This window comes from Mustela nivalis, assembly GCF_964662115.1.
Source record: "Mustela nivalis genome assembly, chromosome: 20".
Taxonomy (NCBI): domain Eukaryota; kingdom Metazoa; phylum Chordata; class Mammalia; order Carnivora; family Mustelidae; genus Mustela; species Mustela nivalis.
Window position 1 is genome coordinate 12,915,432 of NC_139039.1, and position 72,089 is coordinate 12,987,520.

General features: G+C 39.4%; 1 long non-coding RNA gene across 1 annotated transcript; it reads right to left on the bottom strand.

Moving 5' to 3' along the window:
• Nucleotides 1-8,935: 8,935 nt before the first annotated feature.
• On the bottom strand, nucleotides 8,936-28,345 carry LOC309855133. The gene is made up of 4 exons (XR_014306633.1): nucleotides 28,156-28,345; nucleotides 25,655-25,916; nucleotides 13,333-13,448; nucleotides 8,936-9,036 (listed from the first exon to the last, which is right to left on the bottom strand). It is a non-coding gene; the product is annotated as an uncharacterized lncRNA (long non-coding RNA).
• Nucleotides 28,346-72,089: the final 43,744 nt, after the last annotated feature.

Here is a 72,089-nt window from a genome sequence, read left to right on the forward strand (position 1 = left end):
AAAAAAAAAAGGAATGCTACATAAACACTAAGCATAAATTAGCTTATGATCTTGTGGTTAGCAGCCATCAAAACCTTAACTCTTTTATATTATAAAAAGTTTGCAAAGGGAAAGAAACTCCAACTGTCACTCCAACCAAGGTCTTGAGAGTTGTTCAAAATCAAGGAAAAACCCTTTACCTAGGGGATGAGGATTAAGAGTACGCTGATCACGATGAGCACTGAGTAATGTATAGAATTGCTGTGCCACTGTAGTGTATACCTGAAACCAATATTACACTGTATGTTAGCTACACTGGAAATAAAATTAAACATAAAAAAATAAATGACTGAAAACAAAGATAGCAAAAACAGTTTGATTTCTCATAACACAAAGAATCTCCCTTTTATATTTAACGTAATAAAAAAATACAGTTTGGGTGGAGGGGTAGGGATGGGGTGGCTGGGTGATGGACATAGGGAGGGTATGTGCTATGGTGAGCGCTGTGACATGTGTAAGCCTGATGATTCACAGACCTGTACTCCTGGGGCAAATAATACTTTATATGTTAATAAAAATAATTTTAAAAAAAACAAAAAAATGCAATTTGCTTTGCTTTTTCCCTTAAAAAGTGATTATTTGCTTGATTCTGAAACTTACAAATGAGTTACAGAGAAAGTCAAAAGCAAATGCTAAGAGTGAGTGAATTTTCCAAAAAGAATGCCATTTATTAGGTGTTATTGGCTGAGCCTTGAAAAACTTGTTATTTTTCACCCTGGACAATTTATGCCCCAATGCAAAAGCATCACTTACTAACAACCTAACTGAATGTCTGCATTTTAATTCAACATGGCTTGATGTGATCACTCTTAGATGACTGAAGCTATTCCCAGCAGTCTACAGGGTCCTTTTGTTTGCCTGTATCTTTCACCATTTTATTAGCACAGTATTGAGCATGGAACACTCGGGCCCACAGAAGTTGCAGGACTTTAGTTTCAAAGCAGTGCTATCAAAATTATTACAGAGAAGATATTATGCTAAAGGTTTTACACTGAAAGGCAGAACAGCTGCAGCCACTCTACTTGCAAATTAAAATCCTAGCTGTGAATTTCAACAAATTAGATGAATTTAGCTAATTGTCTCTACAGTTCATTACTGAAGAGTCAGAAACTTAATGTATTTCTGGCATTTTCAGACTATAAGGTATCTCTTTAACAGGTACCTGCTGGGGTCCAACTGTATTTTCAGACTCTTTTACTAAGCAGGTCATGGAAAGCCCTGGATGGTCTTTCTTTTCATCATGGGGCTTTTTGTCCAGCTACATTATGAAAAGCAAAATTAACCCAGATCACTAATCCAATCCTTTCCTTTTTTACCCCCCTTAGGATTATGCAATACATCCTCTACCACCATTCCCAGCCTCACCACTAAGTCATCATCTGAATTATTCACATGATCATCTCATTTGTTCAATTCATTTAGGCTTTTAAGACTGAAGGATGGGAAAATTCTGTGAGTTTCAGATTAAGCCTCATAGGACTTATCATCTCAGAAAAAGCAAGGGGGACAAGAGATGAAATCAATAACCATCAGTCAGTGATTGAGTTGGGAAGTTTATCTCAAGGGAGAGAAAATTCGGGCTCTTGGAGGTTTCTCACCCACGGAACAGGAGTACGGGTTTTTAGTGGCAAATCAGGGAAATAACCTTGGACTCTGTGGGAGGACAGGCAGGGGCATAGATGGGAGGGATATGGCCCCACCACATACTGTTTCCCCACCTCCCCAGTTCCCAGCAACAAGACGGAGCCCAAACCATCCATTGCTACCTATTCACAACATACTAACACTCTTCCATTTACATCCCTCAAGAGATTTTCTTTTCCCCTTATCAGCTGCCTGGGATATTCATTTTAACCGGATTCACTGAATTTTAAATAGGGGGACCTATCACTCCTTAAGACTTGTTTGGAGCTTCTCATCCCAGATAAGAATTTATTCCCTGTTCAACTTTGGATTTAGCAAGAAAAAAAAGCACACATTTCAGGAAGATTACCTGATTCTTTATGTTCACAACTCACTAACACATACTAGGTAGAAAAATGAATTTTTCCCCAGCCAAATAACTGCTTTTCATTAATTGGGTCAACCAACTCTGGAGAGCTTAGCTAAATTGAAAACTATATATAAATATATTGTAAGGTGGAAGTTCTGAGATCTAATTTAATAACACTTAAATATCTTTTTTTTTTTTTTAAGTCATCTGTATACCCAACATGAGCTTGAACTCACAACCTCGAGATCAAGAGCCGCATGCTCTACTGGTGCCCCTCAAATACCTCTTTGAATGAGCAGAACTGAATAGTTCAGAGGTTACTCTAACTCTTAGAATGCATTCTTCTCTGACCTTGGCAAGGAGTGCTTTCTCTGGGTGATGTCCAAAATTAACAACTCATGAATTATACTGTACTCAACCACACATCAGCAAGACAGCCAGCTGTAAACACCAGAGTGCTGCACACAGCACATTAGCCCTCAAACCAGCCCTGCGGCCTCCATGGTGGCCTCCCCCTGGTATACAGATAACCTGACTCAGTTTTCATTCTATGATCTGACTCACTGTTACCTGTTTATTGTCCCATATGGGAACTGCAGAACACAGCAGCTTATCTCCATCCCAAAGGCAGATGGGGCTAGCTCCCATATTAGGAGTCCCATGGCCTGAGCTTTTGTATGTAAACGGCAATGGATGGTCTGGCTTCTTTAGAGAACCTGGGATAGAAGGGTTCAGTGCATTTTTCCCCCAGAGGTTTCTAAGGTCACTCTGTCTATTTTATAGACTCCCCCAAAGATGGATATTGTTACAAACTAATTGCTTCTCCACAGTTTGAGGAATCATGAAATATGTCACATCATTCCCCACCATTTCTGAGCCCTGGACTAGTTCCAAATATAAAAGCCATCTTTCTCAGTGACTGTCGTTCTCCGCTAGTGGTGAAGGACAAAGGACAGAGAGCCACACTGACCGTACAAAAAAATAAACCACGCCTACCATACTATTGGTACTTTTCCTTTTCCAAAGCAGGCACGTCCCATGGAAGTTAAGTGACCAATCTATCTCATGCTTTGTCCTTTATTCTTAACAATCCTACTGATTGGCATTGGTTAATACTCTGTTTTTGAATGTTACCTTTTTAAAAAAGTACATTGGATATAAAAATAGGGGTGTCTCGCATACTCCCATCACATTTAAAGGAAGTCTAATAAGCAAAAACTTGACAAATTAGTTCGGAATTTATTATTCAATATTAAAAAGGGTTTCTTCACTTTTTAAGAGAGTCTCTACATAAGATATTTATTCAGCTCAACTAATGTTATTGTGTAAAGGTCGCTGTGTAAAAAATTTCTACACAGCGCTTAAGGAAGAATGTCTATTATTTATGTTGTGATATAACTGGAACGACATTTCTCTGAATTGAATGGCTCAACTGAACAGCAGTCCAAACAGAATAAAGCAGAAGTAAATGATTTCCTCATTTCTGAATTCTGTGCTCTTAGGTTGAATGTGACTTTCCCAGTATCAGGGAAGGACACTGATAAACATTAAGGAGTTAATGGATTGACAGGCCATGCAAGGGAGGCCAATGAATAGCGACTTAATGGAGGAAAAAGAAAAAAAAAATCTGTTTTTACATGTCTCTGAGAAGTGCTCTGGAATCTTGAATACAAGCCTGGGTATACTGATGCCAGAACAATATAGATTAACTCAAGGGAGTTAAAAGAATAGGAACATACATGATTAGAAAGTGGGAGAGTGATTTATGGGCAAAGACCCACAGAACTAAATACTGTCCATATAGGTTACTAGAGCAGGAAGCCAAGTTTGGAAGTGACAGCTCAGTAATTGAAGAACACAGGAGGGAGAAGGGTATTGTAAGGGGGTAGAAAAAAAGGTTAAGTAGGGGCAGTGGAATGGAATAAAATGCCCTTGTTTGTATATTTAAAAGACCCTTAGAGACAACCTTCTGAATTCCAAATTAGCTGAGTCATCCCAGTGGTTCCCTAAATTTGAAAGGATCAAAATGCCTAACCATAAACCCCCTGAAATGATTATGTTTGCCGCTCAGAGAGGAAAAAGTAAAGAATAAAAATTCTGGTTAGATGTCGAAAATCTTTCCACTTTCAGATGGTGAGAAATATTAGATCAGGAAGGAGGTCCCTGAGGGAATTGACAGAAATCACTGTGAAGCTCTTTGAAATCAGACTACCCAAAGCAAGAGACAATGCAGCAGGGGGAGAGGGCCGGTGTTAACACAGAGATGAGAACACTCATCTCTCCCCTCTCCAGACTGCTAGCCCTCCGTGTCACTGAGGGTGACACCCAGATCTCTCATTTTCTTCCTTCTCACTGGGCAGCCACTTGCCAGTTAGGTTTCATTTGGTGTTTTTTGGTCAGTTCTGTCCTTCTGGTTTCCCTTTTACACGCCACCCTTTACCTCTCAAGGTGATGACTCCTAGAAATCTCTGTCCCTGGCACCTCCCCTTCCCATTTTTCATACTGATATCAGATTTATTCTCCTAATGTACAATTTTGATAATGTAACTTCTTTGTTCAAAAAAACCTTTTTCTTAATAGAACTATTCCAGCGAATAAATCATAAAGGTATGATAGAGTATCACCACTTTGCAATCCTTAATGAAATAATGTATCTAACATTGCTCATTAACCTAAAATCATTAGATAAAGAGCTAAAAGGAAGCTTAATAATGAAAGTTTCAGGCTGACATCTGAACCCACTGATGGGTTTGAGCATGACAAAAAAGAAAGAAGTACATCCTGACGGAAGAGTATAATTTAACTTATGCAGAGTCCTTGCCAATAAATCAAAACTAAATCTAACCAAATATCTAGATATAATTACTAGTTTATAGAAAATATAGGGGACAGAGAACAGTATTAAACAAAGCTATGGTGGTGCAATCAGCAAAATATAGAATAAGGAAAAATCTAAGCAATCAGTGACCCAGTTTCTTCAACAAATGAAAGGCAAAGGAAAAAAAAAAGAAGAAATAAAAGATGAATCCATAGATCCAACAAGACTGGAGATCTATCAACCAAAGGTAATGTGTAGATCTATTCTAAATTCTAATCCAAACAAATTATATGTAAGATATAATGATAGGCTCATTAGTGACATTTAAAATCTGCTAGATATTTAATGATACAATACCTGTAAATTATAAGGACAGAGGTGGGATTCAGGGGAAAGTAGATGCAGATTTAGGTGAAAGAATATTGACATGAAAATTGCTAAAGCTCAAATGGTATGTGGATTTCATTATACTATCTTTTCCATATATGTTTTGAAATAGTCCGCAATAAAAAAAACTTTTTTTAAAAGTCAACCGACAAAGTTGGTACACAATTTTCGTTGTACCAAGATAACAAAGGGGATTCACAGGCAGAATCAAATAAAATTCATTGCAGGAGAAGGGAGCTGTTTAAGCATGGAAATTGGATCTTTGTTTTTCTTTTTTGCTCCTTCCATGTAACAAGAGTTTTAAGCTTGTTGGCTCTTTAGGTTTTCTCTTCATTTTCTATTAATTTTCTGGTTGTAGTTTTTGCTCCACCATATGCAGCTCCTAAGTTATTCAATATTCGGTGGCAGCAATGATTGGGAGTATGGTTTGATTGTCTGGCCTTTTGATAATCTCTGTTGGATGGATGACATAGGTCTTCTTGCTGTTAGACAAGAAACAACATAGATTCCAATCAGTTAGTCAACTGTTTGACTGTGAGTTCAAATCAATTAAGAACTTTGTGGCTACTGCGAATGAGAAAAACTCTGGACAGTGAATTTTTGTGTTTATGTGTTGACTTTGATCTATACCTTGAAATGGTAAGTTCTCTCTAAGCATGTAGTTCTGTAATTCAAGAAGACTGTTAATTCTTGTTGAGTATGAAATGTTTTCTTACCTCCACAGGGTGTAATAAGTTAGATTATAATGTATCTTGAATTAAAGAAGCTCTGTTCATACTTACTCATTGAGATAGTATTTTCAAAATACTCAGAAAATAAGGAAGTTGATCTTATAAATTTAAAATATGTGGGACTGTTAAGAAAAAATTCTTGCAGAAACCACCAGCTCAAAAATATTTTTATATAAGAATACAAGTTCACACAATTAAGATGAATCCTTGATCTCATAATTCAGGTTTAAGAAAGAAAAAAATTCAGCTATAAATCTGGGCTTTTCCCAAATTTTATCAGCATAAAATACAAGAGAATTTTTTTTTGTAAAATTAAAGTTCGTTTTCTCATAAACTAACTAGTTAAGCTTAATGTTCTAAGTATTTTATATTGAATTATTTATCAAAAAGCTAATACTATATAAAGTATAGTATATAGTATATAGTATATAAAAATACTATGAAGACTATGAAAATGTTCCTTTGTGTTCAATTAATTTGAGTCTTTATTCTGAAACTTTTCTTTTTATCATCAGTAACTATATTTATAATGTATCATCTTGAACATAATATCTAAGATCCTTAGATAACATAAAGCTTTAGAGTAAAATTAAACCAATGAATAATCACTGGACACCCAGATAATTTTAAGTGTGACTAAATTTTAAAGCATAGATATTAAACATAACTGTAGTGTATATACTTTGCCTCTCTGTTTACATCCTGGAGAATACCTGTATCTTTGGGTCACATTAATAAATATGTTTAGTTTTTCCACTGTAGGAAATATGTAGGGAAGTGATTAGCTGTGAAATGTGTATTATGTGTATTCATGAATTTTGCTAGTTTGCAAAAATGATTATATATGACAGATAGATCTTAGTTATTCACTTTCTAATTTTCTCTGTGAAATAGAAGTTAGTTACTTTGATACTATACTGAGAACAATGGTAACAAAGAAGTATGCATATGTAGGCAAAGTAATGAACTGTGTTTTTGTTTATCAAGATAAAATGAGTTTTTTTTTTTTCCTTAAAGTGTCTGGTTGTTCCAAAATTCAAAACCTGAAGAGGATAGTAAAAGATAAAAACTACATGGATGCAGAAAGGTATAGAAAGTTTGTAGAAAAGATACTTTCATTTCCCTTGGTTTATAATGTCACTTTGAAAAGAAGCAATAGGGACGCCTGGGTGGCTCAGTTGGTTAAGCAGCTGCCTTCGGCTCAGGTCATGATCCCAGTGTCCTGGGATCGAGTCCCACATCGGGCTCCTTGCTTGGCAGGGAGCCTGCTTCTCCCTCTGCCTCTGCCTGCCTCTCTGTCTGCCTATGCTCGCTCGCTCTCTCTCCCTCTATCCCTGACAAATAAATAAATAAATAAAATCTTTAAAAAAAAATAAAAAAAAAAAAAAAGAAAAGAAGCAATAAAATACCCTGAACATTTTTATGAAAGTTGAAAACTGGGTGGATATTAATGGGTTTATCCATAAGCAAAATTTTCTGTGCATTCTTTACTGCCAATATTATACTTATGAAAAACTAGAATTTGACCTTCTATCTGTTAAAATAATAACTTTGTTTTAGAGCTCTTAACCAGAAGTTATTCTTTACTTTTTTGTGTGATCTGTCCAGAATAGACTCCATAACTTACCATGTAGTCTCCTTTGAACATATTTAGATAAAAATTATTATAAGATGGGCTTTATCTAAGTTTTCTGCTCTTGTGTAGTTTTCATATTTATGTATCTTTGAATACTGACCCAGTATCACCAAATATTCATTAAATAAAAAAGAATAAATAAAAACTAGAAAAACAATGAATTAGGAAATAAAAGGAGAAAAAGCAATAGAAGTAGGAGGAGGAGTCATTTTTTTCTCTCTCCCATTTAGACAGGAAGCTATAATTAGTAGCTTTGGAAAGACATATGATAAAGAAAAATAATTATTTCCTATGAAGAGAACCAACTTGTGTTTTGAAAGAGTTCAAAAGCAGTAATAGGCAGGACACCTGGGTGGCTCAGTGGATTAAATGTCTGCCTTCAGTTTAGGTCATGATCCCAGGACGCTGGGATCAAGTCCCAGATTAGGCTCCTTGCTCAGAAGGGTACATGCTTCTCCCTCTGGCTGCAGCTCTCCCTGCTTGTGTTCTTTCTCTCTTTCTGACAAATAAATAAAAGCTTAAAGAAAACAGTAATGGGCATTGATATTATATAGTCCTTTACTTTTTACCCAGTATGTACAGTAAAGCATCTTTTCCAAACATTTATCCACGCCTAAATACTTTATGGACAGTTAAGAGAAAGGACTGCATACATAGTTACCGCACATGTACTATCATCAACATTGTATAGCATTAACATAATACCCACAACTTTTGCATCATAGTCTGTGCCACAAGTTTCCTGATGCAAGTTTCTTTATGGAAAAATAAAGAAATGAAAAAGAACACGGTATTTTCATGGTAATTAAATCAAACTGATACCAAGTCTCTAAAAGAGTCCATCAAACTAGTTGGATGGAATATCGTAGGTCAGTGTCATGGCCACTATTAAAAACATTTCTTTGGAAAAATACAAGTTTTTTCACAGTAATGTATTACATATTTGACCTATGAGGCTCATGTAATTACATGTAAAGATCAAACCAGGGTGTTTTGAGACTTTGAAGACTCTTTTCAACTACTCAATTTTATCGAAAAGAAAAATGAGGGACAAAGAAATTAGGTGATTTATCTAAGGCTACATAGCTAGTTTTTAATAAACTCCAGTGCACTGTTCATTTTATCCAATCAAACATGGAAGTGGGAGCTATGTCAGTTTTTGGAGACTTAGACCAACTATTTTATTTTTTCTTTTTAGAAATTAAAAAGACATCATAGACAAAATGACATGAATAGCAATCACCTCTCATACTACAGAATTAGCAATACTTTTTTCATATTTACTTCTACGCCACTTATCTTTAATACAATTAAACCTTACTGAAAGAAAGACCCTGTTAAATATCCTCCCGAGTGCTACTTGTTTCCCCTTCTTCTGAGCGTAACCAGTGTGCTGGGTTTGAGATGTAAATTTCTAGTCCAGTGCTGTCCACTAGAAATATAATGTGAACCAAATGCATAATTTTAAATTTCTATAAGCCACATTTTAAAAAGAAAAGAAACCGAACTCCCTCACACACACAAAGTGGAATTAATTTTAATAATATAGTTTAAATTATTACTTAATATATCCCAAATATCTCAATAGGAAACCAACATGAAACAATGTTTATGTGCTATTTTTTCACTCCCTGTTTAAATCATAAATCTTCAAAACCACTGTGCAGTTTATACTTATAGCCTGTCTCAATTCAGATGTGCTCTTTTGTCATCTATGGCTGGTGGCTAGGAGTGGCTAGCTCAGCTCTCATCTATTTTAAATTGCTTTCTCATATATATGTGTGTGTGTGTGTGTGTGTGTGTATACAGATACACACACACACACATATATATATACACATATACACATTCACTATATATAGTATTATTTCTAAATTGTGAGTTTAAATTTATATAGGTAATATGCTGCTGGGTGGGTATTAATACTTTTCTACTTTTCTTTCTTTATTTAACATAATAAATTTAAGGTCTATTTGTGATGATGTATGTAAATCAAATTGATATATTTAAACTGTCACACTGTATCCTATTGTGTGAATATAAAACATTTATTCATTCCCTCAACTGACATACATTTAGGTTGTTTTCAACCTTTTAATTCTTATGGATAAATATACAATGAATATCACTGTACTTGTTCACAACCTCCTATTTTTGCTGACTAGGAGAGAGATGTTGAGGGAAATTCAGCAACTTCCCCAATGTCACAAAGGGATATGACAGCATACTTCTGACCCAAGGGAAATTACAGGATAAGAAATTTTCATTGAGAGGTATGGTAATCAAAATCACTCTAGTAATGTTTATAAATCATACAACTCTGCCCCCTCACACCTATCCTAACCCCTACACCTCCATACCAGTTAGATCTACTAGAAGATGAGGTGGTGATAGTATTGAACTTTATCTGACCCCTGGGTTTTGACGGTCAAGATATCTCCCCATTCCTTTATATTCTGGGAAATAGCTAATCACAAAGGACCATGTTACCTTTGAATATTCCAAGATAAGAATGTCCTGACTTGTGAATCCTGTTAAGCCTTAGGGGCGCCTGGGTGGCTCAGTGGGTTAAGCCTCTGCCTTCAGCTCAGGTCATGATCTCAGGGTCCTGGGATTGAGCCCAGCATTGGGCTCTCTGCTCAGCAGGGAGCCTGCTTTCCCCTCTCTCTCTACCTGCTGCTCTGCCTACTTGTGATCTCTGTCTGTCAAATAAATAAATAAAATCTTTAAAAATATGCGGATTCTTGTGCCCCATCTCAGATCTGGCAAATCAGAATCTTGGTAGTTTAAAAAAAAAAAAAAGACTTACTGTCCATCTTTCCTGCTGACTCCTTCATTTATTTGCCACTATAAAACCTCACATTTTCTCACAGATTTTCATCTTCAAGATGTTCAACATTAAAGACAGTTACCTCTATTGCAATAGCTTGGAAAAAAAATAATCTCCTTAATTTATAGTACATTTGTCTTTCACAGTTTGGGTGCCTTGGACACCCAAACTTGGGTGACCTTGAACAATCTTGCCCCTGGACAATGACCTTGTGCAGTCTTGCCCCTGTTTTCATATCCCCATTCGCTCCACTCAGGACAAGAGGACAGTGAGTCTGACTCCTCATGCCTTGCTCTGCGTTCCTGTCCATTGGCAGTATGCCAAGGATTTCACTTAGATTCCTTTTGAGTATTCAGTTGATTTCTGGTTCTGGCTTCTTCAGTGCCATGTTTTGACCATTTGGTGATCTCTATAAACAGATCAATGGTTAATAGAGATCTCTCTCTGGGGTGAGCAACAATAATAATCTGGTTTGTTAGCCTCTTCTGTTTGTTTGTATACCTATACATATAGAACGCAAATGAATTAAAGATTCATACCCACTGTGAAGAAAACAGCTCTTTGATATGAACCAATGAGTTTTGTAATCATGTGCATGTGCTTGACTCATGGCTGAAATTTTAGAATTGAAGCTATAAGAATCTCTATGCCTGCGTGATTATGCATCTGTAATTCAGAAAGGCTTTTGCTTCTCATTGTGTTTTGTGTAATACTTCTCTACATAAAGATGGTATTAATAAATCCAATTATAAAATTTCTTAAAGGAGTGCTGTTCTGAAGGCTTAGCAATAAGTTAATACTTGTGTAAATTGAATAGTCCTAATATTCCCAGAAATTAAGGAAATTGAATCTCCGATACTTGACTGTGCTAGACTTAAAAATTATCTTTATAGAAAGCAACTTGGATATGCTTTATGAATCTAAGTTCACATAATTTAGATAAAGCTCTGGCAAACAAGACCCGTTTAACACTTTTCGTTTAATAAAAACAACCATGTCTTCTCCGATTACAGTTAAGAATAATATATACATAGATTTTTGTTCTACTTGGAAATGTTCTGCATGAACTCACAAAGGTTTACTGATTGATTAAGGCAGTATCAGTAATGTTTAAGATTGTTAATGTTCAATATATGAAAAATGTAAACTTGTATTCAACCAAATATAGTCATTATAATAACTAACGGTAATTAGGTTTTATAGTATGTCAGTGGGAAGATTTTCTAAGATCTCTAGGAAACTTAAAACCTTAGATTTATACTAAATTGAGTGAAATAATAGGTATTAATTGAATGCCAAGATCATTTCAAGGTAAGATGGAACACTGCAACATTAATATATAAGCATAATTTTAAGCTTATGTAATTTTGGTGTTTTATTTCATGTGTTACAGAGGGACTGTACATGTTCATTTTTACCACTTTGAGAAGTTGTATTATAAGGATGTGTGTGGCTGTGAGAAGCTGTGGGATGTATATTCATGAGCTCAGCTCATCGGCTGAAAAGTATTGGCGTGTGACAGACAGTTCACAGCTACCTGCCTCCTAGTTTTCTCTGTGAAATAGAAGTTATGGAGGTTAAATAATATGTGAGTGAGACTCTAACAGGAGTGAGAGCAGCAGGATGGTACAACCTCCTGTGCAAGGTGTGCAGGGGCATGTTTCTGTTAAGGAAAAAGAGAGTCATTTCATTCTAAGGTAAAATGACTGGCTATTGTCTTGTAGGATAAAACCAGAATGGATGTAGAACACTCGTGGAAAGGAAATTTTATTCACTGTAGTCAAAGCTAGCTAAGGGTTGATGGGTTTATTCACAGATTTTCAAAAAAGAGCTTATGTGGACATTTGTCTGCCTTACCACAAGATTATTGTACAGTCTTTTTTTTTTTTCTTAACTGAGTAATCCGATAGAATGATAGTTTTCTTGAACAAAAAGGGGCGCTGATAACAAACCTCAGTCCACCCTCTTCTCTAATCCTGTAAGCCTCACTGTCCCTCCTTCCTAGTGACTCTTGTTTACCTGCCTCTGTAAATCCCAGCTTTTCTCCCTCTTCTTTGAGACAGTCTTTATTAGTGAATGGTCTCCCTAGTGTGATAAACAGCCTGAATAAAACCATCTCCTAATCATCTAGTGCCTTTTGCCTTTCACAGGGCTACAGTCCTTAAATTAAGTGAACTTGACAAATTAATAAATGCAACAAGCAATGCATGTTTAAAAAAAAAAAAACGAACAGATGACAAGATGATTTATTTTGTGATGACTTTCATGGAAATGACCCTCAAAGAAAGATTTGAAGGTGAGGAAGTTTAGCCTATTGACAGCAGCCCCAAGAAAACCAAAACACTCCACCCTCAGGGGAGATCAGAAATAGACTGAAACAAGGAAGTTATTACTTAATTTCCAATATCAAATCAGATATTTTTGAAAATAGCTGAAATAGTAGCCTTCAATGCAAGTCCTCTAACTGTAGGAGCTGGAATTTTTGATAGAAGTTGATTAATCTCCAAAGGGCTAATAGCCAAGAAGGATGCATAGCAGACCCTGTATGTCAGGAACCACAGAGAAAGGACTTTCGAGTAATGATCAAAGAGCAGTTTCCTACCTCCAAGGTATAGAGGTTCATCCAAAGTAGGAAGGAAGAATCAGGGGGTCAGGAATAATTGATTGGTACCTTAGAATGAATCCACAGTTAAAGATGGATTATATAAACATTGGTAGAATTCCTAGGTCCTAGGAGAGAAAACGCATAGTCTGGCCTGTGAAGGTGTAGCCTGAGGAACTAAAGGCCTCAAAGAGCTTCGATTCCAGTGGAAGCTGAGGGAGGTATCTGGGAATCAGAGGACTGATGTGAACACCCCCATTTGGGGATAAAAATCAGTGGTGTTAAGAATTCCTTACCCGGCAAAGAGGAGCACCAGAGTGATAATTATCTTTTCTCTTGGGTTGAGGTAATGCAGAATGTCCTCTGAGGTCCAGGCCAGGGTCTCAGATAACTACAGCAGATGTGGCAGGACCTGAAATGGATTACCAGAACCGCATGAGACACGATACACCTCAGTGATGGTCAAAGAAGACAGCGAGTAGCAGGTGGGCCACACAGCACTCCTCTGATCCCAGGCCAGTAAGTCAGAAAAAGTCACCCATCTTGATATTCACATAACGTCAGAAAAAGGCAGCAAAACAGAAATTTCACGATTGAGTCAACAGACACAGAAAGATATAGTTTTTAACTAGAAGTGAAATAATGACTTTGAATAGATATGATGAAGTTTTTGCCTACCTAATGGAAATCAGTACTTACAAGCTACATTAAGTTCAGTTTAAAAAAAAAATCACATTTTTGCACACCTGCATCTATGAATGTAAAATGTCATTACCTACTGTGAATTATAGATGAGTGAAACTAGCCAAGAAACAGGAAAGAGAGATTGTATTCGATTGAAATAAGATTGATCACAGAATGAGAATGACTATCAGAGCTTTCTGGAACCTGATCTCAGGCAAAGGTCAAGGACGAAAGAATTTGATTTAAAAAAACAGCATGATACAAGGTTCATAGAACTCTTCTCTAGGATAAGAAGTATAGAAGAAAAAGATGGCAGATTCTCTACACCTGAGTAGAGAATATTTCTTTTTCTCTGACTCTAGGATCACCAGGCAAACCTCTGCACATAATGTGCCTTCCTTGGTAGATGATCTAACTAAAAGGGTTATTCTAAGTGTAGGGTTGGCATTTCCCCATATATTGTATCCCAACAATCTGGACATCTGGACAACTGTAGTTCTATAGATATGTAGGGAAAATGTGACCAAATATTTGAAATTCAGTATAATCCTTCAACATCCAGGCTGTCCAGTTACTAGACTCACACAGATAACAGATCACAGATCTTTGGCCGAATACTCCTCCCTCTGAACATAAAAAAAAAAAAGAGTAATCTGGCTTACAGACTGTCCCCCTGGATTCTTGGTTTTCATGAATTAGTTTACTAAAACCAACCATCCTTAGATTTGGAAGATAGGTTGCTTTGGTTTTGTTTTAGACTATCGGAAACACACATACACTCCCAGTGCCCTATGTACAATGATGACTTCACCTTGGGCTTCTCGTGTTCTCTGAACCTTGATCTATGTATTATACCTAGTCTCAGAAAAATCCTTCACACTGAAATGAAACTGCTAACAGTTGGAAATGTATATCTCTTAGAGAAGGAGCAGCTCTTCACAACATCAAAATCTGAACCTGAGTAAAGAAATGCTCAATGACAGAGCAGACTGCTTGCAAGTGGATGAGAGAAATATCTGCAGACTATAATGCTTACCGGACCCGCCTAAAATCATACTACCTAATTGGTAACCTCATCTATGTATAACTTGGCTCTGATGGGACCAACAAACATTTGTCTGGTTAGGTATCAAATTTAAGCTTTTGGGGAATGAAGATGAAAGGGTAGTGCATTTGATGGCAGTTTGGAAATACATACCATAAGGTATATTACATAGTCAAGTGATATTCCTGATCCCTTTCAAAACAAACAGAACTTTAAGGAACAGCTCTTTATGCAAAAAGCAGGACATATTGGAAGGAACAGAGGTTGAAGGCAGATAACCTAATTGTAGCATGTTTTCTGATGGTGCGTCTAAAAATCTGTTCATAGACTCCACATGAGTCAAGTTTCTCAATGCATCTTCCCAACATAAAATTCTGTTCCTGAGTTTTCTTGCCTAATGATGGCTTAGCTACAAGTATAGAAACTTCTGTGAGAATCTTGTTGGGAACAACTTAAATTTCATTGAAAGAGGAAAACAATCTCACTGCTTCATCAACAATTCCGGCGACATAAGACAATACAGCAACAACCGTGGTCCTTTCCCAATGGGACAAACACAAGCAGACCAAGTCACTACACAGTCTCCTGGCAGGAGCTCTCACGGATCAGGGAGACAGGCCCATCCTCTGATCAGAACATGATGCTAGCCCCTGCGTCACTTTGCTCTGAGCCTTCTACCCATCTTCTTTCTCTCTTTAAATTACTTCGGGAGCCCTGTTCCATTAAAGTACACTCAATCTGAGCAACCTCTGACAAAGATGTATAGGCCCCTCATGCAGGCTAATAATTTAACATCCCAAGCAGGCTAATCCACTTGCCCCTTCAAACCTGTACTCTTGGATCATTTGTTCACATTAATTGGAGGAGAGGTTGAGAGTAGCCTGGGGGAAGGACAGAGGACAACTCCAGTAGCAGGCTGCTGTGCTCAGACTCTCTCCCTTGTTCTGCACAGTCATTTCTGGCCCCAGACACTTACGCACACCCTCACCCAAACAAAAGTCCCTATACCTTGCTCTGGGCTAACCCTTCCTAGTAAGAGCCTAAATGAACACCTATGTTTCTGAACCATGATCCTAGTGGGGGTCTCACTCCCTTTTCCTAAAAGGTGTTTTTCCCCCCAGTAATATTTTATTTATTTATTTTAATTTGTCAAAGAGAGAGAGAACAAGCAGGCAGAGTGGCAGGCGGAGGCATAGAGAGAAGCAGGCTCCCCGCTGAGCAAGAAGTCTGATGCAGGACTCAATCCCAGGATCCCGGAATCACAACCTGAGCCAAAGGCAGCAGCCTAACCGACTAAGCCACCCAGGCATCCCTCCTAAAAGGTTTTTGAACTTCTTAGAAAAGTAGTTATCATCTAGCTTCTACAATTTTTCTATATGAGGTAAAGGCTCTGCTACTTCCTAGCTGTGTGACTTTGGACAACTATTTAATCTCTCTGTGCCTCAGTTTCCAAATCTGTAAAACAGGAATAATAATACTAACTACATCATAGGGTTCCTGTGAGATTTAGAGAAGTTAACACACTTAATACACTTAGAACAGCGCCAGCACAGACTGAGCTGCAAACGAGCATTTGCTATTATTAGTAGACTATGAAGACGAATTTGGATCATTACAATTTTCCCAATCTCCTCTCATTTTCAGAGAAACATTCAGTCTCTCCAGGAATGTCTGCTGCTCCACACAGATTGGCATTTTGGACATCTGCTTGGGGGGCCCAGTCCTTGATCGGCCTCCAAGTCCGTGATAGATAACCATGCCAAAGTGTGATACAAGAAATAAGTATTTAATTAAATTAAACAGAAGTTGTTCTGTCTTCTCAAAGCATGGAACACTCAGATGGATATACAAAGCCTTTCACGGGTACAGGAAGTGTCGGGACAAAATCATTGGTGACAGCAGCGCGAGGTGGACGTCAAAGGCTGGGGGTGTTAAAACATACCCAGCATCTGAAGGAAATACAATCACTGTCTTGAAGAGATATCTGCCCGTGTGTGTTCACTGCAATATTATTCACAGTAACCAACACATGGAAACAACCTGAGTGCCTACCAACAGATGAACAGACAAAGAAAGTAGGGTATAGATACATGCGGAATGTCATTCACCCATTAGAAAAGGAAGGAAATCTTGCCATATGCAACAACATGGATGGACCTTAAGGATATTTCTAAGTAAAATAAATCAGACAGAGAAAGACAAATAGTGTATTATCTCACTTATATGTGGACTCTCAAAAAAAAAGCTCAACTCAGGAACTAACAGTAGGATGGTGGTTGCCGGGGGCTGAGAGGTGAGGGAGAGATGTTGGTCAAAGGGTCTATGACTCCAATGATAAGTTCTGGGGATTATGTACAGTGTGTGACTATAGTAAATAGTATTGTATTATATACTTGAAAAATGCAGATATTAAATGTTTTTACTACAAAGAAATGGTAGCTATGTGGTGGATGATAAGTGATGGATGTGTTAACTAGCCTTAGTATGGTAATCATTGCATAATATATATGTATATCAAATTACCACCTGTACTCCTTAAACTTACACAATGTTATCTGTCATCTTTATGTCAATAAACTGGGTGGGAGAGATGAAAATAGACCCAAACCTACATATTCAAATACTGACTTAACACACGTAATGCTTAAGCAGCTATATACTTTTTTCATTGATGCTATATTTGAAAACATTTTTGGAAATATGGAAATTTTCAGAAAGTCACATTAGAAGGCACACATGAAAATAAATCATCTTTTTATTTTTTACTCCAGCTTCTGTTGGGAAGGGGTTTTCTCCCATTGCACTTGCTAGATGTGATCTGGAAGTTTTTTGGCTATTTCTGAAAAGAAACTTATAAATCAGAATTTCTTTTTTTCTACCACTGAGGCTGTCCAAATCTCAGTTCTGAAAGTGGCAGCAACATTTGAATAAGGTATTTAACTTATATTTTAGAAAGTTATATAGAACTCCTATAATTTTTACTAAGAAAATAAAGTGCATTACTTTGTATTCATTTTATTGATCTTGTGTATTATTAAACCACTGCATTTTCTAGGTAAATCAAATTCAAGGACTCATGATCCCGCCCCCAAAAATGAATAAAATGAAATTAGCCATGTATTTATTCCACAACAGCAGTCTAAGTTTTAATGAGAATATTTGTGAAGTAATTCTGGGTTCTTACTCTGTGAATGCAAATCGTTGGTATTTAAGTCAGCAAATAAAACAGCGGCGGGTGACAGAGACAGGCAAGGTAAAGGGTCTAAACAGGTGCTTAACGGAAGGGTTTGAAGAGCTATTTCTGTTCTCTGCCTTGTAGCTACTAATTTATCCTGCACACCACATTCCTTGACAGGAGCGGAAATGTACTGCTCTGGGAATGCCGACTGCATTACGGTGAAGTCATTTGTGACCGCTAAGTGGCTTGGATCCTAGCAGGACTGAGAGATATCAGAATTGCATTGGCCCATGCATTTCCACCAGAGATTCTGCTCAGTGGACTCTTACGTATTTATCATCACAGCTTCACCCCTAAAGAGGTACTCAGCTAGGTTTGCCTTCAAATTCCAATCGGCGTGGGTTTGCGGAAACACAACAAGCAGGGCACATATATGGAGTGGCAGGCCTTAGGAAAATTACAAGGAAAATCCACAACTTGGCACGCCTGATTCCAAGCCTGTCTGGAAAGTGTCAAGAGCGTGCAGGAACTTTCAGATTGTGGCACAAGCACCTAGTTGACCTTTGGAATGGTAAAACACTAGCTAGAAAGGATGAAACAGCACAAAGCCCATACCTGGTTAATTTTAGACACGGAACATAAGAAGTGCCATCAACCAGTTCTAGCAGTGAAATTATATTAGCTCTTTATTTTATAAAGAAAAAAGTTTTTAATAGAAAAATCCTTAAACATAAAGCCTCGTTTTGCAAGATTAATATAGTCTCTGTAAAGCTCTTTCTTGCTGGAAAATTAGGAAGACTTAACAGAGTATAGGAGAATGCTAGCCTTCCTCGCTCAGTTAACAACGACTTTTCCACACTTAACCATCATAGCACTGGAGAGACAAAGTAAATTAATACAGCCCTTGAAGCACTTACTGTTCCCAAAGAGACAGATAAATAACAACCCCCACATGGAGGGGCTACACACATCAGGAAGAACATCCTCTAGGTTTGAGGACAACCAACTATGCAGGGGAGTTATACTTCATAAACGAATTTACGAGATGGCTTAATGGCTGAGAATTCACTATAAAGAATTAGGGGAAGAAGAGTCTAGAACAGCTTTCTCTGGGATTGGAAGCACAGAAGCACTTGGCATATTGGGAGGTATTATAAGTTGGACTGTATCCCCCCCTAAATTTATATGTTGAAGTCCTAACCTCAGTACCACGGAAAGTGACCGTAACTGAAAAGAGGGTCATTGCAGATGTAATTAGCTGATTTAGGATGAGATTATACTGGAGCAGGGTACACATTCTATAGTGGGGAAATTTGGACAGAACAATCACACTGGGGAACACTGTGGGGATGAAGACAGGTTTCAGGGAGATGCAGCAGAGGCGAAGGCACACCCAGGATTGCCAGCAACCACAGAAGCTTGAGGAGTGGACTGGGTCAGATTCTCTCTCACGGCCCTCAGAGTTGTGACCCCGTTGCTAGCACCTGGGCCTCAGACTTCCAGCCTGCAGAACTGTGAGACAATATGTTTCTGCTTTTTGTTGCCTAGTTTGTGGTACTTTTTTAAAAACAACATCAGGAAACGAACACGGGGGGATGATAAGAAGCTTGGTTTGGTTGATTGTGTGGGTACCAAGTAGAAAAGAAGGACCATAAGGGAATGAAGGTGGAAAGGAGACTAGGCCCTTATTCAGAATCTTTTTTGTCAAAATGAACAAGTCCATCTCAGATTTGTTGATGAAAGGGAACAGCGATTTTTAATGAAAGGATAAAACTCTGGGGGAGGTAAGAAGCTGGAGGCTGTTAGGTGGCAGAAACCATAATAAAGAGTCCTTAACCCAGAGTTCAGGGACTCAGATGAAACATTAGAGACTGTGAAACCCTTGCAACTTCAGGTAAAATTTTGTGTAGTCATGAATCATTACAGACTATTAGTTAAGTGCACACTTTTTGAAGTCAGGCACCAAGTCCAAATCCCCATCCAAACACATACTAGTTCAAGGCCATCATCAAACTATTTCTCTTCCCTAAGGCTCAGTTTCCTCAACCGAAAAAGGGGGACAATCTCATACTATATGTTGCTAATGAGACTACAATGGTATACTCTACATAAAGTACTTAGTACAATGACATAGAGTAAGTGCTCTTTCATAAATGTCTCCTATTATTGTTTAGTTATTTTCATTCTCTACGGACAGGTGATGCCTTAATGTTGAATCCATAGAGACGACTGTCACATTAAGGTTTTGATGCTCTCAAAGCCCACCTTTTAATGAAGAGTATGGCAAACAAAGTTAAGCCTTCGAATTCTAGATCCATATTAAAATTGGCTTAAATAGGTAAAATAAATGATGTTTCTTTATTATGAACACACTGCTTATCTCAGTGAGTGGACTATTTTAAAACTCAGCATTAATAATAATTCTACCGAACTGATAGTTACCAGAGGGGACAGGAGTGGGAGGGAAGGATGAAATAGGTGACGGGGTTTTAAGGACAGCACTTGTTATAACGAGCACCGAGTGATTAAAAAAAAAAAAAAAAAAAAGAATATCCTGAAATAATTCAGTAAAAAAAAAAAAAATAATAATAATAATAATAATTCTAACTCCAGTGGAGATAAGTAAAGAATATAATTAAGTTCTGGTTAATTGGGCAAAGTTCTTTAAATCTTTGGGGCTAAAGTGACCAACAAAACCTGTCTGAGAAACTGTCATACATGTTAAATCGGTACACAAGTACATGTGTGAATGCTTGCATCCACAATATGGCTATGGCCAATTCAACATTATGAGGTATAGTTGATTGACCACTGAGATACAAGTCTTGACAAATCCGTTTCAAAAGAATGACCGACAGCAGCTAACATTCAAATTCACACTAACTAGATTGCAATGGATTTATGTTCCAATACTTTACATTTCGCACAATTTTAAAGTAGCTTTAAATTGGAGATGAGTGGAAGTCGTGTTATATAATATTTTAATTCCAAACTGTAGTTCTGATTACATCATAAACATTTAGGGCATCTTTTAATGAGGTTACGTCCTCTCCATCTTTTTAAGACAAAAGCCTTATATTCCTTGTTGTGGAAGAGAGAAAAACCTACTATTTCTCTAATTGAGTACCTGGCCCAAGATCATATGCTCACTGGAATCAGATTTAAGCCAGTCTGACACAAAGCTTTTATCTATGACATCTAACTGGCTTTCCAACTCTGTATTAGTAACGCGAAGATAAGAACAAAGAGGAGGAGGATTAATACTTCCTGAGTACCTACTAAGTACTAGACATTTTGGCATGGATTATCTCATTTTATTATCACTTATTATCTCCATTTTTCAAAATTTACCATTTAATATGGGATAGAGCCAGGGTGACCATCCAAGTTTTCTGACTCCAAGTTCACTGTTCTTTCCACTGCACAACAGAAGATTGCCTTCTCAACTTCCCCCAGAATATCCGAGCTTAGTTTTCTCTCTTCTGACATAATCTTGTAAATTGTACTTTACTGTCTTAGATTGGGTTTCTCAGATATAGACCTCATATCAAGAATTTGAGTGCAGTTTCTTTGAGAGGTATATCTTGGCAGGATCCTTAGGGAAGTGGGGAAGTAAAACCAATAAAGGGCATGTTGATGAGCAAATTACCACTGAGGGAAACTGGGATCCAATCCATGGGAGTTTTGGGGTGACTAAGTGGAGCACATCTGAGTTGGGATGAGTTAGCAGGGTTATCTACCTACTTACCCTCCCCTAGTTAATAGCCGAAAGTTGTTCCTGAAAGTCTTACTCCCTGGCTCTTAATAGTTGGGTGGTACCAGAAAGCCTCAGGCAGGAAGCTGAAGATGCTTGCCTTCTGAAGTCCTGGGGAATAGTAAGCTCCCCAAAAATATGGGGGTGAGGTGCAAAGATGCACAGTGTTTGCTACAACTATTGTCTTCATTTTGTAAATATGGCAGCTGAAGATCACAGAAGCTAAGTGTCTTGTCTATCTTACACAAGGATTATGAATGGGCTAACAGCGGGCTCTGCTAGACGCTATCACTTATCCCAAGCGAATGAGTTTCTAATGGTGAGAAGGGACAAATGTACACTCTAGAGTGTTTCCCTATTAACAGTCTCTTTTTCCAGTGAGTTCAGTTATTTTTACCTCCTTATACTATTTTCCTTTCAGTTATTAGCTTTCAGTTTATCAGCTCTCTCTAAGTTCTGAAACAGTCAAGGTGGTCTCCTCTCTGCCTTCTTACGCTATCACTCCCCACGCCAGACCCATTTTAACTTAGTCACCACTGTAAAGACTGTATCTCCAAATGAGGTCACATTCTGAAGTACTGCAGGTTATAACATCAATATATAAACTCAACCCAGAACAGTACTTACAGGAAGAAGTAAATTAGACCCAGAGAAATGATCATTTATTTTTGGTTTTTAGGGTTAGGAATAGTCTTGGGTTTTGGCATTTAAAATAATTGTCATATTTTTAAAAATTTGACAGTTTGAAATTCTGAAAGATTAGTCTTACAAGTAAAATGTAAGACATAAAATGGAGTTGTTGATTTTAGACTTGGAATTTTAAGTTGAACAGTATGAGTTTTTGGCTAAGTTTGTAAATAATATTAGAACATTTTTAAAGAACTTAGATTCTCTATATTTTTAAAGTTTAATTAAATAGAATTACATTACAACATCAAAGTATATGAGAAAATTTTGCTTGCTGAACATTTATTTAAAATATATAAAAACAGAATCTATTATTTTACATTTATAAATGAAGTTTAAAACATTTTAGGAGAGTTTAGCCAAGTTTGTAAATGGGACAGAATATTTAGGAGAATGTAAAAGTATTAATCAAATTTTCTTGGAAGTGATTGTTAAATGTTACTACATTTATAACTACAATAATACTATTTTTAGGTCAAACTTGAAAGCTTAAGGGAAAACTAACTTTTTCAATTTTTCACTTTAATAAATTGAATATTAATATTTTTAAAGCAGCCACCAATAGCATTTCTTGTGCATCAATCTGCCCTCAAGAATGCAAAAATCCCACTTCAGGTCTAAGACTCATGTGAAAAAGAGCTACATTTTTAACTTAAAACTACATTTTTCTCTTATTACAAAAGCAACACATACCTATTATGGAAACGTTTGAAACCTCTGAGAACATTCTCAAAGATGTGAAGACAGGGGCACCTGGGTGGCTCAGTGGGTTAAAGCCTCTGCCTTCAGCTCAGGTCATGATCCCAGGGTCCTGGGATGGAGCCCCACATCAGACTCTCTGCTCAGCAGGGAGCCTGCTTCCTCCTCTCTCTCTGTCTGCCTCTCTGCCTGCTTGTGATCTCTGTCTGTCAAATAAATAAATAAAAAATATTAAAAAAAAAAAGATGTGAAGACATTAATGAAAAGATAATAAAGCAAAAATTATATAATTCAAGAGATCATTACAGTCAACATCCTCGTAGGCAGCATCTGCCGATGTCAGCGTTGTCAGTGTGTGGTTTCCAGGCCAGGGCAGCAGCGGCACCTGGGAATGAGTTGCGAGACCAGCACTCTTACCTCTCTCCACCCTCCAGACCTGAGTAGGTTTCTGGGAGAGGGGCCCAGCAGTCTGGTTAGAACAGTCCTTCCAGATGATTCTGTTGTAGGCTAAACTTTGGGAGCCACTGACACATAACCGTAATTGTTTCCACAGCATAAATACCTAGGAGTGCTCATGTTTGCTCAAAGGATTTTTTTGTGTTTTGGTTTATTGTTATTATTATTATTTTCACTAAACCTTATGCTTTATTTAGATCCAGTACAAGATCCTATATTACGTTTAGTCATCATGTCTGCTTTGTCTCCTCAGTTCTGAGACATTTAGGCTTTCGTTGTTTTACAAGACCTTGGTATTTTTTTTTTTTAAGATTTTATTTATTTATTTGACAGAGAGAGAGAGAGACAGTGAGAGAGGGAACACAAGCATGGAGAATGGGAGAGGAAGAAGCAGACTCCCTGCTGAGCAGGGAGCCCATGTGGGACCGAATCCCAGGACCCTGGGATCATGACCTGAGCAGAAGGCAGAAGCTTAATGACTGAGTCACCCAGGAGCCCCCTAGTCCTTGGTATTTTTGAAGGGTATTTGTGAAATATTTTGTTGAATGTCCCTCATTTGGGGTTTCCTCATGATTATTAGATTGGGGAACAATACCAGAGAGGTGAGGTACCCTTCTCATTGCATCCTATCAGAGGATATGTGATATCATCATGATTTATTACTGGTGATGTTAACCTTGACCACTTGGTTAAAGGTGTCTGCCAGATGTCTCCACTGTAAAGTTACTATTTTTCCTTTTTTGCAAGCAAATCACACAGTCCAGTCAAGCACTCAAGGAAAGGGACATTAAGCTCTACCTCTCAAAGGAGATAGTATCTCCATAAATTCTTTGGAGTTGTTCTCTAAGAAAGATTTCCTCTCTGCCATTGATTGATTGATTGACTGATTGATTTACGTCAGTATGGATTCATGGACATTTGTTTTATTCTTTGGGTTATAATTCAATACAACATTTATTTATTTCTCCCTCATAGTATTCTAGCTTTGGCCAACTCTTTCAGAGTGGCTTCTCTGTTTTTCCAGCTTTACGGAGGTATAATTCACCGGTAAAATTGTAATATATTTAACATGTACCACATGATGATTTGATATGCATATCCATAATGAAAGGATCCCTACCAAGTTAATGAACACATCTATCAGCTCACATACTAGCTTTTTTGGAGGAAGAGGTAAAGACACTTAAGATTTAATCTTTTAGCAAATTTCAATAATATAATTCAATATTATCAACTATAGTCACAATGCCATAAATTAGATCTTCAGACTTTATTCAACTTATAACTGAAAGTTTACTCTTTTACCAGCCTCTTCCTATTTGCCCCCGGCAACCACCAGTCTACTCTCTGTTTCTATGAATTTGACTTTTTTTTCCCCCCTAGATTCTACATGTAAGTGATACCATGGAGTATTTTTCTTTCTCTGTCTGGCTCCTGTTTTTTGTTTATCCCTCCTTCCTTCTGGTACTACAAAGTGTCCCAGGGTTCTTATTTGGTATTTTCCATACCCAGCCTCTATAATCAATCATTTCTCTTGATTCCTTTAACTGGAGGATTGTATTCAGTAACCAAGGTCTGGGGACAGGATGTGTTTGTTGCCACCTACTAGGGTATTACTAATCTTAAACCTTCTCATAGGCAGAGCTAGGAAATACTTATACTTTTAAGGATTCCAATATATATTGCAAAATTGTTCTCTTTTTCTCTAGCTTACATCATACCACTAATGTATGATAGAGCAAGTTTTCCTCAATGTTTTTAGAAAAGGATCATTATGATTTATTCTATTAAAACTTTATCAATTCAATAAGTTTCAAAAAATGGTATATCCATGCAGTTTTTATTTCTGGGTTAATTAAATATTTTCCACATATCCACTAGACATTTTACTTTTTCCATTCATAAATTTTCTCTGTGGCATTTGCTCATTCATTATTCTACTACTGGTCATTTACTAACTATGGTAAAAGAAACCGTTTAAACTTAATGCTATTCAGATTTTAAGGTAAGAGAAAATGAACATACTAATAGCCATGTCTAACAAAACTCATGACTTAATTATATTTAGAGAACGAAAGAAAAGCTATTTAGTTATCATTTTGACCTGAAGCTTACCTGGAGAGACAATTGTTGGAACAAATTCCAGAGCAGAATAAAATATTGAGACATCTCAGGTTGACCTCCCATTGCACTGGTAGCTGACAGCAATCACTAACATCCTATGAGTTTCTATGAAGTATGGACTGATTAAAAGTTCTTCTGTGCTCTTGTAGAAAAAGTCATGATTTAGTTGTGTTGTGGCCTGATTTATAAGGATTGGCAAGCTGCACGAACTCTTTCTTCTGAACTTACATGGGGCCCATGAATTTTGCTGTACCTGCAAAGGAATATTAAGATGGAATTTGAAGTTTAGAAGTGTGGTACGGAAGATTATAATCAGGACATTTCATTTATATTATAGTTGCTTTAGGATAAGATATTCAAGAGTGGTTATAGAATTTAACATGGGCTTGGGGAAAAGAAGATAATGGGCATTTGAGGTACAAGACTAGTTCTGTTGCCTTGAATAGTATCATAAGGCCCTCAAACCCTCAAACACCTGGCAATACCTTCCCTCTCGTTTACCTCATCCACCATTCTTTGCTCCAGTCATACAGAGGTAATTGCTATCCTTTGACCTTGCCGGGGAAACACAAGGACATTTGCATACATTGTTTTCTCTGGGTAGACCATTCTTTCTCCACATATCCACATGGCTCCCACCATCTGCTCTTAAAGTCTACTCAGTTGTTACCTTCTCAATAAGAACACCCTGACCGTGGTGTTACAATGACAATCCCTCACTCTTAAATCTCTTTATTAAGATAATGCTAGCAGCTATAACGGGTAAAATCACAATGCTCAATGGTTTACAACAATGGAAGTTTTTTTTCACTCGAATTCCAAATAGTAGATTGATGGGACAGATGGTGGCTCTTTCCAACACAGTCATTCAGGGACTCATGCTGATGGAGGCTCTGCTATCATTAGCATGTCAGTTCTAAGCATGTCCCAGAATCAGTAAAGAAAGAAAAAGATAGTGAAGGCAAGAGACTTTGATATGTCAAGAGTACTCACTCAGCATCATTCTACCCCCACTTCATTGGCCCAAACACAGTTACACGATTATATGTAAAACTAAGAGAGACTGAGAGATGTGATCTAGCTATGTGCACAGAAGGAAAAGCAAAAAAGTTTAACAACTAACAGTCTCTTCCACATACATAGTAGGCACTTATTAAATATTTGTTTGCAGACTGGATAAACAAACACATTAATTCTGTGGGTAATCCATTCATGTTAAGAGGGGTGTGAGGGTTTCAATGAATGATAAACACGATGTCTGATGGTTTTAAGGGATTTGTATTTAAGTGGGGACATATGTGTTCATTTAAAAAATTATCATGCAAAGCAATAGATAAGGAACAAATAGCAGTTATAAACAGGACTTCAGGAACTCAGAGGAAGGACCCAGCTCTGAGTACTGAAATGGTCATGAAAATTTTTGAAGGAGGTAGGACTCTCTCAATTTGGGTCTTTAAAGAAGGGTTAGGATTTTAGTAAGTGGAGAAAAAAGGAAAAAAATAAATCAGATAGGAAAACACGAAGAACAAGGATGAAGACACAGGAAAACTTGGGGTAGGCCTACTTATGTATTTCAGATGGGGAAGTGTATCAATCAAGATAGGCTACATTATCTTATAGTAAAACATCATGGACATCTCAAAGCTTTAGCACAACAAAGGTTTGCTTCTAGCTCATTTTACATGTCACTGAAAGTCAGCTGGGACCTCCATTCTATTCTCCAGTGTGTGCTTGGGGGCCCAGGTTGATAGATTAGTTGCTATGGAGAACACTGTCAGTAATTGTGGCTAAAGAAAACACAGAGCTCTGGAGGAAGGTCTTACCTTACCAGTTAAACTCTTCTACTTGAAAGTGACGTATGTCACTTCCACTTAAACTCACCAGCTAGAAACAGTCATATGACATATTCCCAAATGGGAAGAATTTGAATAACTGGTGAACAACACTGAAGACCATCAGAAAGGGCAGTGGAGAATGAAGTTAGACTAAAGGTACTGGCATTGTCTTCAGTCTGTACCAGCAGCACACCTGGAAATTAATTCAAACTGCAAAATCCTGGCAGACTCCGAAACTCGCCTCTTCACCCAGACCCGCTTTTAAATTCTCTGTGTATGGGCCTGCTCGCTGCAAGTCTCCACTCGGATATTTATGGTTGCTTTATTTATCAATTTATTATTTAACACACATTTGAGCCCCCATCAGGCTAGGTGGTGGGGACACGGAGGTGAATAAAGTAGTGATGTTCTGTGGCTTGACTGAATGTGATAAGCTGGCAAAAACAGAACTGATCACACACACACACACACACACACACACACATCCAGGAATCATCAGAGGCAGTGAATAAAGTAGTGATGTTCGGTGGCTTGACTGAATGTGATAAGCTGTAGAAATGGCAAAAACAGAACTGATCACACACACACACACACACACACACACACACACACACACACACATCCAGGAATCATCAGAGGCATGGTCTCATTGCTTACCTGCGCATGGTGGCCACAGGAGGTGAAACGTCGTCTATCAGGCATGGAAGTGCCTTACGTACTCCTTCCACCTTCGCTGGGGCTCTGAGCACGATGCTAGGCACACAACTGCAGCAGTTCCCTCTTACCTGCGGTTTTGATTTTGCTCTCAGAGGTTTCAGTTACGCACAGTCACCTGTGGTCCCAGAGCAGTGGCTCCTCATTCTGACCAATCAGTAGTCAGAGAACGTGGGCGGTCGCCTAATGCTACGTCACAGCGCGCACGTCACAATGCCCACCCACGTCGCAGCGCCTACGTCACAGCACTCAGGTCGAAGCGCTTTCGTCACAGAGCCCAAGTCAGTGTCCACGTTGCAAGCACCCAAGTCACTCACGTCACTTGTCTTACCAGGTGGCTATTTTATCCTCTCACAGCATCATAGCAAGAAAGGTAAGTACCCTGCGCGGAAGGTATTTTGAGAGAAAGACCATGTTCACACACTTTTATTCAGCCTGTTGTTATAATTGTTCTATTTTATTATTATTGTTAATTTCTTACTGTGCCTAATTTATAAATTAAACCTTAGCGTTTAAGTATGTAAGTATAGGAAAAACCAGTATATATAAGAGTTTGTACTATCTGCGGTTTCAGGCATCCACTGGGGGTCTCAGAACACATCCTCTGTGGATAAGGGAGTTTGTTGTAGATGCTGTACTGCTGTTCCCTCGGGCCGTCAATTCTCTTACCACTCTCTTTCCCTTAATCTCCACTTCTGTCCTCTTTACTGGCAGTGACAGAACCACCCCAAATTAAATTCTTTTTTTGTGAAAAGTACTAACTCTATTCATAAAAGAGCTGGCACAGGATATTGTTTCAGCTTTTTCATTTCTTAAGTAAGCAGAGTGATGAATTTACCTAGCAAAGAAAGTGCCAAAGATAAATTTTGTGGATAATAAAAGTTCTTTAACAAAAGCAGGTGGATTGATTTGAGTTCTGCCAAACAACAGGTCTCCTGCTGACCTGCCCTCATTCTACAACTCAGCACAGAGTGAGCTATTTATGCAGTATTTGAAAAGTGCTTTAAAAAAAAAAAATTCATGACTGGGATTTAGAAAGCAAGCATGCATGGAAAGGAAAAAAAAAAAAAAACAAACTTAAGTCTTATCTTTATTCAAAAAAAAATGCTAGATTTAGCTTTTTTCAAAATTTCGAAAGAAATCTAGACCTGGCACATAGTAGACAATATTATTTGCTGCTCTGAATTTATTTTTCCCTTAAGAAATATTCTGACTTGGGGCACCTGGGTAGCTCAGTGGGTTAAAGCCTCTGCCTTTGGCTCAGGTCATGATCTCAGGATCCTGGGATCGAGCCCCCCACCGGCCTCTCTGCTACGCAGGGAGCCTGCTTCCCCCTATCTCTCTGCCTGCCTCTCTGCCTACTTGTGATCTCTCTCTGTCAAGTAAATAAATAAAATCTTAAAAAAGAAAGAAAGAAAGAAAGAAACTTTTTCCTTTAAAAAAAATATATATATATGTATTTTCCTTTAAATATATATATATATGTATTTTTTTTAAAGGAAAGAATTTTTAAAGGAAAGGAAATACACATTTAAAGGAAATGTATATATATATATACATATATATATATTCTATATATACACACATATATATACACATATATATATATTCTGACTTCCTAGCTGATATTGTCTATACGCACACACACATATTTTTCAAATGGCTTTATGGAATATTTGAAAAAGAACTAAGATATAATTATGAAAAACATTATATAGTCACCCGCCCAATAATTGGTAAGTACCATATTGTAGTAAAATCTTTTGAAGTCTAATCTTATAAAATTTACATTTTAAATTTTAGCCCCAGACATTTAGAAAATTACAGACAACTTCATAATTTTCCAAGATTCAAATCATTTCCAAGCAATGCTATGAGTCAGCAACCTTAAGACTATCATACTAGAGTACCAGAATATATATACACATGTGTATATATATAATATATATAGGCATTAATATTGCTCTAATATCAGGATATGGATTCTCCACTATAAGGAGCTAAACAAAGAAAAACAATTATTCTAAAGAATATAAAAATGCACAACTTCCTAAATGAAGACAGTTTCGTCTGGCTTATTCCACATGGCTATATTTTTTAAAAAATCATAGCATAAACAAACAAACAATCAGGCATAAATCAACCCTTTTGCTTCGGTTTTAGGAAAAAATAGAACTTGGGTCATTTAGGGAATATACATGTATCTCTGAAAAGCCTGTAACAAGATCATCTGAAATACCCTCCCTCTCAGGGGAGGATTTTTGCTCTTTCTTATTCACCCTGGTTATGTCAACTTTCTTTCCATTAAGTTTTCTGAGCACTGAAGACTAGAAATTGAATCAGTCTAAGAGCTGACATTTTGGGGAGTAAGCGCAATGGGAGAAAAGATGGACTAGGGCAGGGCTGTAATGAACCCTAGGCTGAATACAGAGACAGGAAAACAAAGGAAACAGAAAAACAGGAAAATAGAGGAAGAGCTCAGTGATGGAAAATGATATGTGGCTTCGGAGAGGTGCCTGGGTGGCTCAGTGGGTTAAAGCCTCTGCCTCCAGCTCAGGTCATGATCTCAGGGTCCTGGGATCGAGCCTGCATGAGGCTCTCTGCTCAGTGGAGAGCCTGCTTCCCTCTCCCTCTCTCTCTCTCTCTCTCTGCCTGCCTCTCTGCCTACTTGTGATCTCTCTCTCTGTCAAATAAAAAAAAAAAAATGTGGCATCAGAGAGGATTTGGTGAAGTCCAACTACTCTTGTAGTGAGGGCATGTTAAAGTTAGGAGAAAGGGCACAGGTTGTATTAAGAAGCAAATATTAATGAACATTTTAAGAGGTAAGGAGATAGGCGCCTGGTTGCCTCAGTCTGTTAAGCATCTGACTCTTGGTTTCAGCTCAGGTCAGAACCTCATGAGTTGTGGGATCAAGCCCCTGTTGGGCACCATGCTCAGCAGGGAGTCTGCTTGAGATTCTCTCCCTCTGCCCCTCCCCCACTTACACACGTGTGTGTGCTCTCTCTCTAATACAAATAAATAATCTTTGCAAGGGGGAAAAAAAAGAGGTAATGTGAGCTGGACTGTGGCCCTGAGCACAAATAACAAGGCACAAGAGAGAGAGAAGATCCTTGGCAATGAGGAGGCTGAATGTTCTGTGTCATCAGCATAGTTGTTAAAAAAACAAACAAACAGGAGTTGCTATGGAAAGCAAAACTGCACCTGTGGACCAGGTGTGGCATTACTCAGTGGACAAAGAGGATGTATTTGGATAGTGCAAGCAACGAAGATGGGAAGCAAACCCCAGAGCCAGCAGCTGATGCTTCTGAGCATTTTCTCAAGCACATTTCAAACCATAATAATAGCATTTATTGAGGACTTGCCATAGCCAGACACTCTACTAAGCTTTATATTCACATTCTCACTTACTATTTCCAACAACCTAAAGCCATTATTTTCCCCAATTTTATAGACTAGGAAAGGGAGTGAAGAAGGATGAATTTGCTCATGTAAACATTAAATTTGTGGAGCCCCTGTTGAATCCAGGCCACCTAGTCCAGATTCCATAGTCCTAACCACTAAACAATATGGTCACTCTGGAATCCCATCCAGGTGAGGCTAATGACCCTGGGTGGGAAGACTTTGTCTGGAACTACAGCCACCCAAACACTTGGATCAAGATTAGTTTGGTAGATTTCAGAGGAGGGTCCTTAAAGGTAAGACATAAACAGAGATGAAAACTACATTATGGCAAGCAAGTAGAGGAAAGGGAAGATCTATTTCCCGTACCCCCAGGCAGACACCTTTGTTAGGACCTGCAAGAGTGTACTGGTGGGAAAGAACACCATTTTGACCAAAGAGATTCTGTAGTGGCCGTGTGTTTGCTGATTTGGCCATTCTGAGACTAGTCATCAGGCAGTATCTGCAGCCCATAAAGAAAGAACAGATATGGTGAGGAGGATTCCCCATGCTGCAACATGCTCAAGCCCAAGCTAGTTCAGACTATTGAAGTAGATGATATTTGCTGCCTTACGTTATTTCCAAATGGCTGCAGAAACTGCTGAGAACCCTAACTCTAAAGTATAAGAGAAAACTTTGGAAAGAGCATAAATAGGAACTCTGTAACTACTTCATCCTTAGTCAATAGATTCACTTGAGAAAATTCTTTTTTTGTTGTTGTCAAGTTAAAAATAAGAGTAAATTTCATCCAGTGTGGAATCCTCATGTTTCTTATATCTAAATGAAGCAAAGTTGGTATCTGGAATAGCCTCTAGGAAACCCAAGGAAAAGGAACCCAGAAACTCTTCATTAGCCCCCCTTCCCTTTAGCAGAGCAAGTATCAATTCCCAAACCAGAGGCAAAGTATGGTTTTGATGATGGGAGTGAAGCCATGAGAAGATAAGGGTGTTAGGAGGAACTGTATACACAAAAGATGCCCCCAGATCAGGAAAAAGCAGGCTATAATATCTATAAAGACAGTATTGTTAGGAGGGCTGTGAAAAGGTTAGAGTAGATGAAGCCAGGATAAAAGTTGGAAATGAGTACAGGTATGGAGAGAAAGTTCTAGAAATAGGGATGTGTTGCCTGGGAACAGGAGGATTTGGCACAGAGAAATCAAACCAACAGCGCAAGGTATACTTTTTTAGAGGGCATGAGAGCATATTACCAGACTAAGTGGTTTCAAGTCCCTGCTTTTTATATGCTTTTGTACTTATATACCATTTCATGCCTCTATTTTTCCCCCCAAAACTGCTATCCACTATAAACAAGTAAAAAAGTATGGTTCAGCAAAAAGAAAAGAAAACAATAACCACAATTAGCTCTGTGGAAATATTATTAATCTTTGAAATATTCATCCAGATTTTTCATATATGTATTTATATTTTCAAAAACAGATCATATTGTACATAGTGGACTATAAACTGCTTTTCTCCCTTGGGCATTATATTGTGCCAAAACATTCAGGAAAAGATAATTCTTATGTTACAACTATTCCATAGCATAGAAATTGATGGACAAGTTCCCAACTATAGACCAATGTTACCAACCAACACTATGATACAAAATACTAAAGTATTTGCAAATTAAATCTAGTAATATACCATGACAAGTAGGACTTGCTGAAGAATATAAGAACTTTCCAGCATTGGAAAATTAATCCACATAATACACTAGATCAAATATTAAAGGAGGAGAAAGGCATGATCATCTCAATGATAGATGTCACCAATTCCTAATAAAAACATAAATAATTAATGAAACCACTAGTCACTAGTAACAGAAAGAAAATCCTATAGCCTGAGTGGGTATCTAGCAGAAACATTGGACTTAATGGTAAAATATTAGAAGCATTCACAGTTACGTTAGAGAGAGAAAAAGAGAGAGGAGTATCCTGTATCAATGCTACATTCTAACATTTTCTTCCTTTCTTTAAGGATCTAACTAATGCAAAACACATAAGAAATAAGAGGAATGAATATTCAAAAAGAAGAGGCAGGACTCTCACCCTTTGCTGACAAGGATGTATTAGAGAAGAATCACTCCCCACCTCCAAGAAAAAGATTAGAAAAGGTAAAATATGTCAACAAGTAGCTTATACATAAGATCAACCTACAAAATCAATTGCTTTTCTAAACACTGTCAAAAATTTTTTAAATGAAAAAAATTATGGTTAAATAGCAACCACTACTATGAACTACCTAGTAATAAATGTAATAATGAATGTGTAGATGTTTATGAGAAAAATTTCCCAAAATATGAGTTAAGTGATTTTAAAGATATAACATGTTCTCATATTGGAAGACTCATTATAAAGATCCTTTTCCTTTTTGAAATTAAGCTATGAAGTTAATATTTAATAAGGGTAACATTTTAAAAATATATGATATGCTTTTTTATTCACCCAGAGGCCTCCATTGATTTGGGGAAAAAAATAGAATTCAAGGTAGTATATAAAGGGAAAGAAAGAGGCAATATTCAGATTTTGACTTCAAAAATATAATTTTTTTGAAAATATAATTTTTTCTTTAAATTTTTTATTTCAATTCAATTTAATTAACATGTACCGTACTGTTAGTTTCAGAGGTACAATTGTAGTGATTCATCAGTTGCCAACAACAACACACAGTGCTCATTACTTCAGGTGCCCTCCTTAATGGCCATCACCCAATTACTGATTCCACAGCAAAGAATTTGTCTTGAAAGTCAAGGTTTGGAGGTGCCTGGGTGGCTCAGTCAGGTAAGCATCTGCCTTTGGCTCATGTCATGATCCCTGAGCCAGAGCCCTGGGATCAAGCCCTGCATCAGGCTCTCTGCTCAGTTGCTCTCTCTCAGCACCTACTTGTGCTTTCTCTCTCTCTCTCTCTGTGTCAAATAAATAAATAAAATCTTAAAAGGATTTAAGGATTTAAGGTTTGTTGAGTGAGGAAAACAGTTTCTAATTTTACAATCTCTCCTTTACATTTTAAGAGCTAAATGACTGACCCAGATTATGGGGCTTACTATTATCATAGCGTAGGCAGAATGTAACATGCCAGGTAAGAAAGGTTCCCAAAGATGGAAAGAAAAAGCATAGACCACTCCTCATTCGTATGAAGAAGAAAGATTTAGAAGAAAAGTATCCAACATGGAGATGTTGTCTGGAGTCTCTCTCTCTCTCTCTTTTGTTTTTAGATTTTTTTTTTAATTCATTTGAGAGAGGGAGCACAAGTAGGGGGAGAGGCAGAGGAAGAGGGAGAAGCAGACTCCCTGTGAGCAGGGAGTCAGACACAGGACTCGATCCCAGGACCCTGTGATCACAACCTGAACTGAAGGCAGACACTTAACCATCTGAGCCACCCAGGCACCCCTGCTGTCTAGACTCTTAAAAGGACATAAGGATCATAACAATATTACAAAGAAAAAGAAAGGAAAGAATTTACATGTGTCAATAAGAAAGGAGTTAAAAGAAAGTAGGAAAAATATACTTACATAATATATCAATAGACTTTAAAAGAATGAGAAAAACAAATCAATCAATACAATCACATTCAGCTCAAAAATTATACCATGAATCTGTTTTTGTGCCAGTAAATAAATGTCTATAACATCATTTCCAATACCTGCATATTTTATATCATATAAACTTGCCATACATACTTTTCTGTTGCTAGATACATAGTTTGTCTTATAACTCTTATAACAAATAATTTTTAACATAAATAATCATAGTACATTTTCTCATGTTTCTTTTGCAATAAGTTCCTTAGGACAAATTGGTAGAACTAGAATTATTGAGACAAAATGCTAGCAAAATATTAAGACTTTTGATATATATTGATAGGTGTCTCTCCACCATGGTTCTGTCAGCTATGTGATTAGCTTTGGGGTTGGGGTTTTAAACAAAGAAAGGAGAGTTAGGTAAACTTGATTGGAATAATAACTAGAAAAATGGCGCCAAAAGGGTAAGGACAGATCCAAATATTCCTGATGAATTTTGTTGGTAGGCCTTCTACATAAAGCTTTTTTTCCATCTCATGTTTAGGTCTTTCATCCATTTTGAATTTACTTTTGTATATGGTATAAGAAAGTGGTCCAGTTTTATTCTACTGCATGCTGCTATCCGGTTTTCCCAACACCATCTGTTGAAGACACTTTTTTCCATTGGATATTTTTTCCTGCTTTGTCAAAAGATTAGTCAACCATATAGTTGAAGTCAGGAATTGTGATGCTCCCACCATCACAGTCTTTTGTAGTTCCATACAAATTTTAGGATTGTTTTAGCTCTGTGAAAAATGCTGGTGGTATTTTAGGACTGAATTAAAAGTGTGTATTGCTTTGAGTAGTATGGACATTTTAACAATATTTGTTCTGCCAACCCAAGAGCATGGAATGTTTTTCCATTTCTTTGTGTCTTCCTCAATTTCTTTCATAAGTGTCCTGTAGTTTTCAGAGAAGATATCTTTTACTTCTTTGTTTAGGTATATTCCTAAGTATCTTGTTTTTTGTGTGCTGTTGTAAATGGGGTTAATTCCTTGATTTCTTTTTCTGCTGTTTCATTACTTGTGTATAGAAATGCAACAGATTTCTGTATGTTGATTTTATATCCTGCCGCTTTGCTGAATTCATATAACAGTTCCAGTAATTTTTGCTGGAGTTGTTTAGGTTTTCTGCATAGAGTATCATGTCATCTGCAAATAGTGAAAGTTTGACTTCTTTCTTGCCTATTTGGATGTGTTTTATTTCTTTTCATTTTCTGATTGTTGCGGCTAGGACTTCCAGTACTATGTGAAATAGCAATGGTTAGATTGGACCTCCCTGTCTTGTTCCTGACTGTACAGGAAAAGCTCTGTTTTTCCCCAATAAGGACGATATTAGCTGTGGGTCTTTCATATATTACCTTTCTGATGTTGAAGTATGTTCCCTTTATCCCTGTTTTGTTGAGGGTCATTTTTTATTTCATTTTTTAAGGAATTTATTTATTTATTAGAAAGAAAGAGATCATGTGAGTTGGGAGGCAGAGAGAGAATCTCAAGCAGACTCTGTGCTGATCATGCAGAGCCCAATGTGGGGCTCAGTCTCACCACCCAGAGATCATGACCTGAGCTGAAATCAAGAGTTGGACACTCAGTTGCCTGAGTTACTCAGGAGCCCCAAGGGTCATTTTTAAAATATAAAGTAAGAATAATACCTTTGGTTGTTGTAGAGGTAAAATCACATATGTGAAAGGACCTGGCACAGTGCCTGACACCTAAGACATTAAAGTTTTATTTCATTTTCCTTCCTAGAGAGCAAGAAGATAAATGAGTTTTATTCAAGTAAAATTAACTGCTTTATTTGTTGGATACTACACATGAGAGACAATGTGTTGGATGAAACCCAGAATGGGACTGGAGTTCTGGAGACACTTTGCAGTGATACTACATCTCTGTCACTAACTTTTTAAAATGATTTTTAGCAAATTTCCAGCTCTTCCTGAAATGCATTGTTTTTACCTATAATGAGGAAATGTGTTCTGAATCAAAGGTCTAGACCTAAGGCTAATTTTTTATGTATGTACATTTTTTCCAGAATTGAGGTTCAAAGCTGTCAACAAAATATCAAAGAGATCTGTGTGCAGTAATAGATAGTGATATTCTAGAATCTAGATGGTCTCTAAAATTCCATCTGTATCTAATAGTCTCACTCTGATCAAACTCGATAATTGACTGTTCCTTTTGGTTCAATATTATTCATTGATATGTTATGAAGCAGTGTAATATTTTAGTAGTGATTTTCCAGCCAAATATGTAGGTTCTTTCTTGGCCTCCATGCCTCCCTGCAGTTTTCACAGCCACTGGGAAAATATGGCCCCAGCATTGCTATACCACAGGCTCTGATTACCTGAGTGGTTTCCTAGACTTGTTATCCTCCTCATTCTACTTGGTTCATTTTTTTAAAGAAAATGTTCTCTCTCTAGGCTAATTCACCAGAGAACAAATTTAATTAATAGGTGGCAACATATTGCAACTCTCGGTGCCAAGAAACATGATTAAGAAGAGAGCCTGTTGGCTTCCAGATCTTCTGGTTGTTTTTATTTCAAGCTTCTTAAAATACACAAGATCATATTGAGAACAATGTCAGATTATAACTTCACCATGATAAATAGGAATATCTGTGAATACTAAAAAGTAAACTGAAGAAAAAATACTACATGAAAATGATTGTTAGTAAGCAATACATTTATTTGCAATGAAAATTATAGTGTTAGATGACTGCATCATGGAGCTCAGAGAAGTAAAATATTTATTCTGTTAATATTTATCAAGAGTCAACAATGTTCTATGCAACGGATGTAAAGGATATAATGTTGAACTCGAATCCTCCCTCCAGGAAAATAATTTATCAGGACATGCAAGAATATGATATATATTTGCAAATAACTATAATTCAAGGTTATAATATAAGTGTTTTGTTCTAACCCAATATGTGTAGATCAACTGCCAAAGCTGTCAGTGGTCAGAAAGGAAACTTTAAAATGGAGGAAAGAAAGATCTCAAAGAGAAGTTAGCCATCAATGTGAATTTTGATTCATAGGTTGGGTTTGGACACATGAAATATTGGTATAGACATTCAAACAGAGGCAATGGAATGGACAAAGCAAGGAAAGAAGTCTGAGGACTTTGAGAACTCTTCAGGATGTGCATTTTAAGCTCTCAGTAATATTAATTTCTTGAAGCTAGGATACATAAATGGGAGTACTAAGAAACATGATAAGAGAGCAAGCCTGTGACTAAATTGGAGAGGACCTTGAATGAAAAACTAAAGTTTGTATTTAATCTATAGGCTCTGAAGAACCATGGATGATTTTTATATAGGGAATGATATGATCTGAGTTTACATTAGGAAGATTAATTTTTGGCAATATATATTGTGGAAACTAGTTGGGGAAACAAGAAACTAAGCAAAGATAATGATGTCAGTTAACCAAAGAGGGAAATGAGAAGTAAAAGAAACTATGATGCTCAAATCAGTAATTTTTAAAAAAAAACAATGTAACAATATGGAGGATCTCGAGGAAGTTGGAGGGAAGATGCCAGAGATCTGAGTCTGAGAGGATTTTGGAGCTACAGAAACAGGACACTCAAAATTAGTAAAGAGAATAGGACGGGATGGTTGGAAAATTATACAAACTAAGGAATAGAGATGAAAAAGACTGAAAAAAATTCACAGAGACTCAGTGACTTTGTGACAATGATCAGCAGTCTAACTAACATATGTTATTGGAGTCCAAAAAAGAGATAAAGAAAAAATTTTTGAAAAAATAATGACCAAGAAATTGTAAAGTTTTTTGTAGACTATAAACCAATAGCTCCAAGAAGTTCTATAAACCCCAATGAAGATAATCACATCCATATTCAAGTCACAAGAAATAGGAGCTAAAGATTAAATATTTACAACAGCCAGACAAACGAAGAGACAAATAAGGGAAATTTGCAGACTGCTCGTCAGAAGTAATACAAGCTAGAAAAATGGAACAACATTTTTAAAACATTGAAAGAGCAAAGTTATTCATCTAGAACTCTTTAGCCTCCAAAAATGAAGGTGAATTATCACATTATGCCTATTAAATCCGTAAGTGTGGCCAAGTGCAGGCCAAGTGTGGACACATATCTCCACTGGGGTGGGAGGATAGATAGGGGTGCATGAATGGGATGGTCCGAGTACTAGAGATAAAGAGAAACATATCAAAATAAACAAACAAAAAACCCCAACTTGATTAAAGGAACACTGTCTAACAAAGAACTAAGTGTAGCTCAGAATAGAATCTCAGTCAGAAAGAGATGCTTCTCAGAGTAAGAATAATGCCTTCATGAGAGTGAAGGTCAATTACTTCACAAGTACTCCTTGTGATTACTTGTGAATTACTTCACAAGGAGAGGAAATCCTCATGTGTTTAGGGTCCAATGCAGAAGGCTCAGGGGCTATTGACAGTTTTTCCTTAAGATTATCTAGTTTAATCACTTTAAATAACAGGGGATACAGTGACTTTTTCTTTTTAAAAAGATCATAAAAATTGGATTTATAAATATTTAGAAAATCATTTTTAAATTTATGAAGTTTGCTATAGGTTGGCCCAAGGTCTAACACCATCTGAGGCTGCTCACGGGGAGACATATCTGCCTTCTCTATTACTTTCATCAGTTGATAATTGCTTTTTCTTTCTTTAATGCTCCATATTTCTTTTTGAAAACTTTAATAGCTCTTGAACCTCCAGATTACTACTGGAAAACATAAATTCCAGAGGCAAATGCCCTGACCTTTCATTCTAGCAGTGATATTACCAAAAGTCTCTCTCGGAGGCAACCTGTTCTAAACAGGGGTTGAACTAGGTGACCACCTAACTTTTTAGGCTCAAAAGACCATGATTCTAAGAAAGGTATCTATGCCTGAGCATCTCTGTTCTGTGCTGGAGGTTAGAGGGAATGGTGTTTGGTTTGGGGAACTGTGAGGGAATCACACAATTACTCGATCAATATTTATGGAGCACCATACTTAGGGACCAGAGATACGGTGTTGAACAAAATAAACAAAACATCCCTACCTTTGCTGTGCTTAGATTCTCATGGAGGGGGACAGAAAATAAGACACAATATATCATATAGTAAATGGTGATAAACGCTTACATGTGACATAGTCTAGAATTGAAGAGCGGAGAATTGGAGAGCGGAGGATTGAGGCCAATGCACCCTGGAACAGAATAAGAGTAAAATTTCCCTTTCCACCTGCTGTTTTAATGTCTACTTTCCTGAAAACGGGCATATTTCATTATACACACTTGGTATGTTCTAATGGGACAAGGGACCATAGCAAAAGTCACAGTGATCCGGCAGTTGTCCGTTGTTTGCCTGATGCCATGACATCTAGAATGTGCCATCAAAGGCCAGGGTGAGCCTTGCTGGGCAGTGGCAGCCTCTCGTGATTGCAAACTGCTTTTACTTTTTCTGAACTGATATTTCCTCCAATTTTTTTTTCCCCTTGGGTATTTTTGGCCTGAAATTCTAAATGTAATGAATGTTATTCAATCATTCTTTTTTAGCACAGAGAATTTTTTTTTTTTAATTTACAATTTCACGGATTTTTTTTTTTTAATGGGGTAAACATCAAAGTTTAAACCTTTCTGTTTTGCAGGTCCATTTTCTAGGTTAATATCATTAGTAGGTCTAGATAAGGCATAATATTTGTGTCAGAAAAAGGAAGTCAGTATGCTCCAGTATCTTAAGAAAATTACATTTTCTGAAAGCAAGTTGGCCTCTATCTAATCGCTGTAAGACACCTTCTTTTTTTCTAGACAACCAAACACAAATTGGCTGATTCCTTGAAAAAAATAACTCAAGGGTCAAAGAAGAAGGTTAGAGTTTAAGTAAAATAAAACAACCTGATTCACACTTATCACCCACGTTACCAGTAATCAGAATAGACAGGAAGTATATGAACATATCATGCAGATTTAAATAGTAGAACTAAAGGCCAATATTTAGAAATACATAATTTCTTGGGTAAAAATATCAAAGCTCAAATTCTAAGCCAAATTGCCTCGTGCGTTCCCTTAGGAGTTGATGGGGGAACAAAAGAGGGGGCTGCCAAGAAGGGCCCACAACTTCACTGCAGGGAACCTCGTGCCACAGAGTATGAAGAGAAAAGACATTAGATAAAGTTGTGATGCTTGGCTGTGGATTTCCCCGTGTTGATTTTTAAGATGCCTGCTCGCTGAGTCAGAGCGCAGAGTGACAGCTGGCAACTTGATGGGGTAGGGGGCAGCAGCGCAAGCGGGGACAAAGGCGATGCAGGAACAGACTCTGGAACAGATGTGAGCTGCTGGATCGGCCCCATGGGATCCCGCAGGGTCCTGACAGCCCTCGTCATTAATTTGCGCTGCATGGTGTAGGGAAAAGAGGGCTCTTGTCTTTTTACTTGTTTATTTTTATTTTTTATTTATATATTTATTTTTATTTTTTATTTATTTTTATGTGGGATTTTTGGGTCTCTTTTATTTTTTATTTTAAAGATTTATTTATTTATTTGAGAGAGAGAAGGAGTGTAAGCAACGGGAGGGGCAGAGGGAGGCGGGGGAGAGAGAAACTCAAGAAGACTCTGCACAGAGTATGAGCCAGTTTCCAGGCTCAGTCTCATGACCCTGAGATGACCTGAGCCGGAGCCAAGAGTCAGAGGCTCTACCAGTTGAGCCACCCAAGGGCCCCTGGTCTTTTTTAAAGTGAGCTTCTTTCTTTTCTTTCCTTCCCAGTGCCCAGGCACTTCCCCAGCCTGTGCGCCACTCTCTGTGTTCCACTGAGAACATTTGAGCACTTGCCCTAATACTAACGACTCATCCTAGTAATAGTAGTCATCATACTACTAAAAGCAAACCTGTTATCCACAGCCTATTTTCCAGTCCCTGTTCTAATTACTTATACAAATGCCTCTCATCCTCACAGCCACACCCTGAAGCCAGCATAGTGAGGAGACTGAGTCACAGAGGAGGTCAGTGACTTATAGGTACCCAACGAGACCCACAGCTGGAGAATACAGGATTATAGGAATGCCTAACCAGTGCCTTCCAGACTGCTCGCTCAGTTTCCGCTCATGGGAGGACGTGGGATGGGGGTCCTGAAACTGTGCCACAGGGTGGATGTCCAGAGCACTTCCTGTCACAGCCCTGTCCTCGCCCACCCTAGCACCATCTGCAGTCTCTAGGGTCAAATGGTGCTATGAGGATGGGAACGAGAAGTGCCTCAGCCTGGAAGGCCCTTCACAAGGGCATCCTGAGCAGAAGTGCTACCGTGGGGAGGGGGTCACCAAGGACAAAGGGAAAAGCAGGGCTGTCAAGTGCAAAGAACCACCCCCCGAGTCAGTGTCTCATGTGCTAGGAGAATACTAAGAAGATCTAATATTCGTATGGAGATCATACATTTGTGAGCCCTGCCTCAGGACACATGGTTTGAAAGAGAGTCTGAAAATTTCGAATTTAGAACTGTGGGACTGTCACCCACATTCGCTGATATTTCAGATACCGAGGCGCTTTTCAAGTCACTTGCTGAACATTTGACTGCATTCCGCTGAGGAACAGGGTCACATTGCCGAGGTGTGTGTGGACACACATGTACATGCAGAACCCCAGGTTCCAAAGGGCTCTGGAGCCACCAAAGCAAATGACACAGATTGCGAACTCTGGACAGACCAGAGCAAGACCCATTCATGACACGAAGGTCTTTGGCTTGATATCGTCTTCTATTTGACATCATACATTCAAATATCCCTGCTGCATCTCTCTGTATTTGTAGAGAAAACAAAACCCCAAACCCTGAAATCTTGCCCCATATGCATGGCACACTTCACTAGTGTTAGGGAAACTTCAGAGGGTTCTTTAATTAATTACAACAGAACAATAATTCTGAACTCCCTCCCTCTATCCGCTACAACTGCCTGAGGCTTCCGCAAGCTGCTTTCTGGATAGCTTTGTCTTCCTATAATAAGAGACACTTCAAAAGAAATGTCCCCCTCTGACATGGAGAAGAGCCAGGGGAAATTCCCTTCAGAACTTCTCCCATAAATGCTTCCATTTCCTGAAACAGGAACAGAAGGCCAGAAAAATGAACTTGGATGAGGCACTCTGGTGGCATTTGTCACAATGCATTATAATCATTGATTGTGATTTGCTGGTTCAACTATAAGGGACTCTGTTTAGCCAGCATTTTATAGAGTAGCAGGCACACAATAGACAGTCTCTAAATTTTTATTAAAAGGGGTGAATGAATTCACTGCTCCCGACGTGAATAAGGAAATTTAAGCTCAAGGGAAACATACACACAGACACACATACACAAGGTACAAAACCAAAATAAAATTCTTACTTCATTGGTCATGAAGAAAATCAAATTAAGAAACAGTAATTATCACATTTATGACAGTATTTCTTTTTACAATCTTTTCCCTCTCCTTCCCCTCAAAAAAAACAAACAAAATAAAAACCCAAAACAAAAAAACTAGGTTATAGCTTTTTTTTTTTTTTTTTTTTTTAAGTAGGCTGCACACCCAGCATGGATCCCAAATGGGGCTTGAAGTCACAACCCTGAGGGTAAGACCTATGCCAAAATCAAGAGTTGACCATTCAGCCAACTAAGCCACCCAGATGCCCCCTTTTAAAGTTTCTTTACTATCAGTAAAACACTTCTTCCAGGAAACTTAAAGTATGACTCTTCTTCCGTAGGGACAGTGAAATTTCAACGGGTGCTTACCCATGATAGGCCAACCCCAACACAAAAGGCATTGTTATCCATTCAGCAGATGAGAAACTGGGTCTCAGAGAGCTGAAACAGCCTGCTCTTTGTCACGCAGATATTAAGTGGTGAGGTTGTGATTCAAACCCCAAGAGCTTGCTTTCACCATTACAAATGACCTCTTCACCAGGTTCATAACCTTGCCTTTTTTAATCTCAGAGAAAAATTGGGCCAGAATCCTTATGAAACCAGGAGGGCTGAAGGAGTCGAGGCGGAATTAGGAGTAAGAACCCTGTCTCAGAGGAAGTTAGCCTTAATAGGAAGTATGGCATAGTGAGACCTCGGGAGTTGGAGGCAACCGATCGTTTATGGAAATGCCTGGCACTGGTTTTACAAAGAGTGAATTTTAAATCTAGCCAGAAGGATAATGATATTGGGACCATTTGCTCCTGCTGAGCAAAAGAGAGATGATGACACAGAGCAGCACAGAGCTCCACAGGCAGTGAATATCAATATGAGCACAATTAGTAGGGCACTGGGCTGTTTGCTGGCTGTAGGGCTTAGAAACACAAGAACGAATGTCAGAAACTTGCAAAGCTCTTTTAGCAGGGTAAGGGCAGATGAGAAAAATCCTCCGAGAGGCAGAAGTAACTAAAGCAATTGCAAAAGTGCTGAAAGACATACAGACTTCAACACTTCTTAAAAACCCCAGCTTATGGGGGTAGCCGGGTATCCTGTGGGCAGCAGAGTCTGATTTGGCGGCTTTGGCTCGGCTGCTCTTGGACAGGGCCAAGGGAAGATCCACCCTGGTTTAATTTTAGGGGTACCAAGTGTCAGTCTCCAAAAGCTACCCCAAAGCCTGTCACAGCATCCAGAAGAATCAAGTTAGGTGTACACCTAGGATTCAATAAACCCCTGTTGCTTTATAAACCCCTAAGGGTAGAAACACACTAAATTGTTGCCAGTGTGGTATGTAAGTTCTGAAATAGTAAGTTGCCACAGCTATTGGGCAAGACAAACAGTTTCTGCAAGAAGACATAAGATGTCCAAAGTACAGAACACACAGCTGTGCCTGCGATAGTGGGAGACAGGAAAGAGAGGATGGAGTGGGAGGGCATAATACAAATCCCTCCCTGAGTCAGCAGATGTGACTGATTGTCTATATGCCAAGCCCTCTTCTAGGCATTGGATATACATAATGAGCAAAACAGGTAAAAATTCTGCCCCTCATTTAACTTATAACCAAGAAAAAATACTGGTAAATTTTTCTGACTTGGCCATTTCTCTTTGACTAGGCAATACCATGAGTGGGAAGTTCTTCACAGAGAGCACCAGTAATACAGCAAAATAACACGTAAACTTGGTCCCACTTAAGCCAACGTAGTCTGTTAGCTCTGCATTATCCCTGTTTCACCAGAGGAAACCAGGGTTAAAGTCCTGGAAAAGAGGACACAGCTAGCAGGGACTGAGCTGTAATTATGTCTCAGGACTTAGTGACTGGAGAAGCAGCCCAGGGTAGAACATGACTCTGGGATCAACAGAACTAGAACCGAGGTCTGCCTGTGCTGCTCATGCAACTTTGGGCAATTTATGGATCTTCAACTTCATTCAGTGTTCTGGTATGCATGATTGGGGATAATAGAACCTACTTGAAAAGGTGAAGAGAAAACTAGGATGAAAAATGGGAGTGAAAATCTTAGACCAATTCCTGGCATGTAGTAGGTGTCCAATAAATGAAAACTCTCATAACAATCAACGACAATTAATTCATGTTCTGTCCCTTTTCCTCAGATTTGTCACCTGTACTAAACATCCAACTGAGGCTGCCAAGCCCTACCCCTGCCCTTCCCATCTCCCTCTGCTCCTGTAAACCATAGGCAGGCAACAGACGCAAAGAAGCCTGAGCCATGGAGGTTCATCACTCCTCTTCCACAGGCACAGCCATTACACAACATCAGCTGGTCTGATGTGCCTTTTCTGGAGGCCATTTTTGAAAAGTTGTCCCTTTGAACACACAGAAGTCAGGAAATGCAGAATTAAGGCTCTCAGAGTAACCATAACTCACTCACAATGCACATCGAGGCATAAATTTCTCTGGAAGTATAACAACATAAAACCCTGAGCACACCAGAATGGGAGAAGTGAAGCCTGTTGCTAAAGTCATAAATTTGAATTTCGTGACTTGGGTGCATTTTCATTGTCACCCACGACACTACATTAACATAGCATTCACACTAGAAATTGCAACATAATTCAAAGGCTGTTGTGCCCATGACTGAGGTAGTTTTCTCTGTAGGGACCACTTCTCAGACATTCACAAGAATTTCAAGAAAAAAACAAAACAAAACAAAAAAAAAAACAAAAAAATCCTGAGAAGAAATATTAGTCCCTTGGGGAATGCAGTGAAATCTACCCAGCATGAAAGGATTAGCTACATTTATTTTCTAGCAAGCTCTTGAAGCAAGCAAAACTGCTTTCCTTTCAAGGGCTACATCCCTGAGAGACAGTGGCTTACTCAATCCTTGCCATCATCTGAATCTACCACTGGGTCTTGAGGGAGTGTGGGCTGTAGCTGTCCCGTATCCTCACCTGGGACAGGAAGGTCAAATAAATGGATATTGAAGATGTCAGTGATAACTTGTGTATTTACGGTGGCAATCCATCCAACATTCCCATAAGTTGTAGAAGTCAGAGCGAGAACTTCAGAGTCCTTGGCGTTCACAAACCATCAGAGATCCATAGGACTAACGCACCTAAAACAAGTCGCCACCTCAGTTCCAACCCTCCTCCTACCTGGGTCCCAGTCCCTCGTAAAAGAAGGTCTAATGATAATAACCTTTCTTTCCACAGAGGGAGGAGACTCTGGGAACTCTTATGGTCCTGTCTGCTCTGTGACCAAATATTCTTTGATCACAACGTCTAATCCTAACACCTTTCGTACTCATGACATTCCAAGAGTAGCATTTCCCCTAAAGGTTCCCAGTGTTGTTCTCTTTTTGTTTTTGTTTGTTTGTTTGTTTGTTTTCACCTTGAATGTCTCCTTATCTCAAAGAAGGTACATGCTTCCTGCACAGAGAGGCTGCTTGTTTCTCCCTAGAAGGAGCCTGTCTAAGGACTATCAGCAATGGAGACAGTCTACAGAGTGTTCATTTGATCTTCATTCTACCTCCCTCCTGTCTTCTTCCTTCTATGGTTATGTTAAGGTTTAAACAACAACAACAACAACAACAGCAAAATGTATACAGAGTACCTGACACCTAGTAGAGGCTCAGCAAGTGTCAGATTAGTTTAAGTTACTTTACCAGGTAAGTGGTGCCCTCCCTACTTGGATGGAGTGTTCCCTTGTGCCCTCTTCTCTATCCTCCCCACCTCACCCCATACAGAGCATGGACAGAGGATTGCCAGCTACACCCTGGGCTTCCTCTGCTCAGAACACAAGCTATCCCTTAGAAGACTTCCAGAATCTCACTGTGTAACGGTCCCTTTAGTCCCCCTTGGACGTTGCCTCTTTGATTTCAGTAACAAGAACCCAAAAGCCAGTCAAATTGTACTTTGGTCTTCCTTGCTCCATCCTCCCTCAAGAAAGCACCTTTGGTTTCCATATTTCCTCCCATGACTACCATACATCTGTACTTTACATGTAATAAAAAGATGTGACAGTTGAATGCTAGTCCAGGCTGCATTTGTCTGAGGACTGGGGCTGCTAAGAACATTATGAAGTCAAGGAGAGTTCAATCTCTGATAGCTCATCCATCATACATCTGTATATCACCAAAGCTCTGTAACCTTCCTTTTGCGGCATTTCTCTGGTACCACCCCCCATCCTTCCCATGTGCACTGCTTTGCCCTGAGACTGGTTGTGAGGGACTTAGAGTTGGTCTTTCCCCCATTGATTCATATCCAATGTTGTAACTCAAAATGCTCTTCTTTAATTTCTTTCTTATTTCTTTCTTTCCTCTTTCTTTCTATTGTCATGACATAACTCTTAATCACAGCCTGGCAGAGGTTTTATTTCCCCTCAAATAGTCAAATCCTGACTCCTCATCAAGTTCTACAAGGTTCTTCACTGGAAAGAGTCAGTTCCCTAAAGACTGGGAAGTCTTGAAGTTAGAGGCAAGAAGATCAAGGGGTGACTTTATAGCCATTTTCAAACACTTATGTACTTCTTATATGAAGGATGTGTTTTTACCCAGGAGACATAAGAATAAGAAAGTTTAAATAGCCATTTGGGATTGAAAGAAGAAAGAAAGAGAGAGAGAGAGAGAGAAAGAAAGAAAAGGAAAGAGGGAAGGGTGTTTTGACTCTCAGATATAGCATATGTCCCGCCACCTCCGCAAGAGTCTCCTTAAATCTCTGTCTCTCCCCATTAAAATGTTTTTTCATTTGACCTTCCAGCCCTTTTCTGTGCCATTTAGTTTAAATTAGTCTATCACTTGGCTTTCTGACGCTCTTGTACTGTTGCTCTGCACATCCGTTACCTTGTTTGATAGGTATGTCACACCTTCTCCTGGCATGGGATAATTTTTGTTTTATGAGACCTTTCCAAAGTATCTGAACTGCTGCTGACTCCCATACTTTCAAAGTGCTTTCCACTGAACGCGATCTCTGTGTACTTGCCCAATCATCCTTAAGCCCCGATGACGGTTTCTTCTCATTTCTTCACCTACAATCTAAAAGCTCATGTTCCTAAAGTGTCCCCTAATTAGTCAAAATTGTTTTCTGATCTTATACAGGGAAAGTTTATATTTTAAGACTGTGGCATCTTTGTGAATCTATGGAGTGTTATAGACCATCTCTCCAGAGAACTGCACATGCAAGCAAACTTTGGCTTCTCTGAAGCCAGAAAGAAGACTCTCTAGGATGAAACAAATCCCAGGAAATGCATGCATGTTCTGATCCACTTTCTGGTTATCTCATTGAAACAACACGCGCTTGATTCCCACACTTGTATCTTCCTTTGCGACCTCCCTCATATGCTTCAAACACTCAAATGGACCTACCTACTAAAATATGGTGTATGACCCCTGTTCCTAATTAGTAAAATATTTTCCTTATATTTAAGGAAAAATACTATATCTGTATTCCTTATCTAAGCACTGTTTCTATGCCATGGGCCACAGAGAATTAATCCAATTTTCTCTCACATAGTAACCTTCCCAAATATGAAGACAGCTATGACAAACCCAGCTGTTTTGGTCTCTCTCTCAAAATGAGTGTCTCCAGAACACTCATCTTTGTCTGAATGAGTAATGACTTGTCATTGTCCCTCTTAAAATTGGGACTTAAAATGGAGCGCAATATTCCAGGTGGGTTTTGACAGTGTAAAATATCTATCTTCTCCTTTGTTAACACACATAACATCTTAAAATTGTTCTGGTTTTTCTCATTTGTGATTCATATTAAGATGTCAGCTAGAACTCCAAAATCTTTTTCACAATTACCTCTGTTAAAACACACTTTTCACATCCTGTAATTCTGGGGCATGATTCTTCAAAAGTTATCAGAATTCATCTTGGTTTCAACGTGGTATTCCAACAACCACAGCCATTTTTGAGTGTTTATTCAGTCATCTAAGCTAGTGCCCAAACCCTGGGGCACAGGCCTTTGGAAATGCCTTCCATTCTGATACTGATTGATTGATCTCTCAGTACTAGCAATGAGCTCTTTTAACTAAATTACAGTTAAAACCAATTTGTCAACAAACACGCAGTGAAAGACTTTTCCAAATAGCTGGAGGGAAAATGGATACTGGTGGCTCATCAGTCAAGAGATGCTCTTCAGAAGGAAAGAAATGGCCCAGCTTGTTCTTGGTGGTGTTCCTAGTATCACTGCTTCACATAGACTGAAAACATTAATCAACCATTCCTAGAATTTATCAAGAGATTCATTACAGGCTCACCCAATAAGAGATCTCAGAAATTACTTTCCCACCATCTTTGATGACTCTTAAATTATTTGTCCATCTGTCAGTCTTCTGGTACCATTCTTCTCATTCTTCATGTGCCCTCAGAAATGTAGTCAGTGGTTTAAAATCCCACCTGCAGACATTAGGGAAAGCTGGCTGAATTGTACCCAGGGCCTCCTTGGACATTTCTTTGTCCTTTTCTATGGATCTATATTTATTTTACAATAAAAATATTTTTAAAGCAGTCCCATCTGCAAAGTTCAGTATCGTGGGATATAATGTTTCTGAACCTAAAGATTTAGATACAGCTTAAAAGTTAGATGCCTTTTGGGGCATGTGGGTGGCTCATTTGGTTAAGCGTCTGTCTTCGGCTAGGGTCATGATCCCAGGGTCCTGGGATTGAGCCCGATGTCTGCCTCCCTGCTCAGTGGGGAACCAATTTCTCCCTCTCTTCCCAGCTCATGCTTGCTCATTCTCCCTCTTGCTCCCTTGTGCTCTCAGTAGCTATCTTTCTCTCTCTCAAATAAATAATCTTTTAAAAAAATAAAATAAAAATACCTTTTATAGTAGCTCCCCTATTTTAGGCTTCAGTTTCTTCTTTACCATGTTTATTTTATTCTTTCTAGTTTGAAGATACTTTTCTTCATTAGATAAAAGTGAACCCCAAGGGCGTAGAACAGCTGTTTGCCGTCTGCCAGCCATCCTCAATGCACCATACCTACCCTTCCCTGGTTCTTTTTTATCTGTTCATCACTAATTTTGGCTGTCCCATTTTTGCAATCACTTTTCTCTTCCTCTGGATTATCCTTTTGATTCTGTTCCTACCCAGTTTCCTGTCGTTCCTTTGCATTTGTTCTTGACCATGTGCTCCCCCCTCTGCCTTTCAACAGCATACTTTGAAAATCCGATTTCAGGGTGGCTCAGTGGGTTAAAGCCTCTGCCTTTGGCTCAGGTCATGATCCCAGGGTCCTGGGATCGAGGCCAGAATCAGGCTCTCTGCTCAGCAGGGAGCCTGCTTCCCCCACCCTCACTCTCTCTCTCTGCCAGTCTTTCTGCCTACTTGTGATCTCTGTCTGTCAAATAAATAAATAATCTTAAAAAAAAATCTGATTTCATTTGAAACGCCCTTGGTACAGAGTATACTGGGATGTGCGTTTCAGGTGCTGTAACTGCTGCACCAACAGTATTATCATCGCGAAGAAAATTGCTTCTCTTTTATGACCATTTTAGTTACTCTGGCATAAGGGTTTTCTTTCTATCTTTTGAGTTTAAATTATGTATATACTAGAAAATTGCTCTGGCTTAAATGGGGAAAGAGAAGACTTTAAAATTTTGTCAGTGGGCCAAGAAGATTTAAGACCTTGTGGAAATGGTATTGTTCCTCTAAAACTCCAGACTGCTCTATCTAGACCCTCTTAGAGTCCCCTCCCCCTGAATTCCACTTTTTCATGTGGATATACTTCTGACTTCATCATTCTCTCTCATTAGGGGCCTTTGAAGCCCCGCTGGGATTCTTTCAAATGATTTTCACTTGAAGTTGGATGTAACCTGTTAGAAACGATCCATCACCCCATCCCTTAACCCCGTGTGGAATATTCTGGAGACTTCTTTCTTAGCCAGACTTCTCCTGCTATGATTCCTACTATAGAGTAATTTCTCCCAGACATCCAACTGAAATCACTTAGTTCCATCCATGTCACAGTTGGGATGCTGAATTCCTGACAAGGGATGCCAAGGAGAGGGTTAACGGGGAGTTTCTGATAGGTCTTCATCCGACCTCCTTAAATCTCAATACTAGAAAAGTACAGATTAACACGTAGCGAGAAAATACATTCAGTCGAATATAATCCCATCTGTACCTGCCAAAATCTTCACTCTGCTTTACCAACATCCTTGTAATAACATTGTTAGAAGGTTCTGACACTTCTCAGATAAGCCCTTCATTCAGCTCCCTGCCTCCGTTCAGGAGGAAACAGGAAAGTTCCAAATACAGTCAACTGAGTTATCAAGGTCTTCTTATCCAGTCTGTGAAGGAGCCAAGCCCTTTGTTTGGGATGTATTAGTTCCACTCTGTACCACCACTTTGGGGCACTTTGAGAGAAAAGAGTCTTAGGTTGCCAGTGATGTTTTTATTTTACTTTTTATTAGCATGCCTAATAAAGAGCCGGGTGAGTGAAGTCTTTGGAACCAAAGCGCAAAGCAAAGATTGATGGTTCCAAGTAAATCTGACTTTGAGACACTTAGTTCCAAGATATCCTGACTTAGCAACAATAGCTGCCCCCAAAATGGGCCTCCTTCCCACCCAAATTGCTAGAGATTTCTTTTTTCTTTCTCCGCTGATCCACTTTCTTGCCATTTTCTCTGTCAGAAAAGAAAAGGTATGCATAGTGAAGCAAAATTAGTTTTTGTTGCTTTTTTTCTCCCCACAAGAGAAAGACCCACACGGTTTTGTAACACTGCATCACACAGACACATGGGACACCCAGTGACTGGGGACCCAAGGGCCATTACAGTGGGGGCTTACCCTTTTAGGTTAAACAAAGGGAAAGGGGCTTGGACTTTGGGGTGGTTGAGGAAGGAAGTCAGAGAGGGATGGTTAAGAAGGGTTGCATAGTAAGATCTGTTATGCAGATTTAAGTCAAGGAATTCACCATTGTTAGAAGTTGGGGAGGTCCCCTCAGAGTAAAGCAAGATCACACCTTTACACATGTGAATTTCCTTTGCAAAAGAAAAACTTGTGCCTGGCTTTTAGAGGCTTCCTGAATGGTTGGTCCTAAATGGCCTTAGCTCAAAATAACCCATATGCCAGGGAGATACACACACACATATATTTAGTACGCAGTATTAAATATATATGTGTGTGTGTGTATACACACACAAATTTTTTTTTTTTTTTTTTTTTTAGTAGGCTCCATGCCCAGCACAGAGCTCAGTGCAGGGCTTGAACTCATTACCCTGAGATCAAGAGTCAACACTTAACCGAATGAACGACCCAGGTGCCCAAAGCAAAATTAGTTATAATAAACTGTGCCACTGGTTTCTTTGAAAATGTTGAGAAGCCTCAATCAGGGTATCCCATCAAATTTCCATCCATCGCTTATCCTTTTCTAATTAAAGGATACAGGGAAGGGGGGAGGGGAAAAAAAACCAAGAAGTTTATTAAATCTGACCCCCACCCCCACCTCGCACACACACGTACACACTCCGGAGTTTTGTATGATTATGTGCTCTCTACTTTTTATGTAGTAAAGGGGATTTGACCTGCATCTGGTTTAAATAGGCTTCGGAGGGTTTTAAGAGCCAGAGGCCCTAAGTGTGTCTTCCTCTGTTTCTTTACAGAAAATGTGTTTAGGTTTCCAAAGAAATGCTTCACAGGCGAACTTTGGAACGCAACTTGTTTATAATATAGAGCCTACCTAGGTCCCTGGACTTCTCTTCCTGCAGCAGCCTCTGCTCGTGGAGAATCTCGGACTCAAACATTCCCAGTAGAACTGACTCTGAAATGTTTTAAAGAGAAGTTAGAAATTGATTCAGGCAGTTAGCTTGAGCGTGTAGGACATTGCCCGAAGTTCTATTACTTCCTATGGCACCTGGGACTTAGTGACTGTAAGTGCATAAATCAGCCTTCTGAGAAATACTCCGTTTCCTGAGCTTAGTTTAAGTTGAATTACAAGTGACCCTATAGAATTATTTTATTCCCCTTTTGCCTGAATTCCTGTGGAAAGGATTAAAATCCACATTGTCTGTTTTCATTGGCATGTCTTTCTCACCCCACCCCATTTTAATAACTTTGTCTCCTCGAATCTGTATTCTGTACACGGCATTTTATAGAAATTTGCCAAACATGTAAATGCCCAAAGTTAACTCTAGGCCCTAACTATTTCTAACAACTGGTGCATATACAGAAGACGTGATGGCCCTTTGGGTACCAATAACTTCCCAGGGACATAAAAATGAGAATCGCTGCTTTGCCAGATCTCGCTGTGCTTTATGACATGACCAGGCGTTCTGTGACACCATCACGTTAACATACAGGCTTTGGCCCTAGACTAGATGCAAAGGGAAATGTTTATTGATGGGGGCAGTGGAGGAAGAGCCGGAGATTAGAAAGGAAAGACTCCAAAATTTCCTGGAGAAATGTTCTTGAGTCAAAACCAGATCCAGAAATTTCCGAAGGGGAGCAGAAGTTGGGAAGGCAAGGAAGGCCGGAGACGAGTCCACACTGAGTTGGAATTGTTTAATTTTGAAAATTCCCATCAAATTCCAGTGCTTTGTGGTGCTGGGTTTTGTTTTGGTTTTGTGGTTTTTTTGTTTTTTGTTTTTTGTTTCAATGTTAAATTGCAGGATGAACAGGAGGTTTTGAGGTCCACTATCTCACACTCGAAAGGAGGCAGGAAAGAAGAGGTGCGTCTTCAGTTGTCATCATACAAAACTGAACTGAATTTGGTCCTTCCTTAAGGCATTTTTCCCCCACAGCATTCATTTTAGATTTCCCTGTCCCTTGAGTTAGGACCCTTAATGCTTTCATTCTGGAATTTCTGGCCACCGAGTGGCACCCTGTGGCCCGCATGGTGTCTCCCTCCGTTTCACGCTATATGAAGTTGGAAGTCTTTAAAGAAATATTTACTGGAAAAATAATTTTGCGAGTTTACAAATTACCACACACATAAAGCAATTGGGAAAAAATTTTTTTATTATAAAGTGTTGGTTTCTACGTATAGTTTCCTTTTTATTTTTTTATAATATTTAAAAAAAATATTTTATTTGTTTGAGAGAGAGAGTGAACATGAGAGCAGGGCCAGGGACAGAGGGAGAAGCAGACTCCCCAACTGTGCAGGGAGCCTGATGTGGGGCTCGGTCCCAGGATCCTGGAATCATGACCTGAACAAAAGGCAGACACTGAACTGAGCCACCCAGGCACCCTCGTTACTTAATATGTAGACAGCAGTAAGGATGGCTGTTTACTATTGAAGGGTACTGGCCTGTGGACCCATTTCTACAACTCAGATAAAACTAAAGTGAATGTTATACAAGATCTTCCACTTTTGGGGGGGGGGGAGGGCAGAAAAAGGAGAATCTTAAACTCTCCACGGCCAGCACAAAGCCAGATGTGGGGCCCCATCTCACACCCCTAAGATTATGACCTGAGCGGAAATCAAGTGAGACGCTTAACCGACTGAGCAGGTGCCCTCCCCCGCTTCTTTAACTAGAAGGCAGATTATAGTTAGTGCCACATCCATATTTCATGGAAATATCTGTTCCTCTCATCACATTTTAGACATGATCCTGGATGATACAACTAAGTCCCCTTGTTGCTACTGCCATAGAGAGAGAACCCTGGGCTGTGAAAACTGAGCATCTGACCACTGTGATATTTCCTAGACTTTGTATGTAATAAGGAATCTTCAAATTCCCTCGGTAAGACTCCAATGTCTACTATCTCTGTGCCCGTAACTGGAAAAGAGGTCACACAACGACATGTACGAAGAAAGATATAAACCACAATCACCAAAGCCTCTGCACGCAGCCTGTCCTCATTCCTACTTACACATGACAGTGGCTTTCTCGAGAGACCCCCACCAGTTCAGTCACTGAGCCTCAAAGGAATCCATATTCCCTGCATTCAGACAGCAGATGTGGACGCCTCCATTTCCCCTTGGTGGTGCCCTAATCCTGCTCTTACCAATTCACTGCAAGACAGCCAGGCTTCCTGGTGGAATATCAGTGAGCAGGAGGAGGAAAAAAAAAAAAAATACAAATCCTTTTCAACTGAAGCTATGAAGTTTATGGTCCCATTGGTTTTTCTCCCCTGAAATTAAAATAAACCAGAAAGAGAAAACCGGATAAATGAAGTAAAATGATAACGATGTATCTCATCTTGGTAGACTGCCTTTGGGAAATAATGAAGTTCTCCCTGGAGAATTTTATTACACACAATTTCCATTTGGGAGTGTCTTTATGCTCCTTGGAGCCCCTGGTTTAGGGTTTGTTTGGAGTTTGTTTTTTTCCCCCTTTTTTTGGAGGGGATGCAGCGCTGGTCTAACAGCAGCATTATAAAAACCCTGGAAAATACATAAAGTCTAAGAACTCCAGCAATTAGAGAAGGAGTAGACCCATTATATCATCCCACAGGCCCACGGGAATCAGTGGAGGATTCTTTCCTAGAATAGATTTTCTAGTTCCTTATCCTGTTGAATTTCAAATGGCTCCAGGGATAAAGTTTCCACCACTTCCTCTAGTACGTATTCCCCAGTCTCATGATTCTCACTGTCATAATTTTTCAGGGTGTTTAATCCAAATGTCCCCTTTCGCAAAATGACGACTGCTCTCCTTTACTCAAAATTGCGTCCACCTGTTAGAATGGACAATACTTTAAAAAAAAAAAAGATTTTATTTATTTATTAGAGAGAGATACAGTGAGAAAGAGCATGAGCAAGGAGAAGGTCAGAGGGAGAAGCAGACTCCCCAGGGAACTGGGAGCCCAATGCAGGACTCGATCCCAGGACTCCGGGATCATGATCTGAGCTGAAGGCAGTCGTCCAACCAACTGAGCCACCCAGGCATCCCTGGACAATACTCTTTTGAAACTGTAATCGTCTTCTATTTTTCATCAGAATTCTCAGATTCTCTCCCTGTCTCTCTCTCTCTCTCTCTCTCAAAGCCTTTGTAGCTGTAGGTGGGGTAGCGAGCATGTAAGAAAAATCTACAAAATGGCAAATGGAATTTTAGACTTGTGAGCTGCAGCGTCTCGGAATTCCAACACGGGAGCTCCTCTCGGTGTTTCAGGGTTCAAACTTCCAGGCTAGTGTCTCCTTTTAAGGCCACATATGGAGCGTGTGCTTTACATGGACACCCCTAGAATTTTGCAGTGCACAACCTCAACAAACCTCCATGGTCCTTAAAAAATATATACATATCCTTCCCTCATAGTCAGTAACACCTCATTTGAATTGAGCTTGCACATATGTGCCTATGCACGTTGGGGCTGTAATTCTAAAATTCTTAGGTGTATTTCCCCTCACAGGGGTCCTGATAGAGTACAGAGCTGAGAGTCATGAGAAAATCATAAACCCATGTTGCCTAGTCTCTTTATTTAGCAGATAAACAGAGAAACAGAGCTGGAAAACTCAGAAGTTCTGAGTCCAGAGGCAATATGCCCAGAAAACAGAATCAGAGAAGAACCCCAATATCCCCTGACAGTCTGCCACTCCTACTCAGATCTTGTTCTGATAATTTCCTCACTGTGCCTCTTAAAGTGTCTTTCCCTATCTCTGGACCTCAGGTTTTCTAAGTCAGAAATGAAGAAGAGAACCAGAAAAAAAGGGGACAAACTGGGATTCCCCAGGATGACTTTCTTAGTTGTGTTTACTTCTGAAAATTAAGTCAACAGATTTTTTTTTTTTTTGGTAGTGTAACCATCTGAATTTTTAAACTCTAATGATTGCCACTTAGTTGCCTCCTCACATAGGTTCCTATCCGCTATCCCACTGCCCGACCTCCTAGCTCCTGCATTCCTTCTGGAGATAAGTCTCTCAGGGGTACCGGCTCTACCAGTAACTCCTGTGTGAGCTCAGTTCTCATTACTTACTTGCTGCGAGCTCCCTGAATCACTGGTTTCATTCGATAGACAAGAAGATCTGGCAACCTTTGGCTAAAATTTCTCAGGGCAACATTGAGCTGGAAACCACGGTGGCTGCCCTCCTTTCAATGGTCTGTGTCCCTTCCAAGCTCGGCTCATTCTCTCATCTGGCTACCTGTCTGCCCCTGTGGGGATTTCGGCCTGCGACTCTTGGGTGAGCGGTGAGGTACTACATTGTTCTTTATTCTGTACACATGCATCACATGTGGATAGGGCACTGGGATTCAGGTTTTTATTCAACTAGGTCAAATAGCAAGTTTTTACTACGTGACCAGGCTATATTTTAAACTGACCAAGCCGACTAGTGGTTTTGGCATTGTGTGAACACTGCTTTAGTAAGGCTCTGCTGAACTTCGTGTAGAAGTATGTGCCAAATTATATGCAAATTTGTATTTTTCATGGGAGCTGAGAGCTTTGGCACTTAATTTTGATTTTTTTTTATAGCTAAGTATGTAGCATTGGCCAAGTTCTGCATGTTTAATCCTTTTAATCATTCAACATAAATCATGCTCTCAGCCCCTTAATCATTCTTGTTATTCTTCTTTGAACCTCCTCCAGTTTCCTTGCATCCTTCATTGCATAAAGAAGAGTTTTTTAACAGGCCTGTTTCACTTCCAAAAATCCATTCTGTGATGGAAACGGGGGGTGGGGGGGGTTAGAAGATCCAATGCCATGGAAGACTCCAAGGGAAATGCAAGGCGTGGTCCCTGAGAAGTTGCAGACATTCATAGGAACTAAAAGACCATCTGACCCACTTGTCTGCCGCATCTGACTCAGAAAGATGATTTTATATCCTTTTCCCTCTTAAGTAATACAGAGAAGGATTTATATGAGGCCCCTTGGTAACATAATCTACGTTCTTTAATTGTGTATTTTTTTTAATTAAGCATCTACTATGTGAATGAGTGAGTTGTTGCTCTTCCCTGTTGCGCCCAGGGAGATAAAGAGCTGGTAGGATCACCTCTCTTAGGATGAGAGATTTAGCTATCATCCATCACCTCTTTCTGCTTTAATCTGGTTAGAGAGGTGCTGGAGAACAGTGTTTTAGGGAAATGCTAAGGACAAACAGACTCCAGAGGAAGCGGTAAAAAGCGAAGTTGGCCAAGTGTCTTAATGTATGTCCACCTCTTCTTGCATGTACATTCTCTTTTCTCTACAGGTCCTTCCCTGCCTCCCACTAGAATAAAAACTCAATAGTACCTTTGCTTTGCTCATCCGTCTACCCCAAAACCTACAAAGGTGCCATATAGTAAGTGTTCAAGAAGTGCTTGAGGAATGAATAAGCAAGCAATCACTTTCGGCCTACCACTTCATGCTTTGATAATGATAATTGATACTTGTTAATCTTATGTATAGCTGTATACAAAATGCGACTTCAAGACAATCATCAAAGCCTCCCTCCCTTTCTAATATACTTTTCAAATTGTATTTGTGCCTAAAGATCCTCTTACATAGCAATTTAGAGCCACCATTTAGTTCACCTGATTCATGAATCCCCCTTACTGTCCATCCCGCCAGTGATCATTCAGCCTTTGCTTGAATACCTCTAGAAATGGAGAGCTCATTTCCTCCCAGAGCTGCCATCCTGTACTGCCGGGACTATTAGAATATTCCTGCTTAAATTTACCTAATATCTTTTTTTTTTTTTCCATAGCCTTTACCTGTTGTTTTAGTTGTCAGAAGCATATTAATCTTTCCTTCCACTGGGCAACCCTTCGGGTACTTTGAGACATTAACGCCTCCCTCCTAAACTTTCACTTCTGTATGTTAAATGTCCCTTGCTCCTTTCTGCACCTAGAAAACTACAGCAGAAATTCCAGCTTAGAAGTCTTGCGTGTGTTCACCTTGAGGATTCAAACATGAACTGCAGGAATGGACCAGCAGGGTGCCTATTTATGGGGAGGACGAAAGAGCTGCATAGGGAAATCAGCAAATAACTAGTTAACCAAGTGCAAGCTATCCTTCAAGAGCCATAAATCAGCATGCGCAGGGAGGAATGTTCAGGGACGAGGTCTCAGTTCATTCGGTGGATCCAGTTTTCTTCCTGCAGGAACTTGTGCCAAACTTGGGGAGAAGGAACACAAAGGATCAAAGGCCAAGATCACAGAAGTCTCTGGTCAACATTGACAATACAAGGCAACACTGCTTTGGGAGTCGGGTGATGTTGGACGCCACCACGTAGGACGGAGAAGCAGGGGAGAAGATCAGATCATATCGAATTAGAAGGGACAGTGAGGGCTTACAGCAGGGCAGAGCGAAGTAGGAGGCCAGGTGGAGAAAGCGATGTCTGGCAGAGCAGGGAGAGCAGGAGGAAGAAATGATGCACTGGGAGGGACGGCCAAGAGGAGAGGGTCTGCATCTGGCACATGGGAGATAACCCCAGGGTGGCATCCGAGGAGGCCTGCAGTTCTTATAAATCTGCTAGGAGAGTCTCCATTTTGTTACTGTCTTCCCCCAGCATCAGGTAACATGATTACGTCATAATGACAACCAGCTTCTCTCTGCTGAGTCTGTCCTGGGCCCGGCACTGCATTAACACCGGCCTCACTCATTCGATCTTCATAATAACCTTCCGAGGCAAGTACCATTCTTTTTCTCATTTTATGGATGAGAAAAGTAAAAATTTAGTGGAGCCGTCGTATCCAAAATTACACTGCTGGTAAATGGCAGAGCTGTGAAGCAAAGCTACTTCTAACTTGAAGCCTGACTTCTCAAATGATATAAAATTAGGCGTTTTTGTATAATTTCCCTGTATTCCAACCTAAACTTCAATAGTAAAGCGTTTACATTTGAGTTGAATATGTTTGGTGCCTTAACCAAAGCTTTTTTTAAAAAAAGCTTTTTTAAATAAAAAAATTTATTGTTATTAAATTAAATTAAAAAATATAAAAAATATATATGAGTATATATAGAACATCATTAAAAGAAAAAAAAAAAAAAAGAACCAAAAACCTTACGTAGAGAAGTGAAGTGAGTTGGTTTCTGCAGGAACTATTCTTATCAGTGGTGACTGTGAGATCATCCATCCCCTGTCCCTGAGCTAGGGGTAATGACCACTAGTCCATGAGTGCAGTGAGAACTCGCACTCACCAGGAGCTCTTTCCCTGAAGCAAGCCTTCTCCATTCAGCATCAAGTCAATAACAAGGACTGAGATGAGAAACACAGTCCCCAACCCCATGTGTCCGTTGCCGCCTTCTGTGTCCCTGGATGTTCCCTTCACCAGAGAACTTTTTTTTCTGGTCCAGTGAAAACTGAATCCTCCCATGAGGAGTTCTGGGGCATCCTGCTTTTAAAAACCTTTTATGGGACCATAAAATACCTCCCCTCATCACCTTGAAGAAGCTGGCTTCAGGAATGAGAGCAAATTGTATTGTACGGAGCTGAAAACAGGGTGAGCAAATTGTTATTTCTCCTGGCTAAAGCACATCTGACTTCCTTATTGCACTAAAGCATTTAGCAAAAGGAAACAGTATTTTAATTGCAGGCTGGGCAGACGCATGACCTAAGCCAGGAGCTGACTTCAGTATACAGAGCAAAGTGTACTAGACACGCTGATGCTTTATGCGCCTAAGAACACAGCCATTTACAGGCGAGAGCTACTTTATTGCTAATGATCTTTGAAGTTAACAAGGTTTGCAAAAGCTTCTCAGCATTATTATTACTATTTATATTAATAGCATTAGTGATCTCCTTTATTCTTCCAAGACTTAACACTACTAATTGGCATCAGTATAAACAGAGGTATAAACGCTATCATGCAATGCAAGCAGAGCCAAGTCTGGCAGCTTTGTGGGTTTAATATGGAAATGTTTGCTATCTAATGAGGACACAAAATGTTAATCTGCAGAACAAATTGTATTTATAGAGAAACTAATTATCATATGCAAATGTGACACACATCTCTTGCAAAATTCCTGTTGCGGCTGGGGCAGCCCTCTGTGACCTTTCTGAAACTCCGCGCTTTCCAGCACTGGCTAATGGTTTCATGCACTGAGGCTGATTACTTTCATTTTCATACAGAAATGAGCTAAATGGGCAGGACTCTGGCTCCGAATAAACAGCACAGAGGCATTGCCTCCGTAACTGTAACTTGCATTCTATCGATTTCTTCTCCTTCCCTACAAAACTCAGAGTTTTTCTGCTGCTTTGGCTTTATCTGCAAAGCCGGACTACAGATGTCCAGAGTAACGAATGTTTTAAACCATGTAATAAAAGACCTGAGATGTTCTTATCATGCGCACAGTCCTATTGAACGAAGACTATGCTGATGTTTTCATAATGATTTTTGCTTTTTTGTGGTTTCCCTTCTATATTGAGTTGGAAGCCCCAAGGTATAGATTGTTAAATCCAGCTGATGATGGGGTTTCCTTCCTTTTCTTGGTACTTTCTCCTCTTCTCTTTCAGATATATGTATTCTGTTGTTTGAAGCCTCCTAGAAGTATAAAATGCTGGAAATTCAATGGCTGTAGAGATCATCCAGGGAGTGCCTTTATACTTCCTTTATAGGTGATACTTCCTTTATAGGTGAGGAAAGTATGGCTCAGAGAGGTCAGTGGCAAACCCAAGATCACACGGCAAACTGGTAGAAGACACTGGAAGTCAGGTGCTCTTTCTGTATGCTTAAACAAACGACAACAACAACGACAAAAACAGCAGCAGCAACAACAACAACACCCACCTCTCCTGTAGCACTGCTAGGTTTGGATTTGTGTGAGTGTCCGGTTGTGTCCTTAACTCCGTGTGAAAGAGGCTGCGGGCCAGACTTCCTGACCGGCCATGGAGATGGGGTTCTGCTCCATTGAACCCTGAGAGTGGGGATCTGGTTCAGCACTCTCCAAATGCCTCTTGGACTCCAAGGACAGAAAGGTGAAGGAAATGTGGCCTCTACCTCCTGCAGAACCCACTGTTTGCTGAAGGAGACCGATCTGTTGTGAGACAATCTCAGTGAAGTGAGGTAAGAGCATTGGATAGAAGCATAGAGAAGAAATAAGCACTGTGCAAAGGAGGGTAGAGTCAAATCTTTGTTTCTATTGCCATGCAACAAATTATCTCCAACTTAGAGGTGTGAAAATGTACATTTATTATTTCCATGGGTCAGGAAGGCTTGCATGTCTCAGGTGGGTCCTCAGCTCAGCGTCTCCCAAAGATGCAGTGAAGGTGTTGGTCAAGCTTCATTCTTTTTTGAAGTTCAGTGTTCTCTTCCCAGCTTGTTTGGGCTGCCAGCAAAATTCAAATCCTTGTGGTTGTGGGACTGACGTATTACTTTCTTGCTGCCTGTCTCAACTCCTGGAGCCCCCCCCCCGCTGCTCCCCCCCCCCCCCAGTTCCTTGCCATGTGGCCCTCCCACAGTATGGTGGCTTTCTCCTTCAAAGTCAGCAGGAGAATCATTCTCTTCACGAAGGCCCAGTTCCTTTTTACTTTTTTAATTTTTTAAGAAAGATTTTATTTATTTATTTGAGAAAGAGAGAGAGAATGCACACAAGCAGGAGGGAGAGCAGAGGGAGAGGTGGGCTCCCTACTGAGCAGGGAGCCCGATTTAGAACTCGATCCCAGGACCCTGAGATCATGACCTGAGCCAAAGGCAGACACCTAATGACTGAACCACCCAGGTGCCCCCCAGTTCCTTTTTAAAGAGCTTTTACTGATTAACTCAGGCCCACCTAGCTTAATCTCCCTTTTGATTAATCCCAAATCATCTGACTTAGGACCTTAATTAAATCTACAAAATCTCTTCACATTTGGGATATAATATCACCTGATCATAGAAGCAAAGTCCTTTCAAACCTAGAGCTTCCATCCACACTCAAAGGGAAGGTGTTATATAGGGTGTGTGTATCAGAAGAACAAAAATCCTGGGACCCATTCTAGAACTCTGCCTCCTTCAAGTGAAGAGCAAAAGGGTAGAATTAGAGCAGGTTTCAGGGGGCACCTGGGTGGCTCAGTTGGTTAAGCATTTGCTTCAGCTCAGGTCATGATCCCAGGGTCCTGGGATCAAGCCCTGCATCAGGCTCCCTGTGCATCAGGCTCCCTGCTCAGCAGTGAGCCTGCCTCTCCCTCTCCCTCTGCACCCTCCTCCCTCTGCTTGCTCTCTCTGTCAAATAAACAAAATATTATTTTTTTTAAAACAAAGAACAGCTTTGGGCGCCTGGGTGGCTCAGTGGGTTAAGCCGCTGCCTTCAGCTCAGGTCATGATCTCAGGGTCCTGGGATCGAGTCCCGCATCGGGCTCTCTGCTCAGCAGGGAGCCTGCTTCCCTCTCTCCCTCTCTCTGCCTGCCTCTTTGTCTACTGTCATCTCTCTGTGTCAAATAAATAAATAAAATCTTTAAAAAAAAAAAAAAGAACAGCTTTCAGAAAGTGTGAAGTGAATCACAAAAAACAGAGGTAAACACCTGATGTGATTAGTTATTTTTATGATTTTCTTTTTTTAAAAAAATTCATTTATTTATCTATTTGAGAGAGAGAGAGAGGAGGAACAACAGAAAAAGAAGGACAACCAGACTCTGTGCTGAGAACAGAGTCTGTTGCAGGGCTCGATTCTATGACCCTGAGATTATGACCTAAAACACTAAAAAGAGTCAGATGCTTAACCAGCTGAACCAACTGAATCACCCAGATGCCCCTATAATTTTCTTGAAATTATTTTTACACTAGAGGCCCGTGTTCATAAGCTATGATTTCATTTATTTAAGTCAGGTGGGGACTGAGTACAAAAGAAAAGGGGGAATGAAATCAACAATCCACCAAGAGTTTAAACAAAACAAAAAAACAATCCTCTCGCCAAATAAGTAAATAAATAAATAAAAGCAAGGAAGCTTTGTTCAGAAGAAGGAATGAAAAACAAGACACCTAGGTGAGAGCTTAGAAGACAAGGTGTTTTGGGGGCCTCCCTGTTCTCATTTGATTTGCAATAGGTGAGAAGCAAACATATAAAATATTCTCCTTAAGTCAGAAAAGAAAAAGAATAGTTGGCTATAAGAATGGGCTAAAGATTGGAATCTTAAGTTTAGGTTCCTATTATGGGCTCCATTTTATAGACACAGAGAAGTTAAATTAGTTGCCAATGGTCACAAAGTAGCAGGTGGCAGAGCCCCAGTCCCACCCAGGAAGTCAGGCTCTAGCTGCCTAAGAACACAGCCATTTACAAACAAGAGCTACTTTATTGCTAATGATCTTTGAAGTTAACAAGGTTTGCAAAAGCTTTTAGGCATTATTATTACTATTTTTATTAAATAGTAATATAACTATTTGCCTTGAACACACACTGAGAAGTCAACAGTGGTTACTATGCTTATCCTTGATGTGGGTTTGGGAAAATAACCCCCCCCCCCCATGCCACTGATGAAAATGGAAACAAATAAATCTTTCTGATAAGTTTTACCTGTTTATATCTCAAGTCTTCTTTCAAGTACATGGTCTTCAATATAACATTTCTTTCATATTCTTTTATCCCAATGAAAACAGTACCTGTATAACTATTTAGTTCTAAGTATCTCTGTTAAGTTACTCCTAATTGGAAAAAAAAAAAAAAAAAAATTGGGGGGGGGAGTGGGACGGGGCCCTGGATGGCTCAGTCAGTTAAGCAGCTGCCTTTGGCTCAGGTCATGATCCCAGCGTCCTGGGATCGAGCCCTGCATCAGGCTCTCTGCTCAGCAGGGAGACTGCTTTCTACCCCCCACTCTCTCTGCCTGCTGCTCTGCCTACTTCTGCTCTCTATCTCTCTATCAAATAAGTAAATAAAATCTTAAAAAAAAATTTAAAAAACTTTTTTAATGGAAGCAAAGCAGAGGTTACATCAATTATTTGGTGTTCATGCAATGGGATACTATACAGCAATTGTGACTGTATTTTTTTAAAAGATTTTACTTATTTATTTGACAGACAGAGATCACAAGTAGGCAGAGAGGCAGGCAGAGAGAGTGAGAGGGAGAAGCAGGCTCCCTGCTGAGCAGAGAACCCGATGTGGGACTCTGGGATCATGACCTGAGCCTAAGGCAGAGGTTTTAACCCCTGAGCCACCCAGGCGCCCCTAATTGTGATTGTATTTTATATTTTAGAGTATTAACAGGAGAAACTGTACTCTATATTTAGGGATTGAAAGCAGGTGACATAATACCCCATATTTGTTTAAGGCAAATCCTGTATAGATGAATATCAAAACAGGAGGAGGGTGGCCTGGAAATATATTCACCAAACTACTAAGTGGTGAATACTTGAAATGTGGTAGAATTATAGGTGATTTGTGTTTTAAAATTTTTGGAGTATCTTTTTATTCAATAAGTATCACATGACAAGAAAAAGTAATAAGAGATTTAATTAAATGGTCTTTAGAAGCAGTTTTTCACAGTACAGTCTGAGACCCATGTTTTATTGGTTGTTTCATATAAGCAGCTGGTCTCATGTTGTGGCATCAGCATTGAACTCTGAGTCTGATGATCTGCCTTCTGCCCTTGGCTCAGTTACAGATTCACTCTGGAAACTTAGAACTGGAAAGGATCCCAGAAATCAAATGATCTAACACCTCAGTTTTACAGATGAGATGCAAAGACCATAGGGCACAGATCATGTGCCCAAGACTGACAGCTAGTGTGAGGTAACCCGGGGCAGGAAGTCAGGCCACCCTACCCACAGCTTGGAACCAGTTTTCTTTCGCTATGCTGTCGTTCTGGGTTTGCGTGCCTTTAGTTGTCAAACTGGAGCCCTAGATCAGCAATTTCTCAAGGTGGAGTATAATGGTCACAAACATAGGGTCTGAAGTCAAACAGCCCATGTTCAATGCCAGCTCCTCTGTTTCTGAAAGACTTTCAACAAGGGAATCAATTTAAAAAAAAGGGGGGGGGGCGCCTGAGTGGCTCAGTGGGTTAAAGCCTCTGCCTTTGGTTCAGGTCATGATCCCAGGGTCCTGGGATCGAGCCCCGCATTGGGCTCTTTGCTCAGCAGGGAGCCTGCTTCCTCCCCTCTCTCTCTGCCTGTCTCTCTGCCTACTTGTGATCTCTGCCTGTCAAATAAAATAAATAAAATATTTTTAAAAAAAGATTTTATTTATTTATTTATTTATTTTGAGAGAGGCAGAGTGTGCATGAGCAGGGGGAGGGACAGAGGGAAAGGGAAAAGCAGACTGAGTAAAGGAGACCAGTGTGGGACGTCATCCCAGGACCCTGGAATCGTGACATGAACCAAAGGTAGACGCTAAAGCAACTGAGCCACCCAGGCCCCTGAGAATCAACTATTTTGAGTCTTGCTTTCTCAACTATGAAATGGTGATTACAGTAATAGTCACCTCTTGGGTATGGTGAAGATTTGTAAATATGGTAATATATTTAAAATGTTTAGCACAATACCTGGTTTCTCGAAGCCTCAACAAACACAAGTTATTATCATTCTGTTATATATCTGTGGGTATAGAACACTCTACTGATTCCAGTGGAGTCCTGTCCTCTGGCAGGAGAGAAACGGAAATGGTAATTGGCTGCCAAGGCCGTGGTCCCATTTTCCCATCTTTGGAGAGAGTGAAAAGCCTCACAGGGAGCGCCTGGTTGCCTCAGTCAGTGGAGTATGCAACTCTTGATTTCAGGGTTGTAGTTTCAAGCCCCACATTGGATGTAGAGATAACTTAAAAAAAAAAAATCTTAATTTTTTTTTTTTTTCTAAACCTCATATACCTTTTCCTGATGAAGGAGGAGTTTCTTTGTCTACTGCCTGTCCTCTGGGGAAATCAGTTTTGTGCTACCACCATTGTAGTAAACCACTCAGATTTATAAGGAATGTAACTTACAAGCTAAGGAATGTCAGCTCCTCATGTGGCTACGTCATAATGAGGAAAGCAATCGCCAAAGCTGGCTTCTTCTGGACAATGCTGTTGATGTTAGGGTCCTTGCTTGCAGGACCTAGACAAGTAAATGCATGGAGGAGGACCCACAGATGCATAGACCTTCACCCACAGGTCCGTCCTGGCTTCTGCAATATCACAGAAGTAACTGGAGGTCAGCTGGGAGGTCAGCTGGCATCACAGTGGGGATGGGAAAAGGACACAAGGAAACAAAATCAACCTGACACTGACTGGTTCAGTGGGTGAAAGCCCCACAGCACAGTCACAACCCAGCCACTAACTTGCTCTGTTGCATCACTTGGGCAAATCTTTCACTTCTCCAAGATTCAGGAATTGGCCCAGGTGGTGGGAAAGGCCCCTTCTGAACCTGACACATTATGTAAATAAGATTCAGGGTCCAAGACCCTGTCCTTGTGCATTCAGGACGCCAACACTCAAGTTAGAAAGTAAAACTTCAGTTTCTATGGAAACGGTGGGGCAGGCTTATTGTAAGAAGCCCCCCCTCCCCCACCAAACCCCTCCAGCCTCTCCTGGCTTGTGATCCAAATCTGTGTTTCCACCACAGAGAAGCCAGTAGAATTTATGAGGGATCTTGGACTCCCTAATCCCATTAGCAACCTGCCTGAGGATTTGGCCTCATTCACCCCTTGCTCCCTTTCCAATAATCAGACGCATTTAGGTTACATTTGGTTGAATATCGAGGAGCTATTTTAAAATGGTGATAAAAAGAACTCATCACGTTTGGCCAAGCCAAGTTGCAAGTATTCCAACTGTTCATTTGCGCCTCTTATTGGAGCTCAGAGAAGGCCCAGGCTCACATCACCCCTGTAATGTAATCCCCGACATGCTGGGAAGGCAAACATTGCTGTCCCTGAATAGGCAGGGCACTTATTACCCAATAACTTCCAGAAGATTCAGTCTATCGGAGCAATTCCATGTGTAATTTTAATGTGTCACAAAATGCTGTTTTCCATTGTCATTGCAAGTTTATGATCATTTGACAGTTGAACACTTTCTTGTCTGCCCGGGCGGCAGAGAGGAGACTCCATCCATAATACCCATTGCCTTAGCCCTCAGAAAATATCTGTAAATGTACCACCACTGAACGGCGACAAGCTTTTTATGGATTCAGAGTGACTATTAACCTTCTGCTTGACAGCAGAAGGCAAAAGATCAGTTTTCACATATCTTGGCTCAGAATGGAAGGGAAAATGAGGAACTACCTGAGAAATGCTCCCGAAAATGCCAAAATCAAAGCCAAATGGTGGGAAGGCCCTAGTTCATTCTTGGTTCAATTCCATGGCCCAAAATTACAAAGATTCTAGAGAAATAGGCTCCAACAAAAGCCATCCTATCCAGGTGAGGGTAAACAGGGTCTCTGGGCTGGTTTAGCTAACTAAAGGTCTAATTAAACAAAGCAGTTAGGGATTGGCTTCTGTCCTGCACATTATTCCCCAACTGAAGAAATCCCGGGAAGTGGCAAGGAGCCAAAATTGCTCAAGTGACTTCTTGTTTAACTCAGCCATTTAAGTGCTCATCAAGTGTTAAATTTAAATGTGTGTAAAGATTATTGCAAAACACACACACGCACATGCACATCGGGGGAAACTGTGAATATGCATACAGAAGGCCACACGTATAGGTCAAGAGGGAAATAGCTTCGGGGATATTTAGAGATTTAGCTTTTAGCAAAAGTCATTTTTCTCCCTCCAGTAAGCTGTGAGCTTTTAATAGCCACTTTCCTTGATTGCTTCTAGATCATTGTCCCCTGCCAAGCGCCCCAATATGAACACACAGACACTGGGTCTTGAGGGGGAAGAGGGATTTGAGAGAACCCTCACACCAGAATTCAGAAAGCTTTCCCAGACTGAGTCAACCAAGTCACTCTCCTAAATTATGCAATAAAATAAAGTCTGGAGCTCAGATTTCAAGAATCCTTCCTTTTAAGTTCTGAATATTTTTATATTCTGAGTAGTAAGAAGTTTGGGAAAATGGCTTCCTCCCTCAGACTTTTGTGTTTCTGAAAGTATAATGGTGGCCTTTTAATTAAGATATTTTGGAAGTATGTGACTGTCTAGCAAGTGAATTATTAAAATAATGTATTATCTTGAGAGCTAATGATACTAATTTGTTCTTTATTTTTTTTATTAGTATTTTTTTGGTAGAAACTGACACTTGATAGTTTTTTTTCTCAACAAGTAAGTGCATGGTTGAACTAGACCCCATAGTTTGGCCCAGATTTTAAGAGTGGGGAAACCCTGGCATAGTCTTTGTTCTAATACAAAAAGAAAAACAAAACAAAACAAAACCAACAACAACAACTAAAAAAACAAAAGCAAGCAAGCAAATAAAAAACAATAAGGAAGCAAACGATATACCCAAGATCAAAGATACAGGTGAGGGAACACAGGTGCCCAATACTTCCTCCATTAGCACCTCCCCAAGTCACATGACTTACCTTCTTACCTACCCAGTGAGAAACCTGAATCTATGGATTTACTGGCATTTATATCTTAACCTGCCCGTGAGCTTCCCAACATTTCCAGTCGGGACTTAGAGGTCCATTCTAAATCAAATAAAGGCTTTTTTGATGTGTCAATACTGCATACTTACTCTGTTTTATTTTTTTTTACCAAAACATTGGGTCTAAAGGAGATTCCTGCCCAGCAGGTTGGGTCACATCAATCACCATTGTGAATTAATAATAATGACCTCTGAAGAGTGCACTATTCTGCTTTTTAAAAAACTTTCCCTTGTTAATTTTCCCTAGCTACTTGCATAATAGAAATAATTCTGAAAAGAAAGTCAGTATTGCAGTCTACACAGGAAACACCACATTAACTGAATACCCAGCACGTGAGCGGGTGTTGAGTCTGCTTCCAAAGTATACTGAAGGTACAGACCTTGCCTTGAGTGACGTTTGGAAGAGGGGAACTACCAAAACCTAAACAAGAATTCAACGTTGCAAACAAATATCCCCACTTTTATTAGGCACATGGTATTTGCCAGGCATTGAGCTAGGCAGTTTACATATATTATTTTCAGTTTTTCTAGCACTTATTCACAGTAAGCTATGAGACAATTTATAGATAAATTATTTTCTAAGAGATTGAGAATTCTTAGATATCACATAGAAAATATTAAAAGATCAGAGGTGGGATTAGATCTAGGAATATTTAATCTAAAGCTGATATTTCTTGCAGTAGACCACATTGCCTTACAGCAACAAAACAGGAGTTTACAACACTCTTTCCTACCTGTTCTTTCAAAAAGAGACAAATAATAAAAGGAACATGTGTTTAAAATTTTTATTTAAAATGTTCTACGTAGTTATATGGACATCAGATCATCATGTTATACACTTTAAATGCACTCTGGTTTTATTTGTCAATTGTAACAATAAAACTGGAAAAGAAAGTTGAAAATAAAGCCTTATGAAAGTCTATGATATATTAATATATTAATCTATGATATATTAATAAACATCCAATATTAGTTTTAGATGGTGATCCTCAAGCACCAAAGACTCTGAGTTATCCCAAAATTATGTTCAGTTATGCAAACTTGAATCTTGCCCGTCAAAGGCCAAGGATCTTTTGCACATTTTTACTGTCCATGGAAGGGAGAGAGGAATTCATCCTGAAATTTTAGAGAAGGTGCTGATGGGAATGTGTTGTCACTTATAGATTCCCAGCTTGAAACTTAGAACATGAAATTACCCTTATTAGATTACTGAATGGATATTCAAATATAGGCAGAAAGCAAGGTGACAAGCCATTCCGGCTGCCTGGTTCTGTAGGGTTCTCAGAACATGGGGCTTTTCAGGGTTAAAACCAGTAAATTTCTAGGCAAACCACAGCAAGTTGATAATTCTCCCTGAAATATGCATGCTTCTCATAGAAGTTTGCACCTGGACAGAACTTTGAGTCGAGCTATTTCAATAAACACTATTTTGATGGTGATCTATAAGGAGAGTAACTCAGAGTGCAGCTCAAACATGAACAGAAGTAACAGGACCCACCACATTCAAGTATAATGGGTATTATATTTATAAAATGTCAGGCAATTATATTCTCATAAAGTGTTCTCTATTTTTCTGAATTCCACCTGCCCATTTGGGATTTGGCGAGGAGGCCATTTCTCCAGGTGGACTTCATATTTACCTAACAAATAGTAAAATAAAAGCTAGGACAAGTTTTGGCAAAGAGAGGACCAGAACTGATTTGTTCAGTCTCGCTGTGCTCCAGGGTAGCCTGGAAGCCATCTGGAAAATCCTGTTTGCTTTGTGAAGGGACGTGGAAGTGGCTGATGATACTGGTTGTCTTGGAAGTGAGACGCCGTCGCGAAGGAATAGGTGCCAAAGGGCAAATCTGAGCCTATTTTCAGGTTACACATAACTCAAAGCAGTGCTGCAACCAATGAGAAAGCAGCCCACGTGTTTACCAGCAGCAGGTGATACCAAGAGATGTCAGCAGCGTGAGCTGAGATGCCCAGATGGGCCACCGTCTTCCAGAGACTGACTTCCAGAGACTCACCTATCATCACTCCCAAGAGAGTAAGACCACACTGGACTGAAGGTACAAGGGCCCTTCTCCATCCTCCTGTGAGCACGAGACCCTCCCCCATACACCAAGACTCAGCCTGGAAAGGAGAAGGATGTAGGTTCAGCTCTGAAAACTTGAACGTTAACCTGAAGGCAATCACCATGAACTGAAATGTTTAAAAACGAAGACACTGAGGAGCATCTGGGGGGTACAGTTGGCTGAGCCCCTGACCCTTGGTTGGAGCTCAA